This window comes from Macrobrachium nipponense, chromosome 38, assembly GCF_015104395.2.
Source record: "Macrobrachium nipponense isolate FS-2020 chromosome 38, ASM1510439v2, whole genome shotgun sequence".
NCBI classification, from domain to species: Eukaryota; Metazoa; Arthropoda; class Malacostraca; order Decapoda; family Palaemonidae; genus Macrobrachium; species Macrobrachium nipponense.
The window spans coordinates 12,647,280-12,711,382 of NC_061098.1; the positions used below are offsets into that span (position 1 = coordinate 12,647,280).

A 64,103-nucleotide genomic window follows, 5' to 3' on the forward strand; every position below is an offset into this window, starting at 1 on the left:
TCAGTAAAACCTGCTCCTCGTGAGCACATGACGTCTCCTCGGATGGACTATTAAGTCTTTGAGACATCCTAATACTTGCAACTCCATGTAACTTCAAAAAGTACAGCTCTAAACTGCGTGAAATGGTTAAGCTTTAACGTCTCTCTCTCGCTCATTCGGGACTCGAGGAAGTACTGGTGACTACGGCAGCCGTAGAGGAAACTTGTCGTCGTATAACGACCGTTAATGATCAAAGGGGAGCGTCGTGGCCGTCACAAGTGTGGGCGATGATTTGCTGGTAACGGTCACGAATCTTAAGTGTCCACTGGATTAATGGTGTTTATGATGATGTTACTTGGAGAGAGAGAGAGAGAGAGAGAGAGAGAGAGAGAGAGAGAGAATGTCCTTTCGGTCAGAAAGACTTTAACATATGGGTTATGAGAAGAGAAGCACACTACGTCAGGAAAAAATATTACTCTACTTTTTAATTACCAGTAAGAGACACCCCATCCCTTGAAAATAGAATAAAATAAATCAAGAAAGAAAGAAAGGAAGACGTTCCACTCCTGGCAGTCGAACACATAGTGTATCACCGTGAGCTTGTATGTGCGCATGGAATAAAAATAAGATATTTCTGGTAGTTCGGAAAGATCAATTCAATACAGAACCCCAAATATTCAGTAAAAACATTGTTGTCACTTATTCCTCCATTAAAAATGAAAATAACGGAACCGTAATGAAACTTCGGACTGGGCAAAGTTTAAAAACTACAACACGCACAAATAAACTGCAACAAACCTCTTTGATTTAAGTTATATAGATTTTTGGCGTCATGCCAAGCACTGGGACAACTAAGGCCATTCAGTGCTGAAACAGAAATTGTCAGTAAAAGGTTGGAAAGGTGAAACAGGAGAAAAACCTCGCAGTTGCACTATGAAACAATTGTTAGGAGAGGGTGGACGTTAAGATGGAAGAAAGAAAATATGAACGGAGGTACAGTAAAAGGAATGAAAGTAGTTGCAGCTAGGGACCGAAAGGACGCTGTAAAGAATCTTGAGTAATGGCTACATTGCACCGAATGAGGTGCACTGACGGCACTAGCCCCCTACGAGAACCACCTTCTGAATTACCATTTATATGAAGAAACTTGAAACAAAGAAACTGCCTACCTCCACCTTTTTTATCCTTGGGTGCAGGTCTTGATCTCGAGACCTTTCTTGAAGTGGAAGCAGGGCTCTGTAGCACAATAGCGGTTTGGGGCAAGATGGAGTAGACGTATAGGGTGGGGGGGGGGGGGGGGGGGGGGGGGGGGGGGGGGGGGTGGGGGGGGGGGGGGGGGGGGGGGGGGGGGGTTGTGGCACTGGCTGGAGATGGGGTCAGAAGGTTCGAGATGGTTGTGTGACGAAGGCATTGGAGTGAGTTGGTTAGAAGTGAAGAATACGAGTGGTTAGGAAGGAAAAGGGGTGGGAATGAGGAGTAAATTGAGTGGCTATAAGGCCAAAGATAGAGAAAGTCCAGAGAGGATTTAGTTAAAGGAGTAAGGATGAAGGAGAGGAAGGATTAAATGGGAAGGGGTGAGTGGAAATGTAGTGGAAAGTCAAAAACAGTTAGGGGGTGGAAGGACAGAGTCTTACAATGACCTGGAAAGAGAGGCAATACGACATTCATATATAATAATAATTAATATATATTTATATAATATATATTATATATATAACATTATATAATATATAGATATATAATATATTATATATATATATATATATATATATATATACTATATAGATATATATATAAAGATTTCAGGAGGCTTTCATGATACACTCTCAGTAACAGGCCATGATTTATTATACAAAAAACGTTTCGCACACAAACACGTGCATCATCAGTCTGTGAAGAAATAAAAACAATTACATTATATTACTACATAAAAGGAATTCATCAAAAATTAAAATTGACATTAAAAAACTGTAAAAAAGCATTATTAAAAAACAGTAAGAAACAAAAGAGAGAGACTACTAAAACACCAACCATCTCTAGAAGGAAAGAGAGGGGAAATGACAAAAACCGAGGTCCCAGTCAAGACGAAAACTATGCCAGATATAAAGTTGAAGACGAGGTGTTATTGTTGAGTGAAGGAACCAGCCTTTTTATGAGTAACGACTCTAAGGTGGTTAAGTGATCTGGGTCCTTCGTATAGCCAATTATGGAGAAGTGCTGCTTCAAGATCTCTATTTTACAAAGAGCAGCATGATTTCTAATATTGGAAAATTCAGGTTTGTTGTTAATTCTTTGACCGTGCGAAAGCTGAAACCCTTATGCTGCAATATCTCACTTGCAGTAACCTTCGAGTCGATCCAATGTAAGAGCCCGGACATCCAGGGCATGTGAATTTATAAAACAACATTCGATCTCATGAAGGACTGCAAGCGATCTTTGAAATTAAAAAATGAACCTATTTTACAAGGATTATTCGAAATAAGTTTAAGTTGAAGATGGAATTTCCTGTTCGATGATTTAGTAAGTCTAAGTAGAAACTTGGTATCAGACACATACGGGACAGAAGCAAAACACAGTTTCTTTGGAACATCAAAATTAGCTATAGGTGGTTGGAAAAATTTGGTTAGTAATTTTATTAATGATTCTATGAACTATATCTCTAGGATATGAATTTTTTTGAAAGAAGTTTAATAAAAATTCCATTTCCTTATGAAATATTGGCCAACTGGAAGAGTATTTTAGTGCTCTATGGACTAAAGTGTAAATACTGTTTAGTTTGAAGGTTTTTTTTTTGGCATGAACTATAGTAATTGTTGGCTAATCCCGTATATGTCCTTGTTCTATAGACAGCTGTGGTAAATTCAAAGTTAGTTCTTGTGACATTGATATCTAAAAATGGTAAACTGCCCTCGTTCTCCACTTCCATTGTAAATTGAATATTCGGATGTTGTTGATTAATATATTCTAAAAATTGTGAACATTGCCAAGGATGTTTAGAACAAGGACATATACGGGATTAGCCAACAATTACTATAGTTCATGCCAAAAAAACCTTCAAACTAAACAGTATTTACACTTTAGTCCATAGAGCACTAAAATACTCTTCCAGTTGGCCAATATTTCATAAGGAAATGGAATTTTTTTATTAAACTTCTTTCAAAAAAATTCATATCCTAGAGATATAGTTTCATAGAATCATTAATAAAATATTACTAACCAAATTTTTCCAACCACCTATAGCTAATTTTGATGTTCCAAAGAAACTGTGTTTTGCTTCTGTCCCGTATGTGTCTGATACCAAGTTCTCACTTAGACTTACTAAAATCATCGAACAGGAAATTCCATGTCTTCAACTTAAACTTATTTCGAATAATCCTTGTAAAATAGGTTCATTTTTTAATTTCAAAGATCGCTTGCAGTCCTTCATGAGATCGAATGTTGTTTATAAATTCACATGCCCTGGATGTCCGGGCTCTTACATTGGATCGACTCGGAGGTTACTGCAAGTGAGATATTGCAGCCATAAGGGTTTCAGCTTTCGCACAGGTCAAAGAATTAAGCAACCTGAATTTTCCAATATTAGAAATCATGCTGCTCTTTGTAAAATAGAGATCTTGAAGCAGCACTTCTCCATAATTGGCTATACGAAGGACCCAGATCACTTAACCACCTTAGAGTCGTTACTCATAAAAAGGCTGGTTCCTTCACTCAACAATAACACCTCGTCTTCAACTTTATATCTGGCATAGTTTTCGTCTTGACTGGGACCTCGGTTTTTGTCATTCCCTCTTCTTTCCTTACTAGAGATGGTTGGTGTTTTAGTAGTCTCTCTCTTTTGTTTCTTACTGTTTTTTAATAATGCTTTTTTACAGTTTTTTAATGTCAATTTTAATTTTTGATGAATTCCTTTTATGTAGTAATATAATGTAATTTTTTTTATTTCTTCACAGACTGATGATGCACCGTGTTTTGTGTGCGAAACGTTTTTTGTATAATAAATCATGGCCTGTTACTGAGAGTGTATCATGGAACCTCCTGAAATCTTCCTATATTGCCGTCTGCAGATACTATATATATATATATATATAATGCGTGTGTGTGTTTTACAGGGAATAAGTGAAATGACCAATTCGCTAAGGAACATTAGATTCCCTAGGGCTAATACTAAACACGGTGAAACAGTGATTCATCTACATTGTTTCGCCGTTTAGTACTAGCCACCTGGGAAGTCAAATATATTTTGCCCGTGAGGTATCAAATGTTCCTAAGTGCATTTGATCCCCCTAGGGCTATATTATAGTAATTAACACGGTGAGACACATTTGACCCCCAAGGGACTAGCACCGAACACGGCGAAACAATGTAGATGAATCACTGTTTCGCCGTGTTTACTACTAGCCCCCTGGAATCAAATGTTCCTAAGTGAATTGGTCATTTCACATAAGCCCTAAGGATTTCGTGAAATCCCTGGTTTTCACATATTCCCTGTAACATATATGCATGTATATATAATATAAATTTTTTTTCTTATTGCCTGTCCATTAGAACAGATACAAGTTATCCAATAACTACTGCAACTCGAACCTCCATTACACAAGTAGTAATGCACAGCATATCCACTGAAATAGTGAGATCTCGTCGATATACTTTATCAATGGTAACAGGAATAAAGGAAGCCATACAGCAGGTGAACGTAGAAAGGGATACATGAAGAAGGGTCTGGTATAACTATGATATACTTAACTTTAACGTGAAAAACAGCACACTAACATAAAGTAAAAGAGAAGTGTCTAGTACTTAAGCCATCCCATCATGGAGAATATGTATTTAAAGCAGGACCGACTCATGATTGGTCTAAAATGTCATATATGTTAGGAGTCATTTTCAAGTCCGCTGATAACAGTAAAAGTAACTGTAAAGAGAAAAATCAACAACGGTCTTCATCACTGCCACCACAGTGAAACAACGTCATTAACATCACTAAAACCTCCATTAACATCACTAAAACCTCCATTAACATCACTGAAACCTCGACTGATAACACCATCAATAACAGGAATCGTTATCAACAACAGCGGTGTTAGTGATGTCACAAAATCCATTAACAACAGCGTTAACAACGAATATCATTACTACTGACAACAACCCTACGACCAATACGGTCACCATCACCATCGTCGCTCTCTAAAGGATTATAATCTTCATCACCTTAATTTTTAAAAGTCCTCATTTAAAATGTGTTTTATCATGTTTTTTTAATGGAATAAAATCCACAATATTATGTTGTTTTATAATGTTTTGTGGCAAAACTGAAAAATATTTCTCTCCAAATCCCGCACCCCCCAACGTTTTATTTCGTCTTTTTCAAACGATTTTCCAAAAATTTCAATAAATATCGCATAGTTACAAACAGCAATAAAAATTAATAAACATGCCATAGCGTATGTCAATAATAATTATAACAAATCTCTGAATAATTATCAATAATGAAGATAATGGTGAAAAATGCAAAAAAAAATACAATAAACCATGCCACAATTAGAAAAATGAATCAAGCCACGATTAGCAATATAGGTCAAGCCACAATTAGAAAAATAGATCAAGCCACATTTAGTAAACGATAATAAACACGTAGTGTGCTCAGAATAATCCTAATAAATAGGTAATGATGAAGATAAAGAAAATGGCACTATTGCAAATATTTTCTTTTATAAATTCCTAAAATTTCCAAATAATTATACTGACACACCTAATTAATAAACATCAATAAATATACAGTGGGGTAATCCTAACATTCTTGTCACTAATGATCAATGATAAAAGATGCTGATTATTAACACATAAATAATGATCCTAAATATATGGAAATGCATGACAAAAGATTAGTGATGAATAATAAAAAAATAATACTTGTACTCACCATTTTTTTTAGAGTAGTCAGTTCCATTAATCTATAGACAGGGAGGGACCATCAACAATGGGAGTGGGGATGGCGGGAGAAGGCAATGATGGTAGGCAATGGTAGAAAAAAACTCCACCACAATTTGTATTCGTAGAGCAGTGAGACAGACAGACGAAAACGTGCACAGGCTGCTGTAATTTCGTGGCAACACTGGCCCACTCCTTGTCACTGGTTTCGGCAGTCACTGAGGCATTGAAGACCACATATATTTTTTCACTCTCTACCTACTGCTCTTATTCAAGGCAAGAGACATGCTTGAAGTGGCAAGGGCATCTCGCCGGAGCAGTTTTCTTAGTACCAGTCTCCTTGCCAAAGCTTTGTGAGGAGAAGCAGAGGTTCTTCTACCTTTGAACAACATAAGCAGTCAATGTTTCCGGTATACTAATAATTTTTCTTCCATTTTCTTGCTGTGCCGGGTGTTCAGTCCCATCAGTAGAAATTCCACAGGTTGGGAGCCACTAGGACTACTGGTGGTAGCACTGCCACCAGCTTTACAACTGATGAGGGTGGCACTCTTACTCACACGTGTGGTTTTGGTAGAGACATAATTGAACAGATCCCCACATTCTGTATCACTATTACTGTTGTACCTAATACTAATTAGGCTATGCACCCACGGTCATCTGTTGTGTCACTGTCACTAGGCTATAATCGTAATTAAAATTTATCTCTTTCCTCTTCTTTTTTAATATTAGGCCTACTAGCCGTCCTTTTACCACAGCATTTCACTTCAATCTCGCCTATTATGACACGACATCAATAGGCCTAGAGGGTTCTAAAGGTATGGAACCAATACTGGTGGTGACACTGGTTTCAAAGCTGATGGGCGTGGCACTTTTAAACGTGTGGTGCTGCTAATTGCACAAAATAGTGTATCATCACATTCATTACCAACGTCACTGTTATAAAGATACACCCACCCGTCATCTGTTGTGTCATTATCATGTTATCGTAATAGGCTAATAATGAAGTCTCTTTCTAGTCACACTAGGCCAAAGCCTACTTTATAGCCTTCCCCTTACTTTCTCTTTAATCTCTCAGCTTTCCCCATTTACACTCACTATTTATAATGACACTGTCTTGCTCATTACAAAGATCTGTTTCGGAAAAGGCTCGGAATCATCACAGTCACCATCACCTGAACACCATCATCCGGAACAGCTTTACCTCGACCATAGAAACCGCGGACTCAGACAGAACTAATTATTTTCCTTTTAATCACACTATTTGGGCATGACCCGTTACATCGAACACTTTCATAGAGTCTACTTTGTCTAAATTCACTGTAGCTGTAACACTATCACAATTTTGCTTAATAATACCGACGATAATAACGATAAAATTGTTTACGTATGGAACACTCACGTGAATTCACATGAAATTGATTATGCCGACTGCTGATTGGTTCTTACGTAACAATAACAAAAGCGGTGATTGTCTGGCGCCTCCGCTCGGAGCATGACAGTAGTCCAGGTAATAGGCGTTCACATATAACGGCCCTTCAGAAATATTTTATATAGATTGCTGACCTCCGCATAGCGTTATTTTCGATAGCAAAAATCCCATGCTATGTCTCTGGATACAAGATACGCGGTCACATTAAAATGCAATTTTTCACCATAATGGAGGCCGCACACAGCATCGTTCTTTATGCCTCGTTTTTTCCCAAATGTCTAGGGAAAGGTTTCTTTTTTAACCTGAATATCGTAAGAAATGACGCATAACATGTTTCTCGAGTAATATTATATTCTTTAAACTAATTTTAAAGAATAATGATGAATATTTACGCTACATTCATTGAATGCTTTCTAGACTAAAAGTAGTCAAAATTGATATAGAAATTCGTTTGAATATTCTATTCTATTGATAATAAATTATACGATCAATACTGAATTATGAGACAGATGAAAGCTACAGGGAAATGACTGATCCCTGTGAGCGATTTGCTCTTGCCACATCATAAATACTGCACATTAAAAGAAGATAAATCATTTTAAGTTCTGAATAATGTTTGTGTGAACATTATGTTGCGACTTTTGCTAGTAAAATATTCCCGTAAAATGCAACGTCGAAAAACATTTGTGACGGGAAACTTCTTAATGTTTGTAAAGGGTTCATATTAAACTAACGGCCGTCTAACCTATGAGATCATTCATCGCTGGAAAGGAAATTGAGGATAAGCAGTTTTGAAAGGTGTGACAGACGGAAAACCTCAAAGCAGTTGCACTATGAAATAACTGCTAGGACAGGGTGGATAGAAAGATGAAAGAGAGGTAATATGAATGGAGGTACAGTAAAAGGAATGAAAGGGGTTGCAACTAGAAGCCGAAGGAACGATGCCTACAGCGTAATGACTACAGTGGACCTCATGGGGTGCACTGGCGGTACTAACTCCCTAAGGGGATACTAACATGAAAGTAGGAGCTATTTATACAGCGGTAACGAAAGGGGTCGTTTGTCTGTACTGTACTGAATGCAGGATGTGTTTACAACTCAGTGCAGCTCCAGACGTGAAAGAGCGAACAACATTCCCTGCCCAGCATACCCAGGGCTGGGTATTATCTAACCCTCTGGGGATAATTACGGGCGTCTTGATGCAGGCTCATTAGCGACGGGTGCCAAACCTCCCCTGCCCGAGTCCATATTGTTTCGTAACGGACTCTGCTTGTTGCGCGCATGAGAGTGTAGTAAGTGTTCATTCAGTGCAGTGAGATCATGTTGCAGAAAATATTTGAAATCTCGAAAGTTTTATTATAGAAACCAGGGCGGATAAAGTGAACAAATGCGATTAATGCACACGGATATCTCTGTCTGTATATATTTGCTTGTTTCCCTTTATGGGAATTCAGAAACTGAATCGTCAGTGGTGGATATCAGAAATCCAAGGCCAGCCACGCGTTTCATAGGCCTTCCTATAAAACATTTCACTTATTGAGCAGAGTCTTTTAAGGAAATGTTGTGCTGTAAAAACTGTAAAAGAAATGGTTGGAATGTCGGGAGTTCTTTGAAAAATTAAAATACATATTTTCCAGCGAGTGAAACTGATATTAACAGGACCAGCTGGCCAAACGCGTGATTTTTAATACCCATTATTGTGGCAAGTCATACCGGGACAACACTATTTAATGTCGGGAGTTCTTTGAAAAATTGAAATACATATTATCCAGATATTAACAGGACCAGCCAAACACATGATTTCTAATAGTCATTACTGTAGTAGGTCAGTTTTTTTCTAATCGTCTTACCGGAACTACACTCTTTAGATAAACTTGGAGTGAATATATTTTATTTCTGCTGTAGATTTCGAATCCAGGTAAAATAAAATTACAGGAAAAAAATTACGGGGCGAAAAAGTCACATTAATCTTTCCTAGATAGTGGCCCCTAAGGATTACCGCAAAAACATAAACAAAAGATTGCAAATATCTTAAAGATAATGACCGCAAGAAATATTGTGAATTTTTCCCCGTGACTTTATTAGTGGCCTCCTTATATTAAAGTGTCTTTTTCATGTGACTTTTCCTAAACAAAATTGTGACTTTATTTCACGGCCAAAATTGATACTTTTTCCTTGTGACTTTATTTATGCCAAAATTGTGGACTTTTTTTCCTGTGACTTTATTTCCGGTCAAAATTGTGACTTTTTTCCTGTGACTTTATTTCCAGCCAAAATTGTTACTTTTTTCCTGTGACTTTATTTCCAGTCAAAATTGTGACTTTTTCCTGTGACTTTATTTCCAGTCAAAATTGTGACTTTTTTCCCGTTATTTATTTCCAGCCAAAATTGTGAGCCCACCCCCCTTTTTTTCCTTGGGACTTTAAATCACTTCCAGCCCCAAAATTGTGAAAACCTTTTTTCCTTGGACTTTGTATTCCAGCCAAAATTGTGACTTTTTTCCTGGTGACTTTATTTCCAGCCAAAATTGGACGTTTTTTTCCAACTGTGACTTATATCCGCAAAAATTGTGACTTTTTTCCTGTGACTTTATTTCCAGCCAAAATTGTGACTTTTTTTCCTGTGACTTTATTTCCAGCCAAAATTGTGACTTTATTACCAGCCAAAATTGTGAATTTTTTCCCGTGACTTTATTTCCAGCCAAAATTGTGACTTTTTTTCCTTCTTTGACTTATCTCTCGCCAAAATGGTGACTTTTTTTCCTGTGACTTTTAATATCCAGCCCAAAATTGTGACTTTTTTTTCCCGTGACTTGTATTTCCAGCCAAAATTGTGACTTTTGTCCTGTGCTTCATTTCAGCCAAAATTTGACTTTTGCCTGTGACTTTATTTCCGGCCAAAATTGAGACTTTTTTTTCCTGTGACTTCATTTCCAGCCAAAATTGTGACTTTTTTTCCTGTGACTTTATTTCCGGCCAAAATTGTGACTTTTCCTGTGACTTTATTTCCGGCCAAAATTGTGACTATTTTCCCGTGACTTTATTTCCGCTCAAAATTGTGACTTTTTTCCCGTGACTTTATTTCCGGCCAAAATTGTGACTTTTTTCCTGTTACTTTATTTTCGGCCAAAATTGTGACTTTTTTCCTGTGATTTTATTTCCAGCCAAAATTGTGACTTTTTTCCTGTGACTTTATTTCCAGCCAAAATTGTGACTTTTTTCCTGTGACTTTATTTCCGGCCAAAATTGTGACTTTTTCCTGTTACTTTATTTCCAACCAAAATTGTGACTTTTTTCCTGTGACTTTATTTCCAGCCAAAAAAAATTGTGTGACTTTTTCCCTGTGACTTTATTTCCGGCCAAAATTGTGACTTTTTTCCTGTGAATTTATTTCTCGCCAAAATTGTGACTTTTTTTTTCCTGTGACTTTATTTCCAGCCAAAATTGTGACTTTTTTCCGTGACTTTATTTCCAGCCAAAATTGTGACTTTTTCATGTGACTTTATTTCTGGCCAAAATTGTGACTTTTTTCCGTTACTTTATTTCCGGCCAAAATTGTGACTTTTTTCCTGTGACTTTATTTCCAGCCAAAATTGTGACTTTTTTTCCCCGTGACTTTATTTCCAGCCAAAATTGGGATTTTTTCCTGTGACTTTATTTCTCCCATTTGTGACCTCCCTTGACTTTTTTTTTCCGCCAAAATTGTGACTTTTTTTCCTGTGACTTTATCCCCAGCCAAAATTGTGACTTTTTTTTCCTGTGACTTTATATCCAGCCAAAATTGTGACTTTTTTTCCTGTGACTTTATTTCCAGCCAAAATTGTGACTTTTTTCCTGTGACTTTATTACCAGCCAAAATTGTGAATTTTTTCCCGTGAATTTATTTCCAGCCAAAATTGTGACTTTTTTCCTTTGACTTTATATCTCGCCAAAATTGTGACTTTTTTCCTGTGACTTTATTTCCAGCCAAAATTGTGACTTTTTTCCTGTGACTTTATTTCCAGCCAAAATTGTGACTTTTTTCCTGTGACTTTATTACCAGCCAAAATTGTGACTTTTTTTCCTGTGACTTTATTTCCGGCTACCGTAAATTTCATACAGGTTGTGACAGAGTTTGTTACGGTTACAGAACTTATTCATAGACGAGGGGCACTGTTAGTCATTTACAGAGTATTCAACAAACATAACTTACAATTTTCCAAGCACTGATCCTTTGTGGATCATGACGAAATTCTAGCAATATATTTACTCATTTTGATTTATAGAAACCAGCGTGAATTATTTTCATTCCCTTGCATTGGCCACAATCCTACATAATTCACAGTTTGAAAAGTTTTCTTCTTCAACAGCTACTGAAGATAGAATTCTAGTTCTAACATCTCGTGCACTTGCTAAGCAGCACATTTTCCTTGTCATAAAGAGGATATAAACATTAGAATATAATACAAAGAAAACAGGACTGTGTAAAGTACAGGCATTCTGAAATGACCGAAACAAAGTAAGGAAAAAAGTGAGTCAAGAGCAGCGAAAAAAAAAGGTGAATCACAATGCAAAAAGAAGAAATAACGGTCGAGACGAGAAACAATATGACGAACAGGGAAGGAAATTTCGGGCCGGAGGTCGTCCACTATCGCAGAACCGAGGAGATCTACGTCGAGATGGGCGAAAGAGGAAAAATGAAGAAGGCGAATTTGAGACTTTACAAAGAGAGCGAAAGCACAGAAGGAGACGACGGGACAGCAAAGGAAAATTACACGAGTGGACAACCAATCACTTTCGAGAAACTACTGGAAGTGTCGGGCACCAACGGCCGCTGGAAAATACTTATTATCGTTCTCTGCGCATTCTGTTAGTACTGCTTCTCCGTTTTCTCTCTTTTGTGGTAAAGTTCTTTTTCTTTAATAACCTTTTTAACGTAGGTCTCCTTGTCGATACTTCATATGCAATTTGTGCAGTATTTATATTGTTTATTTTCCTCGATTGGTTAAATTCGCTTCCTTGACGTAAGTGTTATTGGAAATAACTTGAACTTTTTATAGAATTGTCCTTGGTTTACTAATGTTATTGAAAGGATTAACGTACGTGTTTGCAAATAATATTAACGCCAGTTTCTTTGGAGGTAATAGCACCACTTCACAATATATACTCTGCATGCTAACATTAGAATTAAAACCATGGAAGATAATAATAATAATAATAATAATAATAATAATAATAATAATATAATAATAATAATAATAATAATAATATAATAATAATAATACTTTATTAAAAGTAATGGCTACTTCAGCATCGTTACGCTTGTAGAGATTTTTCTCTATTTTTCGAATAGCTGCTTTTTTTCCGTACTGTTTAAGTACCACGGAAAAAGCCTCTGTTCGAAAAAATAAAGATGAATCTCTACAAGCGTAACGATGCTGAAGTAGCCATTACTTTTATATAATAATAATAATAATAATAATAATAATAATAATAATAATAATAATAATAATAATAATAATAATAATAATTTAATCACTTTGCTTATCCTTTTGTTATTTTCCAGCTGGGTTCCCTGTCCCCATGAACGCGATGTCTTATCAGTTTCTTGGAGCTACTCCTGAACACTGGTGCCACCTGGAACCGCTCACTGATGCTAACTGGACAACTGAACAAATTCTCTCTTTAGCCATTCCAAAGAGGTTTGTCAAAAGCTCTTGGTTCCTAACCATTTCAGACACCATTCCCGGTTTTGTATTTGGATTTTGAGATTAGCAAACCGAGGTTTTCTTTTTAATCGTGACAATGTGTTGTTATTTACAACTATTCTCGTTTACTCGGGGAGTAAGCCTACAAACTACTTTGCTGTTGTTAATGTTGTTGTTGTTGTTGTTGTTGTTCTTGTTGGGGTGGGGTAGGAATTTCAGGATGCGATTTTTATGATTTGTTTATTAGAATGAAAATGTAAGAAACTAAACTTTATTTCTGATAAAATATAACGTATCTATTTTTATTTTTGTTGGGGAAATAATGCTCTATTTTAACATAGATTTTAACACGTGGCCCGAGTAAGCTGGAAGTCGGGTCACGCCTTGTTTCACTTAGGTTAAGTACTACTGCTGATCCAACAATGTATTCCAACCCTTTCTAGCTGATTTTAACGTAGCTAATCATGAGCCATTTTAAGGAAACGAAAACGAATAATTATGAGACTATAGAGCTTTTAGGTGAATTCGTGTTTCAAACTCCACTATTAAGCCATTAAATTATGATGCTAAACCAGGAATTCATTCCTTGTTGTCAATATTCATTAACTTTTCCGCTGGTAAGTACGATGGCTAGTGTCGTGACATGCCGCTCACATGTTGCAGGTTCGCGTCTGTCCAAGGACTATGAACAATCCTGGCTCTGTATCATGATCAGTTACTGCTGCTGTGTGGGGTTTGTGGTGGGAGGTTGAAACCAACATTCTTTGGAAGCTTGAATTGCAAGTCAATGATCCCTTTGGTGTGCTTGTTCCATGTGAAGAGTTTTCGTTTACTGAAATAATAATAATAATAATAATAATAATAATAATAATAAAATAATAAAATAATAAATAATAATAATAATAATACCATGGGTCACCAGAGTTGACTAAAAAGAGAGGGAAAAATTGGATAAGTATCAAGATCTGAAAATAGAAATAAGAAGGATATGGGATATGCCAATGGAAATTGTACCCATAATCATAGGAACACTAGGCACGATCCTAAGATCCATGAAAAGGAATCTAGAAAAACTAGAGGCTGAAGTAGCTCTAGGACTCATGCAAAAGAGTGTGATCTTAGAAACGGCGCACATAGTAAGAAAAGTGATGGACTCCTAAGGAGACAGGATGCAACCGGAACCCCACACTATATACCACCCAGTCGAATTGGAGGACTGTGATAGAGCAAAAAAAAAAAAAAAAAAAAAAAAAAAATAAAATAAATAGAAATAAAAATAATAAATTTATTAGTAATAATCTCTGTTGGTGGAACTATCACAAGGAACGCTCTTGGTTTAAGATCAATAGTTATTTGAAGTCGTCGTTTTCAAAAGAGCATATGAATCGCTATTTGTCAATTAATGATTCACCTTATTATTTCTTATGTTTAGCAGAACTATGAATGCAATATGTATGATGGCCCTTGTGATACTCAAGCATGTTATTTTAGATTAATGTCTGGCCTTCTCCGAATTATAAGGAACTGTAACGCCCGGCATTTGCTAGTCTTAGCACCGCCTCAGTCACCTACTTTCTTTCGCAAACGAGAGACGAATAGATAATCACACTCAATCCCTTTCTTTCTTATAAGAAATGGCTCATCCCAATATGACGGCTGCAACATGTACGACTACAATTACACGTCAGCTGCGGAGATGGGATACGAAAAAGCGATGCTGAATTTGGAACGACTCGGAAATTCTGGGGACGTCAAAATAGTCCCCTGTAGCAAGAGAGATTTTAATCATTCAGAAGAGGAGAGTAGCGTCGTCACAGAGGTGGGTGGAACATACGGATTTGCTCATTATAATATATGATAAATTCTGTAGGTATTTAGGCCTAAAACAAAGGATAAATTCAGTAGGAAGTTAGGCTATAACAAAGGATAAATTCTGTAGGTAGTTAGGCCTTTAAACAAAGGATAAATTCAGTAGGTAGTTAGGCCTATAACAAATGATAAATTCTGTAGTTAGTTAGGCCTATCACCAAGGATAAATTCTGTAGGTATTTAGGCCTATAACAAAAGGATAAATTCTGTAGTAGTTAGGCCTATAAAAATGATAAATTCTGTAGTTAGTTAGGCATATCAACAAGGGATAAATTCTGTATAGTATTTAGGCCTATAACAAGGATAAATTCTGTAGGTATTTAGGCCTAAAACAAAGGATAAATTCAGTAGGTAGTTAGCGCTATAACAAATAATAAATTCTGTAGTTAGTTAGGCCTATAACAAAGGATAAATTCTGTAGGTATTTAGGACTATAACAAAGGATAAATTCTGTAGGTATTTAGGCCTATAACAAAGGATAAATTCTGTAGGTATTTAGGCCTAAATCAAAGGATAAATTCTGTAGGTATTTAGGACTATAGCAAAGGATAAATTCTGTAGGTATTTAGGCCTATAACAAAGGATAAATTCTGTAGGTAGTTAGGCCTATAACAAAGGATAAATTCTGTTAGACCTAGTAGGCGGAAAATTTGAGATGGGAAAGTGGTTCTTTCTTGATGTTTGGAAAGAAATGGAACATAGAATTTAGGCCACAGGCCAAGCACTGGGACGTGGGTTTGAAAAGTGTAACAGGAGGAAAACCTCAAAGCAGTTGCAATATGAAATCATTGTTAGGAGAGGGTGGATAGCAAGCCTTATTGATGAAAAAGTACTATATCGCTTAAAGAAATATTGACTCATGCATTATAAAAATCCTTCATTTGAGTCTCACCATCTATAAATACCTTTGCTAAAGCAAAATAGTGAAAACTACGGAAGCCAAACGGTCCCAGGTTATTATACTCGGTTTTTTTCCATCTGTCCACCCGCCTGTGGTGTTTGCGTATGGTAACACTGCGTCCCGGGCTTTAGATAGTTACATTCAGCTTACACTCAACAATGATAAAACAATATCCTATTTCGAATATTAACGGTGTAATTTGCATGCAGTAAATTATTAAAAAACTTTTCAGTTGCAAATGTACACCCAGATAGCCTTTTATTTAACTAAAACTTACACATTGCGTAACTATCTAAAGCCCTAGACGCAGTGTTACCATACGCAAACACCACAGGCGGGTGGACAGATGGAAAAAAACAGAGTATAGTGACAACAATTGCAACAGCAGCAGATTGGCTTATTTAGAGGAAATTTTTCCGAACAACTTAACTATGAACAAACAAAGCCACAGTCGCTCATTGTTCAAATTCAGACTAAAGAGTAGAGTTCTAAAAAGGCGAACTTGTATCCGAGAGGAATATTGTAAAATACAATAAGGCGACGAAGAGGATCCTTTTCAATTCAGTAGCAACAATAATAATCGAAAACAAACCATTCATTTCTGTAACGAACGGAATTCATGTGCTCGGAGAACAATAATGATGCCAGATATCTGACCACACTTAAAAACACATACACACACACATATATAGATAGATAGATAGATAGACTGTTTCAGTAACAACACAACTATTTAGAAAACTCAGCTGGAAGTTGAATAATATTGCCAAGGCCAAGTATAACAATGATCTATATACATATAAATATACATGCATACATACATACATATATATATAGTGATGTATATATATATAATATATATATATATGTATATATATATATATATATATATATATATATATATATATACATACATATATATATATATATATATATATATATATATATATATATATATATGTATGTATATATATACTATATATATATATATATATATATATACATCATACATATATATATATATATATATATATATATATATATATATATATATATATATATATTATATATATGCACGTATGTATGTATGGATGTGTATATATATATATATATATATATATATATATAATATATATATATATATATATGTATATAGTATATATATGTATGTATATATATATATATATATATATATATATATATATATATATATATATATATATATATATATATATAAACAAGACCCTTCGCACTAAATGTATAAACTCTCACCGGCACTGCCTCGCTTTCCACGGACTCAAGTGGGACTTGGTATGCGACCGTAGGGTGCTATATTCGACGACCGCCTCGGTCAACCAAATCGGGTTGCTGGTCGGCAACGGCATCTTCGGCTACCTCATCGACGCGTGAGTGTCCTCCAGATTTTTAAAAGTGGAATTCTGTATCGATTTTACATTTAATTTGAGTTTGAATTCTTCAGGTTATTTCTGTCCACACTCTAGGTCGCTTATGCATATTCCTTCCTTTTTTTTTTTTTTTTTTTTTTGCAGCATCGGCAGGAGACGATCCGTCCTTTGGAGCTCCTTCCTGACGGTGATCCTGAACCTGATGGCGGCCGGTTCCCCAACTCTGGAGACCTACATCATATTTCGGTTCCTCATACAGGCGACGGAGGCGGGAGTCTATATGTCTTGCTTCGTGCTGGGTAAGTGAAGGGTTCTTGCTCTATGAATTAGGTAAACATCTATACGTGTAATATGAATGCATAACCTTCATTCCTATTTATTTTTCACGTGTATTTCTTTCTCTCTCTCTTCCAGCGATGGAGCTCTGCTCAGTACACGAACGAACGCATCTCGGGGGTCTTTTCCCCATACCCTGGGCATTGGGGTACATGGCACTGCCCAGTATCTGCCTCTTGGTCCAGAAATGGAGGAAGCTGCAAGTTGCTCTTTCTGTGCCCGCCTTCTTTTTTCTTGCTTATTTCTGGTAAGAATAAACTTTAAATAAACAAATCTTAACAGAGATTAATTAAGCGTTATAGGTGAAGGCTCAGTCTTGTTACTAGTATGCGAAAATCTTATTCGTCATTTTGTATTTCACATATTCAAGAAAGCTTAGGCCCAAAATCCTCTCAATATATATATATATATATATATATATGTTACAGGTTGTTACCGGAATCCCCCAGATGGTTGATTCTCCGCGGAAAGTACGCGGAGGCTCTCAAAGTCTTGAAGTGGGCAGCAACTTTCAACAGGAAATGGCTGCCACCTGACGGACAGCTTTATAGCGCCATGCAGGACATCGAGTTCGAGGTAAATACAAACGAAACTTTTTCCGAGACACTTGTTACATTTATCCTAAATTTTGAAGAATGAGGACAGTAAAACAAGTCATAAACACACGTTGGCAACTCTTCACATCCTTGTTGCAGACAGGTTGATTAAGAGTCAGTGACTTAACTGATGGTACTAACAAATACTTCTTATGATTATCCAGCGTTTCACTTACTGTTGTTGACTCGTCCTAAACATGTTTGTGATATGGAAGGGATAAGTTGGCGACAAGTGTTCATAACACGTCTTACTGTAGTGTGGACCAACGATGTTATATTATGAGTGACTTGCCTTTATTTTGAGAGTATCAATGCACACTCATACATGAACATGTATGCACACACATACACACACACACACACCACGGAATCTAAATCGTTATCCCCGTAGATGCGTGGTGCTGTCAGTGCTCCTCACACTGTGCACTGTAAGCATTACTTAAGGTTCTTTGTAGCGTCCAGTTCAGCCACTAGCTGCAAACCCCCTTCATTCCTTTTACTGTACCTACCTTCATATTCTCTTACTTTCCACCCTCTCTTAACGTTTGTTCCATAGTGCAACTGCGAGGTTTTCTTCCTGTTACATCTTTCAAACCTTTCTACGCCCAATTTCCTTCCCAGTGCTGGATGACCTGATAGGTTCCAGTGCTTGGCATTTGGACTAAATTCTGTATTCTATTCTCATATTGCATTATACTGTTTTCAGGAATCGCATCTAATAGAAATCCAAGAGAAGAAAGAACCAATGAGCTGTCTGGAGGAGATCAAAGTCATCTTGAGGCACTGCACCATCGTGTTCCAAGTTCCCGGCGTGAGAGGAAGGGCGGGAATGATATTTTTCGTTTGGACGTTTGGCACAATGATCTACTACGGTCTTGGCTTGAACGCCAATAACCTCAGGTAAAGGAAAGGGGGTCAGAGGTCAAAATGGGAGGCTGAATGTGAAGTTGCTTGGTTCATTGATAAATGGGAGAAAGATAGAACACATTGTGACAGCGTAAGTGCCAGTAGGCCTAGTAGGTCTGAAGTCGATATGACAAACCAATGGGACTAATCAGCTAGTCATGGCTCTGAACAACATTGGGCCTAGAAGGAATCCTTATTCATCCATAATGACTTTAAGAGTAATTAGGACTATTCAAGACACAGTACTTGGACCATCAAAATACAGCGATTGACAATTTTCGATACAATGTGCTCTGGGCGCTTTCTAATTTATATTTTTTCTTACCTCCTCATAATGACATTAAGAGTACTTAGAATTATTCAAGAAACATTACTTTGACCACCAAAACCGGCACAAAAAAGCAATAGACAATTTTCGATACAATGTGCTCTGGGCGCTTTCTAATTTATATTTTTTCTTACCTCCTCATAATGACATTAAGAGTACTTAGAGCTATTCAAGAAACATTACTTTGACCACCAAAACCATACGCAAAGTCTACGGCAATAGACAATTTTCAATGCAATATCTCTGAGCGATTTCTAATTTGCATTTTTTCTTACCTCCTCATAATGACTTTAAGAGTACTTAAAGCTATTCAAGAAACATTACTTTGACCACCAAAACCATGCAGAAAGTTCACAACAAGAGAGAATATTTGACTCAATATGCTGTGAGCGCTTTCTAGATCGTACTTTTTCTTGCCTTCTCATAATGACTTGAAAAGTACTTAGGACTATTCAAGAATCATTACTTACACCACCAAACCCATACACACTGTTTACAGCGATAGACAACTTTGGATACAATATGCTCTGAGCGCTTTCTAATTTGTATTTCTTCTTACCCCCGTCCCCTTTTAGCGTAGATCCATACATGTACATCTTCCTCGGCGGAGTTATGGAGATCGTCGCCTACATCTCCCTGTGGCTGATTCTGATGTACACAGGACGCCGCAACACTTTGGCCATACTCTTCCTCGTGTGTTCGGTGTCTGTCTCAACCGTAGGGATCCTCATGTTCAACTCTCCTGGAGGTCTGGAGATGAATTTAAGTCTAAAATGAAAAATAATACGAAATGGAAAAATCTTAACTGCTGAGATTAAGTTCACTAAAAATCAATGAAATTGATGCCTATAATATGCTTTTAAAATTAAGTCAAATTTAATTAGATATTGTAATAATAGTGTTTTTTTTTTTAAATGAATAGAAAGGTATTTGTTCAGTGTCACGAAAGAGCCCAATACAAACCCTAATCATTTACTGTCCATCTACTTTTGGTTCAACCTACATTTCTGCTAATGTCCGCCATCAGCTAATAATAATGATGAATATTTCTACTGTATCTATCCTCAATAACGTCCAACAACCTCCGCTCACCCACATATGTCTCCAGTGCCAACAAACGCCATCATTTCCCTGTCACTATGCGGAAAACTGTCCAGCACTGCATCGCATCATCTGATCTGGCTGATGACGGCTGAACTATTCCCTACGAAGTACCGTCCGCTCGTCATAGGCCAAGCAGGAGTCTTCGGTAGAGCTGGCAGTACTTGCTCCACTTACATCAATGACATTCTCGTAAGTCTATTTTCTTTTATCATTCTCGTAAGTCTATTTTTTTTTTATCTTTCATTATAAAAATACAGTTACATTCCAATAATTTACATTATTTGAATAATTCTCTTAATTCAAAAGTATAAATATATTTGCATAAATCTTTTTTTTTTATCTTTCATTATAAAAATACATTTACATTTCAATAACTTACATTATTTGAATAATTCTCTTAACTTCAAAGTATAAATCTATTCTCGTAAGTCTTTTATTTTATTTTTCTTTCACCTTATAAAAAATATAGTTGCATTTCAATAATTTACATTGTTTGAATAATTCTCTTTAATGACAAAAATATTATAAATACATTCTCGTAAGTCATTATAAAATAAAATTACATTTCAATAATTTACATTATTTGAATAATTCTCTCAATACAAAAGTATAAATATATTCTCGTAAGTCTTTTATTTTTATCTTTCATTATAAAAATACAATTACATTTCAATCATTTACATTATTTGAATGATTCAGTTAATACAAAATTATAAATATATTCTCGTCTTTTTTTATCTTTCATTATCAAAATACAATTATATTTCAGTAACTTACATTATTTGAATGATTCTCTAAAATAAAACAAAAGTATAAATATATTCTCGTAAGTCTTTTTTGTTATCTTTCATTATAAAATACAGTTACATTACAATAATTTACATTATTTGAATAATTCTCTTAATTCAAAAGTATAAATATATTATCGTAAGTCTTTTATTTTTATCTTTCACTACAAAAATACAGTTACATTTCAATAATTTACATTATTTGAATAATTTTCTTAGTACAAAATTCTAAATATATTCTCGTAAGTCTTTTATTTTTATCTTTCATTTTAAAAATACAATTATTTGAAATAATTTTCTTAGTACAAAATTCTAAATATATTCTCGTAAGTCTTTTATTTTTATCTTTCATTTTCAAAATACAATTACATTTCAGTAATTTACATTATTTGAATAATCCTCTTAGTAGGAAAATATAGATATAAACTTATATAACATTTTGCTACAAAAACAAAATAAATCAAAATCAAAATAGTTATAAAAAAATTCTTTAGTTACGTACTTGAAAATATTGCTTGTATATCTCTTAAGTCAAATGTTTCTAATTTTTAGGAATAATGAGTTTCCAATAATTGAACAGAATTGAATTTAGAATCAAGGCCAAAGGCCCAACACTGGGATCTATGATGTCATTCAACGCTGAAATTAACAGTGAAAGGTTTGAAAGGTGAAACAGGAGGAAAACCTCGCATTTGCATATAAATCAATAGTTAGGAATAGGTGGAAAGTAAGATGGAAGAAAGAGAATATGAATGGAGTTACAGTAAAAGGAACGAAAAGGGTTGCAGCTAGGGACCCGAAGGCACGCTGCAAAGAACCTTAAGTAACGCCTAGATTGAGGAGTTTTTATATTACACTGATACGTGACAAGTAATATTCTTAAACCATTAAAAAAAAAGGTAAAAGAAGAGCATAAAAATGCCTACGACATTAACAAACGAATTTTTGGAAAAGATAGTGAAAACAATCGTACAATCAAACTGCTTGTTTGGGTGCATGTATGTAAGTGTTGGTAACATATTCACGTAAATAAATTATTTGTTGACACGTCATATTTTCTCTGAAGATCTACTTATCAAAAAACGCAAGCTTTGAGAAAATGGCAAATTATTTCTACAGTTTACCTCCGAGCACCACCTGCTTTTATTCATTCGATGTTATAATCCCAATCTACATAAAATATATGTTTAAACGTCATATTTTCTCAAAAAATCTGCTTATGGAAAATGCAAACTTTGAGGAAATGGCTGGTCATTTCTGCAATGTGCCTCCCCAGTACCACATGCTTTTATTCATTCGACATTATAATCCAAATCTACATAACATATATGTTTACACGCCATACTTTCTCTAAAAAAATCTGCTTACGGAAAATGCGAACTTCGAGAAAATGGCAGATCATTTCTGCAATGTACCTCGCCAGTACCATCTCCTTTTATTCATTCGACATCATAATCCTAAACTACTTTCAGGGAAGAGCAGCCATCTGGGCGCCATCGGCACTATTCGGCGTGGCTTCTTTGACATCAGCCATATTAGCCATCTTCCTCCCAGAAACGAAGGACACGCACCTCCAGGAGACCAATAAGTTTCACAAATAAGCGGTAAGAGGTTGATGACGTCATTGGAAAGGCTGTAACTATGCCACTGAAAGATTTCATCTTCGAGACGCGCGACTGAGGTACGACGATTTCGAAGTTTCAAGTACGAAAATTTCAGCTTCGAGACGCGTGACTGACTGAGGTACGACGACTGCGAAGTTTACAGTACGAAAATTTCACATTCGAGACGTGTGACTGAGATACGACGACTGCGAAGTTTATAGTACGAAGATTTCATCTTCAAGACGTGTGACTGAGATACGACGACTGCGAAATTTCAAGTACGGAAATTTCGTCTTCGAGACGTGTGACTGACCTAGATACGACGATTGCAAAGTTTATAGTACGAAAATTTCATTTTCATTTTCGGGATGTAGGACTGACTGAGGTACGACGACTGCGAAATTTCAAGTACGGAAATTTCATCTTCGAGACGTGTGACTGACTTAGGTACGACGATTGCGAAGTTTATAGTACGAAAATTTCATTTTCGAGACGCGTGACTGAGGTAGGACGACTGCAAAATTTAAAGTTCCCTGAAGGACTCGTTAAATCCCTTAATCACTAGGAATGATAAAAGTTGAAAACGATGGGAATAGGCGGTTTATTGAACATCAAGTATAATGAAAAAATATATATACTGATAGTCTCGTTTGGGCAACTACAGACAAATACTAACATTGAAATACGTAGATTATCTGTAAAATGGACACGCTAGCAATATTTACGTCAACCCGAACGGTAGGATAAAATTATATTTGTTAATTGTTTGCTAAATCTAAGTCAACTTTGATAAAATACTGCGTGTAATATTGTTAAACTGTAAAATACTGTATACTATATATATATTATATATATATATATATATATATATATATATATATATATATATATATATATATATATATATATATCTACTAAACACGACCGTTAAGGCCTACAAAAGAGAAAAAGATATTTGATTGCATAGTTTGACAGTTACGTGTTAAATTATAGTATTTTAAAGTTAGAAATAAGGTGTACTACACTACTACATACTATTTATTGTTCCCTTGATGAAGACCTGATAGTTTAAATTCTTAAAATAATTCTTCGAACGTACGATAGAAGGTCTTATACCCTAAAGAAAAAAAATCAATGATCATTACGGATATATTGAATGTGTTTTGTCTTATAGTACGCAAAAAAAGATCGTAACTCATATCTCAAATGATGATATTACTTAACGATTTATTTATATAACCTGTAACCTGGCGCCGCAGAAATAACTTTCAAACATTAACATTGAAATACGTAGATTATCTGTAAAATGTACATGCTAGCAATGTTTATATATATATATATATATATATATATATATATATATATATATATATATATAGATATAATATATATGTATAGACATATATATATCTATATATATATATATATATATATATATATATATATATATATATATTATTTAAGAATATACATATACATACATACATACATATATATATATATATATATATATATATATATATATATATATATATATATATATTCTCAAAATAATTCTTCGAACGTACGATGGAAGGTCTTATACCTTAAAGAAAAAAAAAATCAGTGATCATAATTGAGATATTGAATGTATTTTGTTTTACTGTACGCAAAAAAAAAAAAAAAAAAAAAAAATTCAAAACTCATATTTCAAATGCTGACATTACGTATCGATTTATTTATATAACATGTAACCTGGCGCCGCAGATATAACTTCCAAAGACATTTTTACAGTTCAGGACGATCGTGGATTGACATAATCAAAGTCTTATGATATTTCTTAAGATTATTTCTTCTGTATGAATTCCGTATACTTCATAATTGCTACTTATTGCTATACAGTGTATATTATGACCTATGACCCTATGACTTCTGTACAATGAGTCATTGTACTACATATATGTAAGCGCTACTCAATTCAATACAATGACTTAATTAAATAAAAAAAATATTAAACAGTCATTATTTTACTTTCTTTCCTTTCCTTTCAAATTAAAGTGTAAACAATTCGGTATTGTTGTTGTTTTTGATTGAGCTGGCCTTATGCCAGCACGGGCTCTTGCTCATAGTGCAACTCGTAAGAAGTCGGAAATACGGAAGCTCAATGGGATACGTCTTTCAAAAGTATCCTTCAGGAGAGGTGGAATATATATCCTGCCTATGTGAACTGTCGAGAAAGACTGAGAGTTTCCAGCCTTGTGATTGGTTTATCAACAGCCAATCAGGAGCGTCAGATACACGGTTGATGTGAATCTACTATAGTACTAAACACGACGTCCCATTGAGCTACCGCCATATTTAGTACTATAGCACCTTGGAGGTAAAGAGGAGGTGGATACGTACTAATCTAATACCCTAAAATACTTTAGAAGCAGACTACAAAATCACTGGTAAATCAGGCCGTTTGTCTTTCGTTACTGAATCACAGTCAGAAATAAAAGAAAATGAAGCAACGAAGACCAAACTGAGAGATAAAGTGAATTTAGACTCACCAACGGGTGAAGAGGTAAAGTGGTACTTCCAGTTTCACAATTTTTCGTCGATCGGGCTGAGCCTGAAGTCCTCTTTAGGATTTCTGCAGTTCCTTGCGATGTCTCTACGGTGTCAGTGTAAGATGGTTCCAAAAGGGATTTGGCTGATCATCGTACCAACTGAACCTCACTGTGGAACTATCGAGGAGCTAACGAGAACTACTGGAATACCGCAAGAAAGCTTCGGTATACAACCTACGTTACGCTACCAACGGCTTGTCGAAAAGGCATAGTAGCTACTTCCTGCTACTTATTCAAGGAGTTTGGTTCCAGTAATCTGCGACGTTTAGTCAATTTCATCGATGGAAACGCACATTTAGAGGATTAGGTTGATTGGATGGAATATAGAACTTAGGCCTATGGCCAATGCACTGTGGCCTATGAGGTCATTCAGCGCTGAAAGGGAGATTGAGAGTAGAAGGGCTGGAAATGTGTAAAAGGAGGGAAACTTCGCAGTTGCACTATGAAACAAGTGTTGGAGAGGGTGGATAGCAAGATGGAAGAAAGAGAATATGAGATGGAGGTACAGTAAAAGGAATGAAGGGGGGTTGCAGCTAGGGGCCGAAGGAACGCTGCAAGGAAACTTAAGCAATGCCTACAGTGCACCGTGTGAGTGCACTGACGGCACTACCCTCTTACGGGTTTTGGCTAATGGGATCAAGTGGTTAATGCAGCAAGAAGATGTAGTACCATGTGGTATTTTATATATTTTTTAGCAACGATGAAGAACACCCTCAAAGTTTTATCACATTAGAAAACTCTCCAAGTAGCAGAGCTACTGTCAACGTTACCAAACCTTCAGATGCTACTGTCATTTGTTCAAATAATTCCCAGGGACTGGAATCGATGCTCTGTCTATTTATATGTAGGATTCCCTTTGGTTTTAGATTAATTTTCAAAGGTTGGTATTCATCAACTGAGGATGGATATCAACTCCGGTGGTTTACTTTCAGACTTCACCTTGTGTGGTAGATAGCTTAAGCTACTCTAACATCAGTTCTCCAACAGAATCACAATCTATATAATTCTTATTTTGCAGATAACGAAGTGCAACTTCCTCTGAACATTTCTGACGAGACACTCTGAGGTGGCATAGTCCAGGATAGCTTGACAGAATTTAAGATGTCGGTTATTTTTCAAAATATAAAAAAAAGGGCAATGGTGATTTGATTTGGAAGCTATGTCTGATCTTTTCATTATCGACTGATTTACAGTTCTTTCTCGTTCGTGCCTCTATCTTTTTTCGAGATTGGTTATTGTTTGTTTTTTTGTTCGTATGGTGTTTTTAAGTTGAATGGAACCAGTGGTTATTCAGCAACGGGACTAACGGCTTTATACGTGACTTCCGAACCACGTCGAGAGTGAACTTCTAGCACCAGAAATACACATCTCTCATTCGTCAATGGAATGCCCGAGAATCAAACTCGCGGTCACCGAGGTGGCAGGACAAGACCATACCGATCACGCCACTGAGGCGCTGGAGATTGGTTATTACATCATTTTCTTTTATAATTATATTCCAATTTGCACTTCGATTTTGTCTTTTTTGAGGTGGGATTTAATTTATTTCATTTTTTCTTAGTTAAAATGCTGTTTAAAAATACCCACAAACTAGCTTATTAAGATTCCCTCTATTTAATCAGCTGATTTAGCAAGAATATTTTCAATTTGATTTGTAAACAATCCCGATTTTACATTCAATTCTGAATATTTTTCATAAAATTACCGAATCATCATTTTTCAGCTTTTCAAAAGTTACATCGAGATGGGATCGGACATAATCTATTCTTTTTAGTCAGGTGAGACGAAGGAGACTGACCACGAACACAAAAATTGTAAATGAAATTTGTGAAAGTCTTTAAATTAGCGTTCTTTACCTACTCGCAACTTTGTGCAACTGAAAAGATACCCAGGTCAATGATTCTCTAAAATGAAATTTGATAACAAGCAATTAATGTTAACAGCGCCTCAGTGGCTTGATCGGTATGGTCTTGGCCTGCTACCTCGGTGACCGCGAGTTCGATTCTCGGGCATTCCACTGAGGGGTCAGAGATGTGCATTTATGGTGATAGAAGTTCACTCTCAACGTGGTTCGGAAGTCACGTAAAGGTGTTGGTCCCGTTACTGAATAACCACTGGTTCCATGCAACGTAAAAACACCATACAAACAAACAATTAATGCTAACAATAATTGACAAAGAAATGCTTACAATATACTATTGTATAGTCCAAGGCTATTCAGTTCGTTCAAAGGTAGTTTCCTTCAGCGAGGTCAAAGGTCCAACAGTAAAAATTCAAGAACGCATAGGCTGTTTTTATTCCTGCTTAATTTTCAGTATCCACTAACCAACAGCTATATAATTTTCCCTTACATGTAAAAACTACTATATGTGAAAACGACAAAATCACAAATATAATTTCTTGAATTACAGTGAAATGAAGAACTCTAGTTCGCTTCTCCAAACGTCTGGTTATTTCATCTTACGTATCAGTCGGCTAACAAAAGTAACAGGACATTCATTTTCAAAATAAAATCCATTAAGGATAAACAACTGTATAACAGAAGAGTTCCAGAGTAATCACAAACTTAACATCTCACAAAAAGAATGAATTTCATGTAGTTTAGTCCATCAAGTACGTAAACTTTATGCTGTAATTAACAAAATACCAATAACGGCTGTAGTACTATGTACAGTCTAAGCGAAATGGTCTCAATAAACTACTGAAACTTATACAACATTTATGTGAAAATATTTAATAGATCACTAGAAGTTTACGTTTATTATCCCCTTTGATTCATAAACACCTTGAAAGAGATATAGCCTGCTAACTAGCTGAATATTCAATTCTCTGAAAGATATCGGAAAGGATTATTCGGGTAACTTTTCCAAAGAAAATACATTGATTCAATTTCCACCAAAAAAATATTTGAAGAAAACTGCTGTCTTATATCAGAAATTAGCAGTTCGTTTTATCAGTGATTGTCACAACAGGACCATCGAGATCAGTAGCAGTTGAAGGGGTCAGCTCGAAAGTGTACTCTGTGCAGGAAGTTAAACCATCTACCAGCTGTTCCACCTCGTGGGGTAAAGTCTCTTCTGGAGTCGCTGGCTCGATGGTCTTGGAACCACCCTCCCAGGAGAGAGAGTATTTGCGGACGCAGCGTCCGTTCACTTCCGGCTCGAACCACTTCAAGTTGATGGAGGTTGTGGTCTTCCCGTCAACCCTGAAGTTCTGAGCAGGGCCGCTAACTTCCATGTCAGTCGTGGCTTCGACGCTGTCCCACCCGCTGGCTAAACCGTCAGGAGATGAGGCCATGATTTTGATGACGTATTTCGTGCAGGCGTCCAGTTTATCGAACGTGTGCTCCTTGACGTGTCCCTTCACAAGTGACGTCGAGGAGACTGGCTGCTGGTGTTCGCCGTTGGCTTTTGCGATGTCTAGACCGATGTGCGCGGCGCACTGTGGGTTCTCTGAAGGGTCGTCGTATCGGATTGCGATGGAATGGGGTGTTACTTGTCCTATTGTCAGGTTCTGCGGAGCACTCGGTGCTGGAAGCGTATAAAAAATGACACAATTCATTAGTTTGCAAGTCAGATTCATGGAACTGAGCTGAATTCCAGGATTGTGTGATCTTAATTTACATGGAATTAATCCTAGAATTGGAAAAATTGGAAAAATGTGAATTAGGTGTTCGTAACCTTTCACATGGAAAACCTCTCAGCTAATGACAGTTTTAACGGTATGTTATCAAATTCAACACTTTCAATGGTCTCACTGAATAATTTAGATGGCCTCGTGTTAGTAAATAAATTAAGAGTTTACCTGCATGATGCATTCATTCTAAAGATAGTAAAATACACTTATATACACATGCCATGATCTTTCATTTGATATTAACAACAGTATTCGCGAAGTAATTCTCTTTCTCGTGCGGTGCAAGGTAGGCATTCCTTGAGGCTCTTTGCAGCGTGCCTTCGGCCCCTAGCTGCAACCACTTTCGTTCCTTTTACTGCACCTCCTTTCACATTCTCTTTCTTCCATCATACTTACCACCTCCTCGTAACACTTAATTCATAATGCAACTGCTTTCAGGTTCTCCTCCTTTTACGCCTTTCAAACCTTTTACTGCCAATCTGAATTTCAGCGCTGAATGAACGTATAGGTCCCAGTGCTTAGCCTGTGGCCTAAATTCTATATTCAACTCAACTCTCTCTCTCTCTCTCTCTCTCTCTCTCTCTCTCTCTCTTTAAATCTCTGCTACATTTCATATATTACAAAACTTCGTCCTAAGTAAGACATCCAAGGAGTTATGGATGATTAAAAAAAAAAGTTTATTTAACAAGGGCAGCAGACGCGTCGACCATCTTATATCCAAAATATATATTCTATAAAAATGGGAATCAATTCTTACTAAACCAGAGAGCACAACTTACCGACATCCACCGTCTTCGCGTCAGCTCTTTTCTTCTCGCTGACGACTCCAGAGGGCGTCACCGAGCTGACGGAGACGTGGTAGACTAGACATTCCAGGAGGTCGGACAACGTCGTCTGGGTGTCTGTGAGGTCTACGCAGACTTCAGTCTCATCCTGGAAGGTAAATAAACGCTGGACTTTTCCCTTTTATGAAATTTTTATCGATCTATAATAATAAAATCCGAGTGGATCTTTCTTGTTTGTCCGCCCTGGGTGGGGGTGGGGTAGGGAGGGGATCGGGTAGGTAGGGGAGACATATCACATCCACCCTCCTCCCGCAAACCTGTTTGTTCGCCCTGAGTGGGTGGGGTAGGTAGGGGAGACATGATATCCACCCTCATCGTGCAAACGGAGGATAAATAATTCAGTTGATTAGAACAAACTCTCTTTTCCTCAGATTCGAGCGGCGTTACCAAATCGCCTGTTAGAGAAGTCCTCTGATCTAATCCCATAACTTACGTAGTCGTTGTAGTGGCAGACTTTGTAGTGATCAAGGCAAATGTCAACAGAACCCCAGGCTGCGTCTATCGTAGTGGTTGTGACCTCAGCTAAGTTCACGAACTCGACAGGTACCGGATCTGGTGGGATAATGTTAAAAAAAAAAATTCAAACATAGAATTCTGAGAGGTTTAACTTAATCAACCTCAATTCTGTTAACATAATAAACAAACAAAAACAAAAAACGCACATTCGATCAACAATACCACGAAAATGGCCTTTCGTTTAACCTTATAACCAAACTTTTATCTAGAATTTTCCAAAAGACAACAACACGTTGAATTTATAATTCACGAAAGATTAAGATGTGTTACTAAATTTACCTTGAAATAATAAAAGATTGGTTAGGCCCATTTTATTTTGGAAGGAATATATGAAACTATATGGATGTTCAAATTACATACTTACTTGTGTTAAAAAGATAGTCTTTTGTATATTGCCACAGAGTTTAATATTAAGATTGCTTAAAACCTACTTTTTTTGGAAAGAATAAAAGAAACTATATTGATGTTCAAGTTATATACTTACTTGTGGTTCAGTGTTAATAAAAGATATACTTTCGCATATTGCCACAGAGTTTTACAGGTAAAAATGTTGAAGTGATTTTTGCTGTGTTAACTAAATAAAAGTAACTTATGATAATAAGTAACTCTCACTTTAAAAAGCGGCTGGATAAGGCCGAAATCATAAGTTTGCCACGTGATAAGTTTAATAGTTTAAAATGTTAGCAGACGAGTTTGTATTTTAGACTGATCATGACTTACGTATCTGCAAGAATTATGAAATTTGCCAAAATTATTATTATTATTTCAGTAGTTGAAAACTATTCACATGGAACAAGCACACAGGTACCATTGATTCTTATATACTATATAAGAATCAATGGTCCCTATGTGGATGGGAGTCAGTGACTCCCATCCGCTTACCAGTCTCCAGCGTCTCTCTGTCCTCTCTGGCGTAGGGCCCCATGGTGCCGGAGAAACCCCTGGGGTACACCTTGAAGGTGTAGTTGGTACACCCTCTCAGGGGCTTTTCTTGGAAGAAATGTTGCTGTGGGGTGATGCCTGCATTAGCTGCCGATCTGTAGTAGGTCTCGCGCGACACTTCCTGAGAACTGGCGCCGCTGATGATCTCGGTAGTCACGATGTAACTGCCGTCGGAAATCGGCAATGGAATGTAAGGAGGAAGAAAGAGTCAAATGAGTGACTGTAATTGTTCCAGAACTAACATTCTAAATTCCGTAAAAGAAACAGTAATCTTCATGCACACATATATTCATTTATATCATCTATATATAATAGTATATTACATATATATACTATATAAATTTATAGTAGTTCTTAAAAAAATTAATATATAACTGACCATGACCACTCTCACATTCATAATATAGAAGCTGAGTCATGATGAACCCCATATATAGAAAGCTTTCAGAGCGCTGCACTAGTCGTTACACACACACAAACACACACACACACCTGCTCGCTTTCTTGTGCATACTTCCGCGTTTCCTAGACATAAAGGTCCTTTTGCTAATGTATTTTTCATACTATCTATCCTTCTGTAGGCCTTCCGCTCCAGTTACTATCTGACAGTTTCGATTTATAAACTGTTCATCAAGACATTGTCCTCCAATTTCTCCATAAGATCACACCATCGCAAAACTGTTCCACTTTATCTGCCAGTGTTAATCTATTTACTGCTCGGAATGCTGACATCTGATTGGCTGAGTTTGTGAGCCAATGAAAAATAGGATTGGTTTTGAGGGAGCCAATGAAAAATTGGGTTGATTTTGCGGGAGCCAATGAAAAATAGGGTTGGTTTTGTGGGAGCCAATGGAAAATAAGGTTAGTTTTGGAGGAGCCAATGAAAAATAGGTTGGTTTTATGGGAGCCAATGAAATACAAGGTCGGTTTTATGGGAGCCAATGAAAAATAGGGTTGGTTTTGTGGGAGCCAATGAAAAATAAGGTTAGTTTTGGAGGAGCCAATGAAAAATAAGTTGGTTTTATGGGAGCCAATGAAAAATAAGGTCGGTTTTGTGATAGGCCAATGAAAATAGGGTTGATTTCGCGAGAGCCAATGAAAAATAAGGTTGGTTTTGCAGAAGCCAATGAAATATAGGGTTTGCTTCGTGGGAGCCAATTGAAAATAAGGTCGGTTTTGTGGGAGCCAATGAAAAATAAGGTTAGTTTTGGAGGAACCAAGGAAAAATAGGGTTGTTTTGTGGGAGCCAATGAAAAATAAGGTTGGTTTTGCGGAAGCCAATGAAAAATATGGTTTGCTTTGTGGGAGCCAATGGAAAATAAGGTTGGTTTTGCTGGAGCCAATGAAAAATAGGGACGGATTTGCTGGAGCCAATGAAAAATAGAGTTGGTTTTGCGGGAGCCAATGAAAAATATAGTTGGTTTTGCGGGAGCCAATGAAAAATAGAGTTGGTTTTGCGGGAGCCAATGAAAAATAGAGTTGGTTTTGCGGGAGCCAATGAAAAATAGAGTTGGTTTTGCGGGAGCCAATGAAAAATAGAGTTGGTTTTGCGGGAGCCAATGAAAAATAGAGTTGGTTTTGCGGGATCCAATGAAAAATAGAGTTGGTTTTGTGGGAGCCAATGAAAAATAGAGTTGGTTTTGCAGGAGCCAATGAAAAATAAGGTCGGTTTTGTGGTAGCAAAGAAAAAATAGGGTTGGTTTTGTGGGAGCCAATGAAAAATAAGGTTGGTTTTGCAGAAGCTAATGAAAAATAGGGTTTGGTTTGTGGGAGCCAATGGAAAATAGGGTTGGCTTTGCTTGAGCCAATGAAAAATAGGGTTGGTTTTGCGGGAGCCAGTGGAAATAGGGTTGGTTTTGGAGGAGCCAATGAAAAATAGGGTTGGATTTGTGGGAGCCAATGAAAAATAAGGTTAGTTTTGTAGGAGCACATGAAAAATAGGGTTGTTTTTGTGGGAGCCAATAAAAAATAAGGTCAGTTATGCGGAGCCAATAAAAAATAGGGTTGGTTTTGCGGGACCCAATGAAAAATAAGGTTAGTTTTGTAGAAGCCAATGTAAAATAGGGTTGGTTTTGTGGGAGCCAATGAAAAATAAGGTCGGTTTTGTGGGAGCCAATAAAAAATAGGGTTGGTTGTGCAGGAGCCAATGAAAAATGAGATCGGTTTTGTGGGTGCCAATGAAAAATAGGGTTGGTTCTGTGAGAGCCAATGAAAAAGAAAGTTGATTTTGCAGGAGCCAATGGAAAATAGGGTCAGTTTAGTGTTCAGAATGTTGGCCTACGTGTAAGGAAAAGCGTTTGTATGTGTGTGTGATTAATCAATATCTATGTAACCCTGCGACCTGCTGAAACACAGACTGACTTACGTATCTACGCAAAGGGCGTGATCCACTGGGTCCCACCAAGTCAGGAGAGCCGATTCATAGGTTTCTATCTCCACCTGAAGGTCCACAGGCTTCCCAGGAACTGATGTGAGAGAGAGTATTAAGATAAATCAATGACAACACAACATCCGGAAAGGTTATATGAGGTATAAAGATCTAAGGATACAACTGGTGATTTATTTTTTTAATTTATAGAGAGACTAATCAAAAGAAAATAGATGGTTGCCCATGCAAAGCATTTGAAACCTATCAAAGGCAATGTAACATATTTACCTATTTCTCTAAATTTATATTTTCCGCAGGCTTGTAGTAAGTTTTGGAACTGGTCATATTTCATATGGTACCACAAGCCAAAGTGTTTGCTGGTTTTAACGCGTTACGAATATTCGAGAGAGAGAGAGTGTGAGATGAGAGATGAGAGAGGATGAGAGAGAGAGAGAGAGAGAGAGAAGTGCCTGCTGCTTGTGTCATCGTTAACAGGGTACCTCGAAGAGGTAAGTTTTACATGTGTCCTCTCCAAGGGTGTAACATACACAAACAAACACACATACATATATGTATAGTATATATACACATATATATATATATATATATTATATATATATATATATATATATATATATATATGTATGTATGTATGTGTGTGTGTTACGAGGAATGTCACATATTCCATGTAACACACACACACAATATATGTATATAATATATATATATATATATATATATATATATATATATATATATATATATTATATATATATATTTATATATTTATTTATATTCATATTAAAATGTATAGACAAATCAGTCAGAAAACGAAATCAGCAGCACACCGTTCAAGAACTCGTGAAGACAGAACTCACCTCCTTCCTTCGTATTGATATCGATGGTCAGAGATTTCTTGCCAAGGGTCCCTTCCAGGTCAATAGGGGTAATCTCGACCTCGTATTTGGCACAGGCCTCTACATTCACGAATTCGAAAGACGTTTCCTCCGTCATGTTGCATCGAACGGCGTCGGAAAACCCGACGGGTTTTAGGCACACCTGTCCGGACACGGGGTCAGAGGTCAATGATAATAGACAAGGTCACAGTGATAGCTGGGCTTCATAATCCTTGCAATTAGTATACAGCAAGATTACATGACGTGATATTTGCTATCGCTTTGGAGAAACGAATCCACAGTTATGTAATTGTACACATATTTAAAAGTAAATTACATAAATGTGGATTAATCAAAGATTGCTTTGGAATTAAGAAATGAAAATTATTTTCTACAGAATTAATCCGTCACTTGGGTAGATAGTGAACTGGACTTTTATGAACAGGGAAAATATGTTACTACAACTTTGGTAATACGCAGGGATTAACCTGCGTATAAATAAATATATAAATATGTATAAATATACACATACACATAAAAATGTATGTATGCATATGTTTGCATATATATATATATATATATATATATATGTGTGTGTGTGTGTGTGTGTGTGTGTGTGTGTACATACACACACATTATATGTATGCATTTACATATATAATATATGTATGCATACATACATACACACACATATATATATGCTTACTTTGTTATGCTGAAGCATATTTTACTTGTACTCTCCCCGACAATCAAATTTTATCATAAGAAAGAAATAGGCTCATAATACAAACGTTCAAGTCCCATAAGATACTTCCATGCAGTGACCTCCACTTCTAAATTACCTGGAATAAACTGATGCAATTCGCGTCCACGGGAGTCCACGCAACGGTGACAGTAGTTTCGGTGACGTCTACGATCCGGCCTCCTACGGGTGACGCTGGTTCTGAAAACGAATCCGGAGAGACCTTTAAATTTGAACTGGGCTGCGAATACACCTACCCTCCGGTGCCCCTCTACCCGGGCTGGACAAACCGGTGTGCTGTGTCATGTCTCCCTTATATTGTCATCCGGGAAAGGACGGAGAAGATCTGAGCCTCGCGGATTTCATCATTATAGATAGTTTATTAGCCTGGGTCGAAATTTGATTTTTCTGAAACAATCATAAAATCGAACCTAATGCTTTATTACACAGCCGCGGCCGCCCCCCACTCCCCACCAACCCCACCCAACCCCAGTTACATTTTTCTTTTCATGAACGCTCGCATCGGGTAGAAAGCCCTGAATTGTCCTTAGCGTAAAAGATGAGAAGCTTTGTCAAAAAAGTTTGGCAAGACCCCAGTCATGAATAAGAGACTCTGGACATTGGTAGTTTCAGCAGAGAAAAACCTAAAACTACAGTATTTCAAATACATTGAGCGCTTATTTTTCATCAGCAATAGCATTTGTAATAAAAGCAGATACGCTATTGAATTGAAATGTATATAAAATTTAGGCCAATGAAGTCATTCGACGCCTAAAGGGAAACTGACACTAATAAAAGTCTGAAATGTGTAATAGGAGGAAAACCTCAAAGCAGTTGCACTGAGCCAGTTGTTAGGTGAGGGTTAAGGAAAGTAAGTTGGTAGAGAGTGAACACGAACGGAGGCGCAGTAAAAGGAATGAAAGGGGTTGCAAGAGCTAGGGGCCTAAGGGACGCAGCAAAGAACCTTGTGTCCCTACCCCTAGATAGCGTAGTGGCCGAGGCGTAAGCGTGTCCTCCTCTGAAGTCCCCTCCGTCGACGGTGAAGACAGGTGACAGTTGGAAGTTCTGCAGGAGACAGGGCTCGAGGTCCGTCACGTTACGGTAGCAGACCTCCTGGTGGGGTAATTATTATTATTATTATTATTATTATTATTATTATTATTATCATTATTATTATCATTATTATTATTATTATTATTATTATTCTTATTATTATTATTATTATCACTTTGTTGAAAATAATGGGAGTTTTCAACGAATTAATCTTATACAGGGTCAATTCAATTCTCCTGATAATTCGTTTTTCTGACTCAGCTAGGTCGTTGAGTAGAAATCCAATATTCCTATTTGTCATAATTAGGATATTTGTCAAAAATTTTTTTTTGACAAATATCCTAATTATGACACATATGAATATTGGAATTCGAATAAACAACCTAGCTGAGTCGGAAAAAATGCATTCATCAGAAGAATTGAAAAGACCCTGAATAGATTAATTCGTTGAAAACTCCCATTATTTTCAACAAAACATGTATAAGAGAAGGTCTGCTCCCTGCATATTATTGATTCTTATTTTATTATTATTTTTATTATTTTATTTTATTATTACTTATGTTACAATATTTATTGAAAGCATTAAAAACGCTACAGAAAGCTTTCGAGAAACGGTTCGTTTCCCCTTTTCAAGCGGATTGAAACTGTGAAATTATTATTATTATTATTATTATTATTATTATTATTATTATTATTATTACTATTATTATTATGTACAATATACTGAAAGATGTGTCGGATTGAAACTGTGAATTTGTTTCTCAATTTCAATACTCAATGTTATTATCATTGTTTTCATTATCATTATCATTATTATTATTATTTCTATTATTATTATTCTTATTCATTTATTCCATTCATTTTATCAGCAGGAAGCAGACCCTCTCGGATACATGTCATGTTAAAAAGAATGGCAGACGAATTATAAGAAAAATAGAGAAAATTCTTTATAAGATAAATTCAGTTAATTCTGCATTTCTTTTTAATAAGATATTATTATTATTATTATTATTTTGAAGTGCAACCCCCACTATCCACGTAACTTTTTAAAATGACATTTTTTAGGATAAAAACCTTCCCCAAAATGGAATGCGCAAAAAGGAGAGCGAGAGAGAGAGAGAAAAGAGGAAAACGGTATGATTAAGACAGCAGATAATGAAAGATTAAAAAAATAATAAAAATAGTTGAAATAAGGCTTATTCTGGACAGGAAAGTATGAATAACGGACACTGTTACGAATAACGTTAATCTGAGCAGCGCTGAAAATTAGCCGATAAGAAGATAATTCACGTAATTCCAGATTAAACAAAATTTGTACCGTTTCAACGATTACAATGACAGCGGTCAGCATGACTTGCCAGTTTTTATCAGTTTTTACATAAATAACTAAATCTTAATCTGCATTTTTTTTATTCGTTACGTAAAAGCTAAGGCCATTAGTTATGTTTTTTATCTTTATGTAACCACCAAGACTTTGCTCACAAACGACAACTGAGGCACACTGGTTTGAACTGGATTGAATATCGAATTTAGGCCAAAGGTCAATCGCTAAGACCTGTGAGGTCATTGACAGTAAAAGGTTTGAAAGGTGTAACAGGATGAAAACTTCAAAGCAGTTACGCTATGAATCATTTGCTAGAAGAGGGTGGAAAGTATGATGGAAGAGGTACAGTAAAAGGAAGAGGCACACTGGCTTTGCAATAACTGAAAAGCATTACTTAGTACGTCCTCCATCTTGTCGACCTTCGAACTAAGAGACATTACACATAGAACAGGATCAATTTCTTAACAGGATAATCACGTGACTCACCGTCTTGCAAGGGAACTCCCAGGTATAGTCGTCGTTATCAACCAGAGTGTATTTGTGGATTTCAAATGGCGTGGGCGTGATGCTCCATCTCAAGTACGCCCAAGTGATGCCAATGTCGATGACTTGGAAGTCGTATACCAAGCCTTATTAAAAACCAAACAAACAAATAAAAGGATTAATGTTTGGTTAGAATTCGTTGCCCAAAATGCTTGCGAGTGAAGCAAAGTTGGTTAACGTTTTGTAGGAATGAATTGCTTATAGTTTTCTGTAAATGAAAACTGAGAACTATTGAGATGGCTATTTGTGAGTCCGTCTGCGCTTTTTCTCTCCGCCCTCAGATCTTGAAAACTACTGAGGATAGAGGGCTGCAAATTGGTATGGTGATCATCCACACTCCAATCATCACAGACCAAATAGCAGCGCTCTAGCCTCAGTAGCAGGCCACCACCGGGCCGCGGCTGAAAGTTTCATGGGCCGGGGCTCATATAGCATCATACGCTGTACAGAAAACTCGATTTTTTTTTACCTGAGGCTTGATAACAAAAAGATGATTAAAGTTTTGTGGGAATACAAATATTGATGATTTTTATGGATTCACTGATCATGTAGTTTCTTAAAAAAAGAGAGAGAGAAAAAACAGACTGTATTAATGTTATTCTTATAACACGGGAAATGATCAAACAACTCTCAGTTCTCTATGGAAATAAAATGGCGTTATTATATAATATTAGATAAATAAGATGTTAATAATTCACTGTAATGAAACGCTACCACATCCAATTCGAAACATTAAATTACATGAGATTTAGAGAAAGCTGATTCCAACTGACCTCCCAGAACGCCCATGTCTATCATGCATCTGCCGACGTTGCCGACGACATCGACGCCGATGATGTCCGCCTGGAGGACGCAGCAGGAAGCGTCGAGGGACGCCCTGATCGGATCCGTCGATCCACGGGTGAAGTCGTCGACGAGAGACGAGTAACCGTCGGGCTTCGGGTAGACCTTCTGCATGCCTGGAAGGGATATAGGGCGTTGGGAGGGGGGGGGGGGTGAATTTAGCATAATCTTGTATTTACTGGAGATTTCTTGTGAAAATATTGGTTTTTTAATCACTAATTTTCTGTAAAAGAACATTTTTCTCTCCTAACTTTTTTATTTAAGGCTACGTGATATTATAGGGCTTCGGGTAGACCTTCTGCATGTCTGGGAGATACGAGTGCTGGGGGCGAATTGATATTTATGTCAGGTGAATTGAAATACTCTTGTATTTACTGGAGATTTTGAGTGAAAGATTGGTTTTTTAATTACTAATTTTCTGTATTGGTATTAATATTGAGTGAATTAACATACTCTTGAACTTGCTGGAGATTTTTGGTGAAAATATTGGTTTTTTGAATTACCAATCGTCTATAAAAGAATATTTTTCTGTCCCAACTTTTTTATTTATTTAAGGCTACGTGATATTAGATAGGGATATTAATGTCTGGTGAATTTAGCCTAATCTTGTATTTACTTGAGATTTTTTTTGAAAAAATATATTTTTTTAATTACTAATTTTCTATAAAAGAACATGTTTCTGTCCCAACTTTTTATTTAAAGCTACGTGATATTAGATAGGGATATTAATGTCGGGTGAATTTAGCATAATCTTGTATTTATTAGAGATTTCTGGTGAAAATATTGGTTTTATTAATTACTAATTGTCTACAAAAGAAAATTTTTCTGTCTCAACTTTTTAATTAAGGCTGCGTGATATTAGATATACATGTTTACCATTCCTGCTACTTACCAGAACGGTGTCTTGGGGAGTGGCAGAAGGGGATTAGTTTTTAATTACTAATTTCCTATAAAAGAACATGTTTCTGTCCTAACTTTTTATTTAAAGCTACGTGATATTATAGACATGCATCTCCATTCCTGCTTACCAGAACCAGTGTCTTGGAGAGTGGCAGAAGCGGTCCAGTTCTTGGTGTGACAGATACCAACGTACCCGAAGCCATCACAAACGGGCGCATCGTTCACTACGCAGGTCGGTTTGTCGTGGTCCTCTTCCTACAGATAATTCAAATAGTATGTATTATAAGGTCTTTGTAATCCACTCCCTTGTACCCATGTAAATGCTGCTGGATTATCTGTCCGGTCATTCTACAGGGCACTTGACAATGAGGACTGTTAGTCCTCTTAAAAAGCTATTTTCCGCTAGATACCATCCAGTTTGTATTCTTTTAACCCCGAAATAAAACATCTTTGTATTTTTTAATCCTGTAATGAAACATCTCTGTATTTTTCAACACTGAAATGAAACATTTTTTGTAATTTAATACCCTGAAATGAAGTATTTTTTAACCCTGAGATGAAATATCTTTGTATTTTTTAACCCTGAAATGAAACATTTTTGTAATTTATAACCCTGAAATGAAACGTTTTTGTATTTTTTAACCCTGAAAGAAACATCTCTGTATTTTTAACCCTAAAATATAACATCTCTGTATTTTTTAACCCTGAAATGAAACATCTCTGTATTTTTTAACCCTGAAATGAAAAACATCTCTGTATTTTTTAACCCTGAAATGACACATCTCTGTACTTTCCAACCCTGAAATGAAAAATGTTTGTAATTTAAATCCTTGAAATGAAGTACTTTTTAACCCTGAAATGAAACGTCTTTGTATTTTTCAACCCTGAACTGAAACATATTTGTAATTTATAACCCTAAAATGAAGTATTTTTTTACCCTGAAATGATACATCTTTGTATTTTTCAACCCTATAAAGGAAGCATTTTTGTATTTTTTAACCCTGAAATGAAATATCTTTGTATTTTTTAACCCTGAACTGGAACATTTTTGTATTTTTAAATCCTGAAATGAAGTATCTTTGCATTTTTAACCCTGAAATGAAACATCTCTGTATTTTTTAACCCTGAAATGAAACATCTTTGTATTTTTCAACCCTGCAATGGCACATCACTATTTTTTAACCCTGAAATGAAACATTTTTTTATTTTTTAACCCTGAAATGAAACTATAACTTTTTCCCGTGATAGAAGAATGATGAACATTTTGCTTTAAAAAATCAAATATAGTTCCGTTAACTGAAGTAACTGCAACACTTACAAGTGGCAAGACTACAAACTGTGTGACTGCACTGTTCACTGACTGCGTCTGCTTGACTGACGCCGCTGTCACGGTCACTGTGCTGACAGTGCCAGGGGTGGCTGACGCTGGCACTGAAAACTGGACTGTGACGACTGCAGAGGAATTTTGCAAGATGTGCACGCTGTTGAAAAGATACAGAAACTGTACTGAATGTATTTATAGATACTGAATTTCACACCAAATTGCAAGAAGACTTTACTTCTATATGTAATATCATTTTTCTTTATCTCGTACAGACTTCCGATGACCTCTGGATATTGGAATTTAGAATAGAATATGAAATTCAGGCCAAAGCTGATAAGTCCTAGAAAAATGATTAGAAATAGAAATATATATATATATATATATATATACTATATATATATATATATAATCTATATATGTGTGTGTGTGTGTGTGGTGCTGTATTAATGTGGTGTGTATTTAATATAAAAATATATGTATATATATTATAATATATATATATATATATATATATATTATAGTGTGTGTGTGGTGTTGTGTAATAATAATATATATATACCTACTTTAAAACGTAAAATTTGGTGTATATATACATATCTATACATATTTATATATATACATATATATTTATATATATAGTGTATGTATTACAAACGTTGTGTAGTATATATATAAATATATATATATATATATATATATATATATATATATATATAGTATGTGTATGGTATACATATGTGTATATGTATATTATTTATATATATATTGTGACGAAGTGCCAAGTATCTGGTTACTACACTTACCATTCATTTATTGTTACCTCACAAAAGCCAGGCACCTGAACCCTCATCACAAGTACTAAACGACTGAATACTCTAAAGGCAACAGTAATCCCTTAACAACTTAACAGTATTGCAGAAAATCAGACTAAGTTCATCAAAACAGGTGTGAGGTAATCTTGTTAGTAATTAAATTATTCAAAGGGCATCACTCCATCAACAACTTTAAAAGTCTAAGTATTTCCCTGATTTCAGATGTCTAAGTACTTCCCTGGTTCTAAGTCACTTCAAGTAAATTAAAGGAAAGCAGATCAATTACCACTCTATGTTTCTACCTAACATCATTATAATTATATATACTGGTATAAAATAAAGAAAACACTTATAAAATTTTTAAGTACAAAAATTTATTACTAAACTCAAAATTTATAAGTGAAATTCACAGTATCAGGGAAAATTACTGTTACTTGAAAACAAAGAAAATTCATTCAATCAAAATTCAAAAGTGTTAGGCAATAATTGAATATTAGAAATTAATTCACAAGTGCTAAACAATAATAAAACTTTGAAAGAATTCTAAGTAAATGCAAATTATTTCACAAGTGTTAAATTTAAAGTCAATTAAATTGTGAATGCAAATGAAAATACAGAAAAATGTGGACAATATCAAAATTTGCATTAGGTATTAATCACACAGAATATGAAATAAAAAGGCACACTTCAATAAGAAAATGAACAAATGCACAAAAATGAAACAAAAACAAAACACAAAAATTTGCAATGTGTAAAAACGTAAATAGTTTCTCTCAAACCACTGTAACCATCAGTTATTTAGTTTTTACCAAACCACTGTTCCTATCAGTTATTAGTTGTTACCTAACCACTGTTCCTATCAGTTATTAGTTGCAACTAATAAAAATATAACACACTTTACCTTTTTGGTATACCAATTTCTTTCTTTCTTGCTGCTGCTCGTTTCACACTTGCACAAAACCAGGTGCCGTTACGAAACAATGTTTGTTCAGATTCCACAAAAAATCACTAAACAACACTAAATAAACTCTAAGAAATATCAAACATGAAATTCTCAAGTTACAGGTGACCATTCAATAAGTACGAAATCGTTACGTTACTTTAACATCAAAAGTGCTATGCGATGTAGAGAGAGAGAGAGAGAGAGAGAGAGAGAGAGAGAGATGTGAACGGTTTGAGTCTTTAAGCTTGAATGAAAAACTTCTCCCTTACGAAAGCTGGATTGGGATGACACAAAACGTTTTGGGCAACAATTCTTCCAGAAGCTTAGAAATCTTACGCAACTTTACACACAAAATGTGTAATCTGCACATGGCTTTGACAAAGAAATACACGTACGAGACCATTCTGTTAAAAAAAGACATGTACTCGACTCGATCGACCGAAGCAGAAGTCCCTTATCTTACTTGATGACAGAATCCCAAAACACATTGAAGATTCGAGCTCGCTTATCAAATGTGTTGAAAGATTTTGAAAAACAACTCTAGCTTTGAACGGACAAAGATATTCTCTCTCTTTCTACATTCTACGTTATATATATTCTTTTTATAATATGTTATGCGAAATCTGAACACACATTTAAAACATCCTATCTCTAAGCTATCTAGGAATCTGAAAAAAGGTTGCCAAAATTCTACATAACATTTTATACAGTCTAAGAGGGGATATATGCATTTTGAAAGTAGCAATATATATATATATATATATATATATATATATATATATATATATATATATATATATATATATATTATATATATAGTGTATGTGCTTTTCTTTCACCTCTTCGCAAAAAACCGTTATTATTTATGAAATTAATTTGCAATAAAACAATAAGAATAAGAACTGCAAATTCCGTCTTTACAAACTGCGTCGATTCTGTAACAGACGCATTGAGAAAACAGCGCTACCAACAAGATATATAATAATAAATAAATAAAACAAAACTCAAGAAGCTCCTTTCACCTACCTGGGTGTTACGGAAGTAATGTAGCGTTTGTCGTCGCTGGCGGTGATTGTGAAGTCCGACTCTAAACCGTAGTTGGTGACGATGAATTTCCCTGTGGCCTTGTCGCCTGGTCTGGCCGAGAGCTCCTTGGTCGTTGAAGCCACTTCTACGCTGGCCTGGACAGGAGTTATCAACACAGACATCAAGCGGCAGAATGCGTTGCCTGTGGAAAGATTATGAATATGGGCTTAGATTGTTGCTATCTGTGTCTTTTCATGTCTTTTACTTATTTGGTTTGGATTATCAATAGAATAGAATCAGATCTTTTAATGATTTTGTTTGGATTTTGACCTGAGAATAGAATAGAATCAGGACAGATTATAGAATTTAGGCCAAACGCCGAGCGCTGGGAATCATTAGTGCATTCTACGAAGAAAGGGAAATTGTGTGTCTGTATACATATGAGTAGTATATGTATATGTACTATATATATCCTGTATAATATATATGATATATATATATATATATATATATATATATATATATATAACTGGCAAAAATGCTCTGTTACAACATAATTCCATCTAATAAAAGGAGCCCATAAAAACGTCAGAATATAGAAGGTAAGTACTATATTTCAGAGACTACTGTCTCTGCAATATAGTACTTACTTTCTATATACATTTTGGCTTTTTTATAAGCTACATCTATTACACATCAGCTACAAAGTACCTGAGCTGACGTGCCCATGCAGGAGGACGTAGAAGGGTTCCTCAGGGAGAGGTTCGCTCCTGATGTAGAATTCGTCATCGATCTCACCAGAATAGTCGATCGTTCTCAGGACGTCACCTTTCTGTCAAGGACGTTTAAAACTTAATAGATTTGCACTAAAGAAATGTAATAAGATATAAATTTAAGGAAGTCTATCGATATAAATGTGGGTATTCTAAGAAAAGTGAAAATGCTCTCAACGTTCTGTACCATCTCACGTAATGTAATAGTATAGTTTTTTTTTTAAATTGAGTTCTTTTGCAAAAACTGCAGTAAAGCAAAGAAGTTGCAAATGCATAAAATATATAACCAGAAACAGAAATATATATATATATATATATATATATATATATATATATATAAATATATATATATATATATATATATATACACTACATATATAATTTGGTATACATTATATATATATATATATATATATAATATATATATACTTATATATATGCATATATATTTATTTGTATTAATTAATTAATTAATTTTTATTTATTTATATACAGTGTATATGATTCTCTTCCCCGTCTACGCAAGAAACCCTTATTATTTATGAAATTAATGTGCAGTAAACGAACAAATCAATTTACAAATAAACAAATAAATAAAACCAAGAATAAATGAATAAATATAAAAATGTAATACAGTAATAACCACTCTGTTGCATTACCAAGCAAACGACCGCGACAGACATGATTATCCTTTAGTGAACAGAAGATAAAACAATGACTAATTAAAGCACAGTATTATCATCAATCTAATACTTACAATATTAACATATTCAACATAATCCACGTCTTTGACTTTGCTCTCGATGTACCCCACAAGGTTGACGTCAATGTAGTAAACAGTATCTGCAAGAAATAAAGGCAATCAAGGAATGAATATCTTAGACTGGGACACTGGTTAAAACATTGTAAAATGTGAAATTTGACAACTCATTTGGCGATGACAGATTTCTCAATAAGCAAAATATCTACCTGGTTAACACACAGAAGAAAAATCACCCCAAAATCTTTTACAATTTGAGATCCCGGACTCTCCTAAGCTTTGATCAAACACACGTTCGAATTTGGAGGAGAATAACCTCATTCTATAACTGAACATTGATTGATTGACTTGACTTGTGGCTAATAAAACTGGCGTCACACTGTAACTGACAACAGGAAACCTCACACTAACTCTGAACTTTTGTTTTTATGAAGGGAACCAATTCATTTTTGCGAAAACACTTCAACCAGATATCTCTTATAGCGTTTGGAAATCCTCGGGCCCATATGCTCCTGTTACCGAGCGAGCACAATATTTTTGCTTCGAATGAGCCAGATGCTATTCCCTTGTTCCCTACCAACATCCTTCATCCTTTTCATCCCCCTGAGTAAGCTTAATACATTAATCTTTCGCCCCCTGAACAAGCATAATGCATTCAACTTTCGTCCCCTGAGTAAGCATAATACATTAAACTTTCATCCCCTGAGTAAGCATAATACATTCAACTTTCATCCCCTGAGTAAGCATAATACATTATACTTTCATCCACCGGAGTAGGTGTAATGCATTAAACTTTCGTCCCCTAAGCAAGTGTATGATTTGAAAATTTCTTTCCGTGTCGTACCTATAGCCTTAGTTTATCGTCTCCTGGGAAAGTACGTTATACCAAATGAACATAATCTTGAAACGCCAAACTACTATGGGTTTCAGAGACAGTGCAAGCACGTTTTTTGGCAATAACTCTGTAACGAACACTCGTATCAGAACGAGATTTTGCTATAGTGTATTACACCCAGTGCCTGAATTTATAAGGGTATCGTGAATCACTAATTGTAAAGAATAAAGACACTTGTCCCTGTACCGAGAGGCAAAAACTCCATTAGCCAGAAATGGATACGAACACAACAGTAAAAAGCTCCGCCTACCCTCTCCCCCCACCTCCACCACCACCCCCGTCCTTCTTCCTTCCCTCACCTTCCCTTCTCTCTCTCTGAAAGTTGCTTCAGTAAACTTATTTTGTATGATTTTTCTATCTGTGTATCTATCTGTCTGTCTATCTATCTATCTATCTATCTGTCTAATAATATATATTGTTGTATATATCTAACGATCCAGTCGGTTGTTAGCTGCCAGTTGTCTGATTTATTTATGCACTGATCCGCTCATATCTCTCTCTCTCTCTCTCTCTCTCTCTCTCTCTCTCTCTCTCTCTCTCTCTCTCTCTCTCTGTGTGTGTGTGTGGTACCTACTGTAAATGGTTATTAGAGTGAGAGATAATTTCTGAATGTATGGTGGAGCAGTAAAACGATAGACACTATGATTTATGGTAAAGCGACAGTTATATGTGCATCGGTATAATCGAAGTTTTAACTCTAATGAATGTCCGGTAGAAAGGCTCAATTTTTATTTGTAACACAGAGTAACTATAACCAGTTACCTATTCAAACCAATCTGAAGGCAATTGGCGGCTTTTTCATGGCTAAAAGAGTTGAAAAGTTGTGTGACAAACGAACTTCTGCAACCGTGCCGAGAGTTAAGTTCCCTCGTGGCCATATTTTCTTCACCTTCGTAATAAAAGTACTATATTGCTGATACCCTGAGTCCGCATGAGGATTACGAAGAAGGTAACCAAACACAAGTATAACAGTCGCTTTATCATAAATCATAGTGTCTATCGTTTTACTTATCCACCATACATTCAGATATCTCTCACTCTAATAATCATTTACAGTAGGTACCACTACCACAGAGAGAGAGAGAGAGAGATGAGCGGATCAATGCATAAATAAATCAGTCAACTGGCAGCTAACAACCGACTGGATCGTTAGATATATACAACAATGTATATTATTAGATAGATAGATAGACAGACAGATAGATAGAAAAATCATACAAAATAAGTTTACCGAAACAACTTTCAGAGAGAGAAGGGAAGGTGAGGGAAGGCAGAAGGACGGGGGTGGCGGTGGAGGTGGGGGGAGAGGGTAGGCGGAGCGTTTTACTGTTGTGTTCGTATCCATTTCTGGCTAATGGAGTTTTTGCCTCTTGGTACAAGGACAAGTGTCTTTGTTCTTTACAGTTAGTGATTCACGATACCCTCATAAATTACGACACTGAGTGTAATACAATATAGCAAAATCTCGTTCTGGAACGAGTGTTTGTCATAGAGTTATTGCCAAAAAACGTGCTTGCACTATCTCTGAAACCCATAGTAGTGGTCTTTTATATATTTTTTAATTAGTTCATGATCAGTTTTTTGAAAGTTCGTATAGGAGAGTCTGCAGATTTTTGTTATTCTCAACAAGATTTCCATCTAGTTAAGAGTAAATGCATAAAAATGGTAATTGCCCTCAGAAGAGAAATTTGTATGCCCAAGACTGAAAGGTATGTCACTGAATAGAGAGATGCGAGATATTTATGTTAAATGTTGGGATACTGATTATTTGAGTACCGAGGTTATGCGAACTGTATCCAGTGATCAACTGTAGTACTTACTCGTTAAAGGCCGCCCTTCGACAGCCATGTAATGAGGATGAGGCGGTGAGGGATCCAGGAGGGCGAATCCTCCTAGCCAGCTGAGGGTCGAGTTGCCCTGGATGTCGACGCTCAGAGTTCCAGTCTGTGGGTTCAGGTCCAGGTTCCAGGCGCCGAGCGTCGGGTTGTTCCAGCGCAGAGCTCGGATGTTGCTGGTGTAGGAGATGACTTCGATGTTCGGTTCCGCTCTCATCGCTGCCTCGTCCATGATGTTGTATTCTTTGCCTGTGAAATGGTATAGAGGATGAGAGAGAGAGAGAGAGAGAACTTATTTTTAGGGTTACCAGGACATAGTGGAGTTCCCTGTCTGCTGTTATCGTGACTATTTTCTGCGACTTTTTTTTTTTTTGTCCAATTCTCATACACAGGTGTCCTCGTGGTGTCACCTACCAGAATGATCCCTCAGGACGCAGGTGGAGGGTTGACCAACCACCTGGACCTTGAAATCGAAGATGGAGTCATCAATGGGGATGCTGATGCTTTTGCTGGATGAAATCTCCTTCATGATGTTGATGTCGACCTGATGAAAGAATGTCCCAGGAGGTTACGGAAACAGTCAGATAACAATTATTGTTATTACTATTATTTAGAGGATGAAACCTATTCATATGGAACAAGCCCACCAAAGGGGCCACTGACTTGAAACTGAAGCTTCCAAAGAAAGTGGTGTTCATTAGGAAGTAGTGAGAGGAGGTAAAAGGAAATACAGAAAGAAGAGAAACCACTAATTAAAAAAGACAAAAAATTGATAAATTAAGAAATAGATGAAAATGTATTAGAATGTAAGTAAAATAGTATTAGTGTATTAATGTACTGCACCTTTGCTTGAACTTTTCAAGTTGCAATTGCACGACTTCCTTTCGTTGTTTGAATCCTATCACTTCAAAGGTAGCTAATTAATCATACTATGAATTAACGAAATTCGTCATTAGGGAGAATCTTAGGAATCACATAACCAAATTATGTGAATGTTCTTACAATTTTTTCCTTGAATACCACAATTGAATTTAATACTTAGGTGAGTATTCGTCCAGTTCATTGTGTGGCTCACTTTATTAACATTTTATTTGGAATACTGCGTATGACTCAATATCCAATACTTCTTGATAATATGTTAGGCAGGGTAACCATAGAAATAACCAGTATAAAATGCGCCAAAGTTTCTTTGGCGCAATCAGGTTTTCTGTCCGGTGGTGGGCTCAGCCACGGCCCATAAAACTCTTAGCCAGGACCCATGAAACTCAGCCACGGTCCGATAGTGGCCTATGTTCTTGGTACTTACAGTGTTGCCAGAAGTATAATTATAGCTAACTAATCTTGAATAAAACGAAACTACTGAGGAGGCTAGCAGGTTGCAATTTGGTATGTTTGGTAGTTTTTAAGACCTGGGGGCGGACTCCGTCCCTGTAATACGCACCTCGGTACTCGACACAGTGTCGTCGAGAAGTGGGGTAATCTCCCCGATGTCGAATTTGCTTGAGGGAATGAAGAGACCGCCGGTTAAGTCACAGAGTGTGTGATAATCATCGATGGTCGTAATCAAACCGTTCTCTCCGTAGGTACTTCCGCTGAACACTATTGTTACCTGGCAATGAAACGAGGAAAAAGGGATTATAAGTGGGTCCGTTCTTGCGCGGTGGCTGGTAGTAAAGTCACAGGGAAAAGGTAACAGAAAATTGGTCACAATTTTGGCTGGAGAAAAGTAGCAGGAAAAAAGTAACGGAAAAATAGTCACAATTTTGGCTAGGAAAAAAGTTACAGGAAAAAGGTAATAGAAAAATAGTCACAATTTTGGCTAGAAAAAAGTCATAAGGAAATACTAACCAACAAGTAACAGAATAATAGTCACAATTTTTGCTAGGAAAAAGTCACAGGAAAAAGGTAACAGAAAAATAGTCACAATTTTGGCTAGGGGAAAAAATTCACATTAATTTACAGCGTTTTGTTTGTGTTTTTTTACGGTGATCCCCAACGAGCTTGTACCAAACACTCCGCAAAGGTGGAGACACACCAGGTTAAAATCCTCGAGGGTCATATCTAGGAAATACTATTAATGCGAATTTTTATCTGTGACATTTTTTACATGGATTCATTTGTGCTTTTAACAAAATGCTGTTGTTTTCATATTATAGATGCATATATAAAGACTGATCCTTTAATTATTCCATTATTTCCTGGCTGTTTTGTTTATTTTTTCATACTTGCTGGCTGTTGCTTTGTTATATCAACAAGAAACTAAGAATAATTAGAAATATACAAAATCCTGCACAAAATACTGTTGTTTTCATATAGTAGATGCATTTATAAAGACTGATCATTGACTTATTCCATAAATTCCTTCCTGTTTTGTTTATTTTTTCATATTTGCTGGCTGTTGCTTTGTTATATAAACAAGGAACTAAAAATAAATAAAAATATAAAAAAATCATGCACGCTCACCTTCGTGTTCTTCTCCTGGGCCATGGCGATATTACCATTCATAAGTTCGCCATCCTTGCCGGTGGCATCGGTGAAGCAGAATATGGCACCGTATTCTGGGGTATTGGTCAGCGCCAGCTGATGAGTTTTGACCAAAACAGATTTTAAGTCAGTTATGTATCTCTTAAAAAAACAAGTAAGTCAGCAACTTACCGCACGCATATCACTAACAGGTTGAAAACAAGTCAACGACAGTTGACGAATGTTGGAGAATCGTACGAAGGACTGGGAAGGATATTATAATCTAGCACAAATATAATTGAGTATTTTCACATCTTCACCAATGACGCAATTTTTGCATAACTTGAAACGCCAGATTTTATCAGTCTTAAGCTGAAGACTTCAGAAGGTTTTATTCTCCATTTATAAGTAATCTTGAATTTCGGATCTTACCTGAAGCCCGCCCCAGAACATCTCGGGGAAGTCGCCTCCTCCGTCAGGATACAGGGCGTCCACGGCAGCCAGGAAAGCCGCTGGGTCATCTGTCTTTGTTACTGGCCCGATAGCTGTGACGCAGAGACAAAGTTATCATTGGAAGCTAGATAAAAAAGAAAAGACTTTTAACTTTAATTTAACTGTAATTTTAGCTCAAAGGTGGGCGGGTAAGGTGATGAAGGAGGTTTGATTTATAAATCTTTTCGTACAGTCTTTCCCTTCTTGGCTCGTGTGGACACTACACACACACACGTACACACACAGCACACACACACACACACACACAGCACACACACACACACACACACACACACACACACACACACATATATATATATATATATATATATATATATATATATATATATGACTGGTAAAAATGTTCTGTTACAACAGAATTCCACCTGATAAAAGGAACCCATAAAAACGCCAAAATATAGAAAAAAAAGTACTAAGAATATTCAGAGGCTGCTGTCTCTGAAATATAATAATTTCTATATTTCGGCATTTTTATGGGCTCCTTTTATTCTAATATATATATATATATATATATATATATATATATATATTTATATATATATATATATATGTATATATAATATATCACATACATATAACTATACATAAACCTTTCCCAAATCTTACAGGGGTCATTATAAGGTACCAAGACGTATTCACTGGCAGAGGCGCTCTCCACGATCTGGTGGACTTGGTTCTTCACAGCGTCGATCTCGTTGCCCATGGAACCTGTGGTGTCCATGACGATGGAAAGTGCAGACCCGTGGTAGAGGTCGAATAATTTTCGGTACTGGTCGACGTCGACGGCGTCCAGGATGATGCTGAGGTAGTGGTCGGTCGCCTGGAAGGACGGGAAATGGATTATTATTATTATTATTATTATTATTATTATTGTTATTATTATTATTATTATTATTATTATTATTATTATTATCATTCAGAAGATGAAACCTATTCATATGGAACAGGCCTACGAGAGGGGCCACTGACTTGAAATTATTATTATTATATCATTATCATTATTATTATTATTCAGAAGATGAAACCTATTCATATGAAACAAGCCCACCAAAGGGGCCACTGACTTGAAATTCAAGCTACCGAAGAATATGGTGCTCATTAGGAAGAAGTAAGAGGTCAAGGGAAGTATATGAAAAAAGAATAATCAATAAATTAACAAATGGATGAAAATGTATTAAAGTTCCAATTTCACGACTTCTTCTGGGAGGCTGTTCCACAGTGACTTTTTGTAAATAGTTTTTAGCATTGAAATGTAAATTAAGACCTTAGCATCTAAGAAAACTAAGTCTCCATGACAAAGCAATTACAATATTTCATGCTTATCTGAAATGAACAAGCAATTATGCATAGTCCAGGAAACTGAGATCAGAGATGAAACAGAAAAAGTATGTAACCCCGAAAAAACTAGACGGAAACAGAAAAGGTATATAGCCCTGAAATAAAATTAGAGAGGAAACAGAAAAGGTGTATAGCTCTAGGAAAAAAATCAGAGTAAACACAAAAGGTGGATAACCCTGAAAAAATCAGACAAGAAACAGAAAAGGTATATAACCCTGAAAACAAAATCAGAGAGGAAACAGAAAAGGTATAAAACCCTGAAAACAAAATCAGAGAGGGAACAGAAAAGTTATAAAACCCTGAAAAAATCAGAGAGGGAACAGAAAAGGTGTATAACCCTGAAAAAATCTTACAGAAAACAGAAAAAGTATATAACCCTGAAAAAATCAGACAGAAAACAGGAAAGGTATATAAATCTGAAAAAATCACAGAGAAATAGACGAGACACAACTGCTAAAAAAAATGAATAAATAAAAAAAAAGATCTGCCCTCCACTGACCTTCACAGCTAATTCCGCAGCCTGGTCGTGGAGGTAATAGTGAGGCGAGAAACAGGGCGAAGCCGTGTCCTTGTTGATGCCTCCTACGGGAGCTTCTCCTGCTGTGTCGTCGAGGACACCGCCGTGGCTGCATTTGCCTCCTGACGAAAAATTAAACTTTGAAAGAATTAAGAAGATAACATGAGGGAAGTAATTTACAAATCCCCAACAGGTTGATGATAAGTTAACGACCATAACTGGAGGACGAACCTTTAGCCAATACTGGGTAATCGTATGAAGCACTAATTAGAGCTACTATCAAGTCTTTAACTACTGTTCAACATGTTTGCGATGTCTGTGCAATGGATAGACATTCATACGCGTATAATAGAATATAATGAAATAGAATAGAGAATCTAGGCCAAAGGCCAAGCACTGGGACCTATGAGGCCATTCAGCGCTGTAACTGAAACCGTGGAATGGCTGGTTTGAAAGGTGTAACAGGTAGAAAACCTAGCAGTTGCACTATGAATCAGTTGATAGGAGAGGATGGAAAGTACGATGGCAGAAAGAATATAAACGGAGGTACAGTAAAAGGAATGAAAAGGGGTTTCAGCTAGGGACCGAAGGGACGCTTCTCAGAACCTTAAAGTAACGCCTACAGTGCACCTCATGAGGTGCGCTGACGGCACTATCCACCTACGGGGAATCGTATGTGTAATTCCAGACACGATATGATACTTTCTAGATGTCTTTGGCTCCCCTTCTGATGCAAAGCTCTTCAGCAATAATTCAAGGTGTATCCTTCCCTCAAAAAACCTCACCTGTAGCTGGCTTTGGGACCAGGTAGTCGACAGCTAGTTCGTCTTTATAGGAATAGTAGCCTGTGGTGAGGCCTGCCCCTGCAACAACGTTGTCTCTGCACCCCCCCTGCAAGGGAAGTTGAGGTGAAGTTACGTTCACTATGGAATGGCTGGTTGCAACGGTTGTGGAGCATTGTAGGTCTAGTGGTGGTAGTAGTTGAGAATTAATTTCAAAATCAAGACTTTATCCTTTATTATTATTATTATTATTATTATTATTATTATTGTTATTATTATTATTATTATTATTATTATTATTATTATTATTATTATTATTATTATTATTATTAACTATTCCAGTAGATGAGACCTATTCACGTGGAACAGGCACACCAAAGGGGTCACTGACTTAAAATTCAAGTTTCCAAAGAATGTTGGTTTGAACCTCCTCCCCTTATAAGTCTATGATCTAAATAACTCATTTCTGGATACTCAAGGATAAAAGATAAAAAAAGAAAGCATAAAATCAAATAAAAAAAACGAAGAACTCACCTGAGCAGAAGGACAAGGCGTGCAGACGTCCTCATCAGGCTGAGCAGGATCGTCGAATCCAGGGAATCCTGGAAGTCCCAGATCTGGAACGATGTCGGTGTTCCCTTGTTCTACCCAGGTGGAGTGGGCGTAGAATTTCTGGAGCGAGTGGAGGGTGACGCCCAGGAGGGAGCGGGCGGCTGGGAAGGCCTCGTCCACCAGGATTGCTGTTAAAATCTGGAAAAAAAAACGCAAAAGTGATTAACTTTACAGAAATCTTCATGATTTTGAGACAAGAGCTGACAGATGGAGAAAAATGCATTAGAAATCTGGTAAAATGGAGACTGTCAATAATAAAAAATGAGGAAAAACATCTCGGTGAAAGAATATGACCTTTAGGAACCCCTCTATAGATGGAAGGCAAAGTTTTTTGTTCGTAATAACACACTCCATAAATTGAAAACCGAGTTCAAGAACCTCTTGGATTTCATTTCGATGGACCAGTATGGACCAATATGGATTGCTAGGATCAATGAAAGTAGTAGTCTCAGTGTAAAGTCAAGATACGCATCTATCCTGGAGTCAAATTCTCGTGGATGTAGTCTCAGTGATAGCGATGAAACGACAATATTCTCTTTTCTTGTCGTCTTGTCCACCCTATGGTTTTGGTGATCCTACCAGCATTTGTCCTCATGAGAGTATGTGATCCTACCAGCTTTTGTCAGCATGAGAGTATGTGATCCTACCAGCTTTTGTCCGCATGAGAGTATGTGATCCTACCAGCTTTTGTCCGCATGAGAGTATGTGATCCTACCAGCTTTTGTCCAGCATGATGAGTATGTGGATCCTACCAGCTTTCGTTGTCCGCTGAGAGTATGGATCCTACCAGCTTTTTGTCCGCATGAGAGTAGTGATCCACCAGCTTTTGTCCGCATGAGAGTATGTGATCCTACCAGCTTTTGTCCGCATGAGAGTATGTGATCCTACCAGCTTTTGTCCGCATGAGAGTATGTGATCCTACCAGCTTTTGTCCGCATGAGAGTATGTGATCCTACCAGCTTTTGTCCGCATGAGAGTGCCTTCTGAGACAGGAAGGTGGGAAGTTTTCTGGTGATTATCTATACAGAGTAGATGTTGTTCGTCCTCCCCCGGGAGACAATACGGGATACATGACAGTTAGGTAGGTAGGGAACGGGATTGGTAGGTAGGAAACGGTAGGGTAAGGGAGACATCCACCCTCCTCCTGCAAACCTGTCTGTGACTTCATTCTCCAGTTACGTCTGAGGGTGTTAGGGGAATTAAGCAAATAAATACATATGGAAGGAGGCTATTAAACCTATTTCGATTTGATGGTATTCATTACAGGTAGCGCGTCAATGGAATAGCTTGGAGAAGAACAAGGCTCATATGATACAGCGGGGAGTTCTAGAAAGGGTTAGGTTTCTGTACCTCCCTTCATATTCACTTTCTTCCATCTTACTTTCCATCCTCTCCTAACAATTGATTCGTCGTGCAACTGCTTTGGATTTTCCACCTGTTACACTGTGCAGACCCTTTACTGTCAATTTCCGTTTCAGAGCTGTGTGACCTCATGGGTCCCAATGCTTTGCTTTTGGCCTAAATTCTATATTCAGTTCAATAGGTGGAGGTCATGAAGATGGAGATTTGAATGCTTATATCTGGACTCGGTAGTTTGACTCCTTCCTTATAATTGATTTTGATGCAGTGAATTCTGGTTCTCATTGGTATTTAGCAACGTTATGAAGGCGATCATTGCAATTCCTATGAATGTTAGTGTCATAGAGAATGATCAGAGGAAATGGATATGTTGTTTAAGGATTAACGAAGGATTAATTCGGAATTATCTACAGGGCAAATCCATGTGAGGGGTAAAGGTCACAGGTTGCATCTTTTCAGAAGCTTAACAGATCACATATGGTTTGAATTTGGCTCGTTTGCTATTTGGCTGAATGAATTTGGTTTTCGTCGGCCATGTATAAAGGTATATGACTATATCTAGGCGTTTGTTGGTGGTGAGAAAAAATGTTATTTATTTCATAAGTATTTTATGAAAATTTGAGGATCATCAAATTTCCCTGTTAAAAATATTAGTATTCCTTACCTGCGGGTATCGGTCTGACATTGAGTATGTGTAGTCGTCGAAGATTTCAGCATCCGCTTGAATGCTGGGGTTATATCTGTAAATAAAAAGCACCTTGATATCTATATATATATAAATATATATATATATATATATATATATATATATATACATATATATATTATTATATAATTAATACATATATATCTATAATTATATATATATATATGATATATATATATATATATATATATTATAATTATATTATATATAAATATATGTATATATATATATATATAATATATATAGATATATATATATATATATATTATGATATATATATTATAATTACATCATATATATATGTGTATGTGTGTGTATACGTCCTAAATGAGAATTTTGTTTCTTTGTATGTAATTTAACGAGCGAACTTTAAAAAAATTGAATTTGCTTTAGAAATTTTTTTTTCTAAACCTAACAGTTTATGTATGTATGTATGTATGTATGTATGTATGTATGTATGTATGTATGTATGTGTGTGTGTGTATACGTCCTAAATGAGAATTTTGTTCCTCTGCATGTAATTTGACGAGTGAACTTAAAAAAAATTTGTATTTGCTTAAAAAATATATTTTTTTAACCTAACAGTTTTCAATACTGCCAAACAAAATTGCAGACCTACTATGTTGCTCGTTCTCCTATATGAGCTTTTAACGTGTAGCAGAAAATGAAATAGCTTCAAGTATACTTTGATGAAGAGAGACTTTTTACGACTTGAGAGGATATCATGACTAAAGGGAAAGGCGTTGCCGCAGTTAGCTGCCGTGTACAGAGAAAGAAAGTCCTCCATCCAAAAGGCACTTTCGTTTGTTTCTTCTCCATATTCTAACTTACTATTTATGGAAAGTAAATCTTCATTAGATGGCTTGAACTTTTCTTGCATTGGCTTAACTCTTATTTAAGTATAGCCGGAGATCTTTGTTAAACAAATCATGAATATATTTGATAAAATATAAAGAGATTGTTAATTTTTTTTATGTTAATTGTGTCTCCTATCAAGTATTGGGTAGATAAGCGACTGCGATTTCTTTTACTCATCTGTATCACAATAATAATAATTATAATAATGATAATAATAATAATTTTCTTTAAGGTCCACAATATTATACTGATGGTAGCAGTAGTAAAGTTTAACAAAACTCCTACCATCAGTATATTGTGGACCTTAGAGAACATTACTTGTGCTCTCTTGAGATTTCTACCCAATAATAATAATAATAATAATAATAATAATAATAATAATAATAATAATAATAATAATAATGATAATAAAGGTATAAAAGTAATTTATCGATAGTAAGCAGAAATGAACCAAAAATTTATAAATTTAATATGACCACATTCTTGTGAATTAATGCGTATACGCAAATCGTAAACAATCCCAGTGTTTTGTAAATAGCACGAACCAGTATATGACATTTAAAGTGTCTTCCCTTATCTCAGATAGTTTCTCGTGTGACATTTTGCACTGACGGCCCTACCCCCATGTGTGAATGTGTTTATAACCTAATGAATGACTCTACATACTCATCAAATTAATATATAAACAACGATTAAGAAAAAATGACGTAGTGGTTCATAATCCTGATTGAATTTCCCGTTTTCTTTACCTCAGAGATGTGGACGAATCCGCGTGAACGTTCGACTCCGCTATGGTGTTGACCGCCCGGATGAACCGGGCCGGACTGGCCGAAGAACCGTAGTAAGCGGCGTACAGTTCGGTTAAGGAGGCCGATTCCGGCACGACGAATTCCGGTTTACCTGGCGGCGGGTAGTCGATGAAGAACTGGCGAAGGTTCCGCCGGATGGCTTCTCTCGTGATCCATTTGTGGTCCCTGGTGATTCCTTTGGTCTGGTGAAGTGATAAGGGTGCTAAAAATACACATACACACTCATATATACACAATATATATATATATATATATATATATATATATATATATATATATATATATATATATATGCAGGAACTAGGTACTATGTAGTACCTCTAAGTAAATGGGGATACAATCCACAATAATGTAAAATCCTTCTGTAGTTTTATAAAATAAGAAATACATATTTTATAGAACTTCAGAAGGATTTTACATCATTGTGGATTGTATCCCCATATATATATATATATATATATATATATATATATATATATATATATATATATATATATATATATGTAAAATCTACCGGTCATTTTCACCAGATACATAATGGAAATGTAATAGCCACAATGCCCTCTGAATTCTTTGCTCTTGTTTTGGAAACGCTTGCCACCACAAAGCCTCGATATCCAACTTCAAAAGAAATATGAGAGAAATCCCGATGTCCGGTAGCGGAAAACGAACCCGCGATACCATAATCAAGCCTGTAACACTGGTCGGAATGAAATTAGATACCTAGATAAGAAAGCCAAGAGCGACAGTAAAAAAATGAGGGAAAAATAGGAAATTGAGCAGTTTATTGAAATTCAATAATACTGGGGCCTTTTACGACAAAACAGTTGTTAGGTTTTGGAGTTATCTTACAATAAATTTCATTTCTGAGAGTTTCTCCATTTAATTAATAGCATCACATATTTTTGGACCTGAGGAAGCTAATAACTTAGTCGTAATCTATCTGAATGAAAGTATAGTATAGTAGCAAACAATGTAAGCTTGGGAACATTGAAATCTAGTAATCGGTAGTACTAACAGAGCATTATGCAAGGCGCACTGACGCCGCTACCTTTCCACGGGGATAATCATGATTGCAACAACAGCAACATTGATAATTGAATATGAAATTTAGGCCAAAGGCCAAGCACTGGGACCTATGAAGCCATTCAGTGCTGAAACGGAAACTGACAGTAAAAGGGTTGATAGGCGTAACAGGAGGAAAACCTCAAAGCAGTCGTACTATGAAGCAATTGTTAAGAGAGGGTGGGGAGTAAGATGGAAGAAAGAGAACATGAAAGAAAGTACAGTAAAATGAACGAAAGGGGTTGCAGCTAGGGGCCGAAGGCACGCTGCAAAAGAACCTAAAGTAATGCCTACAGTGGACCGCATGAGGTGCACTTACGGCACTAACCTCCTATGTGGAGCAACATTGATAATTATGACCACGAGAATTATAAGGACAACACTACTCGCTACTCTCCATCACTTGTAAAAGATATTTGACAAATCAATTCCTTTCACAGGGAAATATCTTGGACTCACTTCATCCGGGCACAAAATGTCCACCAAATCCGGGTCACTGGCATTCAGAGGCGTGGCTAGAAATCCAGACGTCGTGCCAAAAATGGCACTAAGTGCCCCAACCAGGGCGACTAGCACGCGTGCCTTGGGCATTGCCGTGATACTGAGCTGATTACGGGCATCCTCGCGTTATATATCGTGGCGGTAAATACACGACTGAAATGACGCCAGGTTAAGTATTTAAAAACAAATTGATAATAATAATAATAATAATAATAATAATAATAATAATAATAATAATAATAATAATAATAATAATAATAATAATAATAATAATAATAATCACAGACCGAACTTCTAAGAAAAATTTTTTCTCTAGAACATTTTCTTGATATTTTAGCAGAAAATTTCGTGAGAGAATTTTTATCTATATTTCTTTATAAAATGAAACGATGATATAATTAATTCAGGAAGGCACGACCTTCAGAGTGTATATTATAGATATAAAAAATGAGATTCATGTGATGTTAAGTTATTCTTGAAAAAGTATGATCTCGCTGAATTTTTAAAATTTTCATTGTTTTCTGTTCAAAATTGCTAGTAGTATGAATCCGGTGAAAGCTTTACATATATAAACAATGCAATATAGTACAAAAGAAAATAGATTACGTTGCATATTTTTCCTACATGCTGAAGTTCATCGTGACGCAATACGTGGGAGCTTGGCAGATGTTTTTAAGTTTCTTCTTTTATGCCTATATTTTTGCCTTTCTATTTAAAAGTTCAAAGTGACCTTCCATCGTCTTTCTTCCTATAATTCTTTCCTGCTCTTTTCTCTTTGAATTCCCTTCGTCGTTTTTCGCTAAATGCCTACGAGTAAGAAAACGTTTGTGTAATTAATAAAATGTAATATTATATGCACATTTTAATAAATTTTTCATCGCATTATCAGCTAGTTATACAGTCCATCTTGGATTTCTTATCTTACTGATTTATGTATGTGTAAATGGCGATTTATAAACCACACTGTGACAACTAACATAAAACAGTATAGCTATGTATAAAATATATACTTTTTAAAATACAACTATGTGCAAAACTATGCAAATTTCCTCAGTAAGAGATAGAAAAAAAGTAAGAAATCCGGATCGAAGGATGTAATGAACTTATCAAATTTTAGCTCAGAAGATAAATAATATCATAAATATGAAAGGTATTTACACGAACAACGTTTAATGTTGAAATTATCGTAAAGACAGAAAAAGATATGAAGTAATGTGTGCTTACAGGGTCGTTGGAAAGTACTCAAAGAAGGTGAAGTAACAGTTGACTACCAGCTGGACTGGTAAACTGGTACTAGTTCTTCCGCCGTCCAGTACTTGGGATCTTTCGAAACTGATACAACAGGGTAAAGGTACCTCGTCAGTTTTATCCCTAGTATGACATGTAGTGTTGAATGTTCTAGCTGGTATAGTGACCTAATATCACAACGTTTCCCCAACTAGCACTTAAGGCTCTTCCAATCACTGGAACTTAGTTGCCACCCGGGAATTCTGTGAGGTCCTCAGCGCGTAGATGACATCATCTCTTGGGATGTTCATCTTGTCTTGGTATATCTGGGTCGCATCCCGAGATTTATGCTAGTTTTGCACCAGCCCTAGTATTTTTTTTTTTTTTTTTTTTTTTTTTTTTTGCCATTCCCATATTAGGTCAGGTTAGGTTGGGTTAGGCTAGATTAAAATTAGAGTTATTTGATTGTGGGAAACATTATGAGATAATTTTCAAGAAAATTCTATGGTTAGTTTCCTGTACTCGGTTACGTCTCGTGAAAATGCTTCAGGGACTCATGCAAGGTTAGCATCTATTTTGTGCGGAGGACCAATAGTTAACATGAGAAACCAAGGTAGGTCCTGTTTGAAATATCCTTATATTGACAACGTTGTTAACATTGGTTGCAATTCCAGAAATGCAGAAAGGGTTGCTCTGTTTGTGAGATCTCCGACACAATACGATGAAGGTGGTACCACCCAGTGTATACTTCAAGTCCTAGCCTGATAAATCCAGGATCATAATTCATTCAGTTTGGATACTGTTGCTACATTGTATGATTTTCCTCGTCAAGGGGTTGATGACTGATATACATGATGCAGTAAGTATTCTAGTTAGAAGATGGTTGTTGCAGACAAGGTCTAGAGATACTCTATAGACCTTGGTTGCAGTAATGTTAATTCATGACCTGCAGATCTCCCAACAAACTTTGTTTCAGAACAAGGGGGATTCTTCGAGATGGCTTCTATAGACCCATAATCAGTACCTGGCATCTGGTTACACAATAGGAACATTCAGATGAACTCTCTGGTCAAGGCTCTGTCGAACAAAATTGAAATTGATCAAGAAAAGTATATATTATGATAATCAACATTTATTTTCTCTCGATTTGTTACTGAGAGCTGTTGGTAATCCTAATTTCATTTCAGCTATACTGCTTGTGAAGAATTGCTTTAGAAAAATTTTGCGTGCTACGATGCTACATATAATTGTACCTAATGGCAAAAGCTATCTTTAAAAGGTGAAACAGATCTCTTATTTATAGAATTAAGGCGACAAAAAGAAGGAAATAATAGGCCGAAGTTAATTATGTGCTTACGTAACCATAACAACAAGCCTAGGCTGATTCACCGGTCCGTCTATCGCTCGTAGCTTGGAGCATTGGCACCCATTTTTCTGACTATTGTTCCCTAAGCTTGAAAATAAGTGGAAAGGATATCAGTTGGTTCTTAGAATGACATGTTAACCTAATTCCTCTCACTTGTAGATGTGTCCTTTGTTAACAATCTTCCCCATTTGCTAACGTAACAACAAGGTAAAGAGATAATTCACTCATCTGGAACGTAGATGTTTATTTGAAATCGTATTACATAATCAGAGAATAAAAAAAAGACGGTAGGTTTAAGGCTGTGTATACAAATCCTCCCTGAAAACCAGATATTTCTCTTTGGTTCCTGTATCTGCAGATATGCTGTGTTATTTCCAAGTTTCCGATTTTATCAGGTACCATGCTGGAATATCACTCTTAGTTTATTATTGAATCACAGGTGATTGGTTTTTAAAATAATATGTGCTGTTGACTGTCGATTTGAAGTTAGACTTTTATCGCGATGATGTTGCACAATAGTTTCAGTTATTCTCGAAATAACTAACTAGACATTGGTTGATAAGATTCAAAGGATTGTTTATCTCCTTCATTCGTGGAAGATAGTTCTGCACATGCCACTTTCTCACTGCCTGAGTAATGTTATTTTAGGTTTTTAGTTTTCTGTTAAAGAAAACAACTGAGTTGCCATTTCTGTCCGGCTTCAGATCTTACTGAGGCGAGAGGGCTACAAACTGGTATGTTGATCATCCCCCATCCAATCATCAAACATACCAAGTTCCAGCCCTCTAGCAGCAGTAGTTTTAATTTTGTAAAGGTTAAATATAACCATGGTCGTGCGTCTGGCACCGCTATAGGTGCCAACAATATAGGTCACCACCTGGCTGCGACTGAAAGTGATATGGGCCGCGGCTGACAATTTCATGGGCCGTGGCTGAGAATTTCATACAATTTTATAAGTCATCCAGAAAACTCGATTGTGCCGCCGAAGAAAATGCGATATAAAAGAGATAAAAAGCGAAAACTTGTAATCCTCTTATCAGGAAATGAGAGATTACGAGTTCTATTTTTTTTCTTTCGTGAAGGTGTGAAAAAGCCATTTGTTTCTGAGAGGTGACTTGGATACAGATGTAGTGGCGCAGTTGCTTACTTTGCTTGCATGAAATTATTGCTTTGAGCTTTTATTTTGTATAATATATTTCATTGTATTGCCTTTTCGTTTTATGCAATTTGTGATGCTTTCCTAAGTGAAACTCTACTATCTTGTTGCGTTGGTGTCTAGCAGACTACATGATAGCAATTGCAACTTTTAAATAAACACGTAATTTTCAAACCTTATATAAAATTTCACACAGCTTTTGGTAGATACATAAGCTTAGAGAAATAACTGCCATAGAGTTAGAGTTAGAGTTCTATGGAAAGGAGGGAAAGTCAAGATGTATAAGAAGAATGTGCGGGATAGGTAATGTAAAGGAGAAGGGTAGGGTAGCTCGTCTGAGATGCCATGGCCATGTAATAAGGAGAGAGCAGGTGGAACCAACCAATCAAGGAGCTGAGAACATG

The 64,103-nt window shown here is 36.2% G+C and overlaps 2 protein-coding genes across 3 annotated transcripts; one reads left to right on the forward strand and one right to left on the reverse strand.

Annotated features, from left to right (window-relative positions):
* Positions 1-8,429: 8,429 nt before the first annotated feature.
* On the forward strand, positions 8,430-23,685 carry LOC135209640 (organic cation transporter protein-like). Of its 2 annotated transcripts, none has more exons than XM_064242363.1 (12): positions 8,430-8,628; positions 11,685-12,183; positions 12,881-13,016; positions 14,655-14,841; positions 17,095-17,198; positions 17,343-17,497; positions 17,613-17,781; positions 17,963-18,110; positions 18,837-19,030; positions 19,940-20,112; positions 20,473-20,657; positions 22,729-23,685. In XM_064242363.1, exons 2-12 carry the CDS (start codon positions 11,883-11,885, stop codon positions 22,855-22,857), a joined length of 1,881 nt encoding a protein of 626 aa, XP_064098433.1. In that variant the 5' UTR covers positions 8,430-8,628; positions 11,685-11,882; the 3' UTR covers positions 22,858-23,685. The 2 variants fall into 2 exon arrangements, with proteins under 2 accessions (XP_064098433.1, XP_064098434.1); XM_064242364.1 differs by lacking the exon at positions 8,430-8,628 and adding an exon at positions 8,635-8,750.
* A 4,044-nt stretch (positions 23,686-27,729) lies between these two features.
* LOC135209641 (von Willebrand factor A domain-containing protein 7-like) lies at positions 27,730-60,066 on the reverse strand. Its single transcript, XM_064242365.1, has 27 exons — positions 59,909-60,066; positions 58,325-58,566; positions 56,676-56,751; positions 54,575-54,790; positions 54,044-54,149; positions 53,241-53,380; positions 52,010-52,223; positions 51,323-51,435; positions 50,891-51,007; positions 49,869-50,036; positions 48,842-48,971; positions 48,413-48,676; positions 45,695-45,780; positions 44,876-44,996; positions 44,165-44,366; positions 41,378-41,540; positions 40,188-40,314; positions 39,090-39,275; positions 38,260-38,402; positions 36,374-36,509; positions 35,497-35,597; positions 34,637-34,817; positions 33,756-33,855; positions 31,331-31,554; positions 30,366-30,484; positions 29,867-30,020; positions 27,730-28,981 (listed from the first exon to the last, which is right to left on the reverse strand). The coding sequence occupies exons 1-27, from the start codon at positions 60,038-60,040 to the stop codon at positions 28,389-28,391; spliced, it is 4,554 nt and encodes a 1,517-aa protein (XP_064098435.1). The 5' UTR covers positions 60,041-60,066; the 3' UTR covers positions 27,730-28,388.
* Positions 60,067-64,103: the final 4,037 nt, after the last annotated feature.

What these genes read in the sequence shown, in the direction of transcription:
- LOC135209640 (XM_064242363.1), top strand. Translation starts at nt 11,883, where the DNA reads ATGCAAAAAGAAGAAATAACGGTCGAGACGAGAAACAATATGACGAAC. An exon ending in TATCGTTCTCTGCGCATTCT is followed by an intron (nt 12,184 to 12,880) that starts GTTAGTACTGCT and finishes GTTATTTTCCAG; the next exon opens with CTGGGTTCCCTGTCCCCATG. An exon ending in TGCAGGACATCGAGTTCGAG is followed by an intron (nt 18,111 to 18,836) that starts GTAAATACAAAC and finishes TACTGTTTTCAG; the next exon opens with GAATCGCATCTAATAGAAAT.
- LOC135209641 (XM_064242365.1), bottom strand. Translation starts at nt 60,040, where the DNA reads ATGCCCAAGGCACGCGTGCTAGTCGCCCTGGTTGGGGCACTTAGTGCC. An exon ending in CTGCGGAATTAGCTGTGAAG is followed by an intron (nt 52,224 to 53,240) that starts GTCAGTGGAGGG and finishes CCGTCCTTCCAG; the next exon opens with GCGACCGACCACTACCTCAG. An exon ending in AGACATGGGCGTTCTGGGAG is followed by an intron (nt 38,403 to 39,089) that starts GTCAGTTGGAAT and finishes GTTTTTAATAAG; the next exon opens with GCTTGGTATACGACTTCCAA.